Source organism: Sminthopsis crassicaudata, chromosome 4 (assembly GCF_048593235.1).
Source record: "Sminthopsis crassicaudata isolate SCR6 chromosome 4, ASM4859323v1, whole genome shotgun sequence".
NCBI lineage: Eukaryota > Metazoa > Chordata > Mammalia > Dasyuromorphia > Dasyuridae > Sminthopsis > Sminthopsis crassicaudata.
Genome location: NC_133620.1, coordinates 103700051 through 103772139, shown reverse-complemented (window position 1 = coordinate 103772139; position 72089 = coordinate 103700051). Strand labels below are relative to the sequence as shown.

The 72089-nt window shown below is 36.9% G+C and overlaps 1 long non-coding RNA gene across 1 annotated transcript; it reads left to right on the top strand.

Moving 5' to 3' along the window:
- Window positions 1-36645: 36645 nt before the first annotated feature.
- Window positions 36646-47513, top strand: LOC141541057 (uncharacterized). The gene is made up of 4 exons (XR_012481638.1): window positions 36646-36712; window positions 38040-38296; window positions 39477-39561; window positions 47346-47513. It is a non-coding gene; the product is annotated as an uncharacterized LOC141541057 (long non-coding RNA).
- Window positions 47514-72089: the final 24576 nt, after the last annotated feature.

Here is a 72089-nt window from a genome sequence, read left to right as displayed (position 1 = left end):
TCTTCATTCTAAAGTTCCATACCTCCTCAAGGTTACTAAGTCATCACATCAGAATATTGCTTCACATGTCTCCAACTATTTCTTCTTTGTTTTATTCTAAACTACTTTGGAAAACTGTTTATTGTTCTTTTTAAAAATATGTTCCATCTACTTAAATCTTTCCTAATCCTGGTTTGCTGTGGTCTATTAATGACTTCCAAGATCATATATCCATATTAATTGCTAATTTCATCAATTAGGCAGTCAATAAAACTTTATACCATGTGCCACCTATTACATGCTAAATACTGAGGCTAGACTGAAAGGGTTTTTTTTTTTAAATCAATCCCTTCTCTGAAGTAGTTCCCAATCTAATGTAAAACATACAAAGTTTTTATAAACAATATAAATTGGAAATAAGTCATAGATGGATGGTACCAAAATTAAGAGAAATACAATTCAGCCTATGGTATATGTATTGGAGACAAAGAGAGGAAAGGAAAAGAAAGGAGTTTGAATACAAAGTTTAGATAAGTAACCCTATATGCTTTAGCCTCTTGCTAGTGCAAGAACAAAACACCAACATAGAGCCTCATGTAACATTACATGAGAATTCAATTCAATTCTATACATAATTGTTAAACATCTATGTGTAAAGCAGAGAAGTATAGTAAGGTGGATAGAGTACCATGCCTAGAGTCAGGACAACTCATCTTTCTGAGTTCAAAGTTGGTATAAAACATTTATTAGTGGAATACCTAAATGGCTTAGTGGATAGATAACTGGCTCTAAAGTCAGGAGGACCTGAATTCAAATCCAGCCTCAGACACTGAATAGTTCTTAGCTGTGTGTCCCTGGGCAAGTCACTTAACCCCAATTGCTTTAGCAAAAAAAAAAAAAAAAAAAAAAAAAAAGCCACTTACTAGCTGTGTGACCCCTAGTCAAGTAACTTTACCCCTATTTGCCTCAGCTTTTCTCACCTGTAAAATAATAAGCTAGAGAAGGAAATGGCAAACCATTCCAGTATCTTTGCCATGAAAACCTTAAATAAGATTGGTGAAAACAGAGAGAGATGAGAGAGAGAGAGAGAGAGAGAGAGAGAGAGAGAGAGAGAGAGAGAGAGAGAGAGAGAGAGAGAGAGATATCTTGTTCTCAAGGCACTTGCACTCTGCTGTAATTACAAAAATAATTTTGGTAGGCAGTGGAGTGGTACTAGAGAGAAGAACTCTGGCTCAGGATATGACCAGTCTCTTTATTTCTCTTGTCTGAACCTTTCTTATCTATAAAATAAGAGGGATGGCTTAAATCATATCTAAGTTCCCTTCTACCATCAAATTCTATCTTTTAAAAAATTTTCCTTTTTAAAAATTTAATTCAATTTAATTTTTAATTTTAATGTTCAGTTCCTAATTCTCTACTTTTCTCTCCCACTCACTGAAAAGGTAAAAATTACATCCATCCTATCATCTTAAAGCTATAAGTGACCATTGGCATAATTTATCCCCCATTTCCTACTCCTCAATTTTCCCATGGGGAGGGAAGAGAAATCACTTTATTTGAAGAAGAAAATGAGATGGAGAAAATTGCTGAGATGAAACCGATGAGATGGTTCATCCACGGTTATTTAGTTAACTAATGAATCCAGGTCTCCAGATCTTATGCCCACTCCACCCAAGCTGGATCCTCCTTCCCTTCCCCACCCCCACCCTTACTGCCTATCTTCAATCTTTCTTCTGCCCATCAGGAATAGAAAAACTCTGGATGCAGAGGGAGGGTCTTCCCTCTTAAAGCAACAAATTCAGACATGTTGGAAGGACCCGAGTTTCTGGAGAAATTGTTTGTGGTTTTTCCCTTGTTGGTGAAAACTGGTCATCTTCGGAGAAAGGAGCTGCCCACACAGGCACTGGTCTCCTGGGCGTTCCTAGGGAAAGATGAGCTTTCCTTGTGCCTGTGTGAGCTGCACCTTTGTTATAGAACCCCTGCCAAGGAGGTACACCCCAAGAGAGTCCCTACTCCCACCCTTGTAGCCCGGGAGGGGAGGGGCAATGAGCAACAATTTACAGTATACTTAGAGTAAGCAGGTGAAAAAAAAATGACCCAGGATTGTTTTGATTTGAATATTCTTTATTCTTTTCTGTATTCTTACCGTGAACTTGACAAACATTCCAGAATTGCTTTAACTTCTTTTCCCCTAGGTCATGTTGGGCCAGCCTGGGCTTGTGGGGCTTATTTTTAAAGTCTGCAAAAGTGGGAGGAAGTGACTCTGAAGCAGCCAGGTTTTACTATAGCACCATCTCTGCTTTCACAGTTGTAGATGGAGGCAGGTCCTTTGTCAGCAAGGCTAGAGGAGTGGCTCTGCCCTTTTCTGGTATGGGCTTTCTCAATGCATCCCTTTGCCAAAGCCAGGAAGGCTGTCTTCACTGAGAAATAAAGGCAATGTGGTTCAGTAGAAAGAGCCCTGAGTTTGGAGTACAAGGTTCTAGGTTGTCATACCTCTGACACTCACTCACTATCTATTGGATTCTAAGCAAGCTGTTCACCTCTCTGGGCCTTAATTGTAATGCCAGAGAAACTGAGGCAAGATAGGGATTAGAGAGTTTTTAATATTTTATTTGGATTTCTGAGAGGGAGAGATTGTGCTGGGGGCAAGAAGGCAAGAAGGTAACAAGCCTTTGACTAAGCACTTATCATGTACCCACTTGCTAAACACTGGGGATACAAACGCAAACAAACAAACAAAAAAGATGGCACTTGTACTCTATGGGACTCACAATCTAATGAGAAAAGGAAATACACAAAAGGAAGTTAGAAAAAGGAGGCAAGTGATGGTACTCCATCCAGAAAGTCAAAAGGATTGATGGGAGGGAAATAAAGATTGACCTGCCTGTGTCCAAAATAGAAGCCCTGGAAGGAATTCCACAATGGGAAAATGATGCTGGCAGAGTGCAGGGGTATTTCACTATGAGAAGGCCACAGAGATGGATGGATATTCAGGGTGAAGAGGTTTCAGGCACTGAGAAAATTTCTAGGATGGGACCACAGCTGAAGTGCAATTGAAGTCTAGAGAGTCAGGGCATTATCAGGAGGGGAATTAATGTTACCTAACCTGGGCCCTTTTCCAGAACGGGGGTCTCAGAAGGAACTCATCAATGAGAGACTAAAAACTCTTCAAGGAAAGGAACTGTCTTGTCCATAATTTTAGGAAGTCTTTGAGAACAGACTATATCTTCTCCATCAGACTAGGTATTCCTTAAGGGTAGGGATTTTGTCTTCCCTCATTAAATTAACTATTCTCTGAAAACAAGTATTGAGTTTCCCTTTGGCATTCTGGGGATTCCCTAAGGGCAGAGATCAGGTGTCCTTTCTACAGAGATGACCAGTTTCACTAACAAGGGACAAACCACAATCAATTTCTCCAGAAACTCAGGTCCTTCCAACATGTCTGAATTTTGTTGCTTTAAGAGGGAAGACCTTCCCTCTGCATCCAGAGTTTCTCCCTTTATTCCTGATGACAGAGGAAAGATTGAAGTTAGGAAGTGGAGGTAGGGGTGAGGAAGGGAAAGAGAAAGGAGTGACAGCTCCCTGAGAGTGAATACTGCTGTTTGTCCATATTCCCTAGCGCAGGACTCTGCCCATAAGGAGAATTCATTCATTTGGTTGATTGACATGCCTGGAGTCCAGAAGAAGGGACACATTGGATACTTTTAGAGGAACATTATTGTAAACAACTCCCAGGGAGAATCTAAGTATTACCACCAAGTGCAAAGGTGTGTGAGTGTTGTTTGTGGATACACAACAGTCATTCCCACAGTTGTCTTCCCAGAGAAATTTCTTATAAGTAGTAATAATGAAAAGAGCCCTTCAGGTTCACACAAGGAAGCTGGAAAAAGGAAGGACTAAGCATTTTTATTTGTGTATTTATTCTTTCATTTATTTGTTCATTTTAATGCTTACTATATGCCAGATACTCTAAGTGCTTTACAAATATTGCATTTAACAACAGTTAATATCTCGCTATATTTTTTACTATGTGCCAGACACTGTGCTAAGCACTTTACAATTATTATCACTAATTCTCTCTCCCCAATGAGTTTTTTTTTAAATTAAAGCTTTTTATTTTAGAAATATATATATACATAGATAATTTTTGACATTCACCCCTACAAACCCCTGTATTCTTCCTACCCTTCATTCCCTCCTCCAGTTAGCAAGTGATCCAATATTTTTTAAACATGTGCAATTCCTCTCTACATATTTACATAAATATCATGCTACACAAGAAAAATCAGATCAAAATTGAAAACAAAATAAGAAAGAAAACAAAATACAGCAAACAATAACAACAAAAAGGATGAAAATATTATGTTGTGGTACACATTCAGTTCCTATTGTCCTTTCTCTGGGTACAGATGAATTCTTCATCACAAGAACATTGGAACTGGTCTAAATCACCTCATTATTGACAAGAGCCATGTCCATCAGAATTGATCATCATATAATCTTGCTGTTGCCCTGTACAATATTTCCTGGTTCTGCTCATTTCACATCAGTTCATGAAAGTCTCTCTCTAGGCCTCTGAAATCATCCTGCTGATCATTTCTTATAGAACAATAATATTCCATAATATTCATATACCATAATGTGTTCAACCATTCTCCAATTGATGGGCATCCACTCAGTTTCCAGTTTTTTGCCACTACAAAAAGAGCTGCCACAAACATTTTTGCACATGTGGGTCCCTTTCCCTCCTTTATGATCTCTTTAGGATACAAGCCCAGTAAAAACACTACTGGATCAAAGGGTATGCACAGTTTGATAGCCTTTTGGGCATGGTTCCAAATTGCTTTTCAAAATGGTTGAATCAATTCCTAACTCCACCTACAATGTATTAGTGCCCCAGTTTTTCCACATCCCCACCAACATTCCTCATTTTTTCTTGTCTTTTTAGCCAATCTAAGTGGTGTGTAGTGGTACCTCAGAGTTGTTTTAATTTCATTTTTCTGATTAGTAATGATTGAAAGCACCTTTTCATATGACTAGAAATGGTTTTAATTTCATCTGAAAATTGCTTGTTCATATCTTTTGACCATTTATCAATTTGAGAATGGCTTGAATTCTTATGAATTTGAGACAATTATCTATATATTTTAGAAATGAGGCCTTTATCAGATTCTCTGAATGTAAAATTTCCCCCAGTTTATTGCTTCCTTTGTAATTTTGCCTGCATTGGTTTTGTTTGTACAAAAACTTTTTAACTTAAAATAATGAAAATTATCCATTAATGTACTCATGTTTTTCTTTGGCCACAAATTCTTTCCTTCTCCATAAATCTGAGAGGTAAACTATCCTTTGTTCTTCTAATTTGATTATAATATCACTCTTCATATCTAAATTATGAGCCCATTTTCATCTTATCTTGTATATAGAGTATTAGGTGTGGTTCAATATCTAGTCTGCCATACTAATTTCCAATTTTCCCAGCAGTTTTTGTGAAATAGTGAGTTCTTGTCTGAAAGACTGGGGTCTTTGGGTTTGTTAAACACTAGATTATTATAGTCATTGACTATATTGTTCTGTGAACCTAACATATCCAGTGTTCGACTATTCCATTCTTTCAAATGGTTTTGATAACCACTGATTTATAATGTAGTTTTAAGTCTGGTATAGCTAGGTCACCGTCATTTGCATTTTGTTTAATTAATTCCCTTGAAATTGTTGATCTTTTATTCTTCCAGATGAATTTTGTTACTATTTTTTCTTGCTCTATGAAGTAATGTTTTGGGAGTTTGATTAGTATGGCACTGAATATGTTGATTAATTTAGGTAGCATTTTATTATATTAGCTCAGCCTACCCATGAGTACTTAATACTTTTCTAAGAAGTTTGATCTGATTTTATTTGTGTAGAAAGTGTTTTGTAATTATATTCATATAGTTCTTGACTTTGCCTTGGCAGGTAGACTCCCAAATATTTTATATTATCTACACTTTTTAAATGAAATTTCTCTTTGTATCTTTTGCTGCTAAACTTTCTTGGTAATATATAAAAATGCTGATGATTTATGTGGATTTATTTTGTATCCTGCAACTTTGCTAAAGTTGTGAATGGTTTCTAGTAGTTTTTTAGTTGATTCTCTAGGATTTTATGTAAGTATACCATCATATCATCTGCAAAGAATGATAATTTAGTTTCTTCCTTACCTATTCTAATTCCTTTAATCTTTTTTTCTTTTCTTATTGTCAAAGCTAACATTTCTAATACAATGTTGAATAATAATGGTGATAATGGGCAGTCTTATTTCACCCCTGATCTTATTGGGAATGGTTCTGGTTTATTCCTAAGGAGTTGTTATCCAGCCTTTTTCTGGAGGCCTCTAATGGGAGGGCAGCTGTCACCCTTTCCACCTATTCCATATTGGTATATCTCTAAGTCTTTATATCAGTATTTTCTCTACATCTATCTTTCTATGACTTCCAATACTTGTCTTTTGTTGAGCATTCCCGAGCCAGATAAAACAAGTTTGATCTCTCCTCACTCTTGACAGCCCTTCAAATATTTGCAGACAGCTGACATGATCTGTCATGTCTTCTTCTGTCCCCCAAGTCTTATGTTCTCCAGGGTAAACATCAACTCATCTTCATATGATATCATCTCAAGGCCTATCACCATCTAGGGTGGTCTTTTCTAAACACTTTCCAGCATCCTTCTTAATCTGTGCTGGCCCAAACTGAACACAACAAGTTTAAGTCGAATGTGGTCTGCCTGGGGCAGAGAACAGAAGTACCTTCCAAAGCATGCGTTTAAACATTTTTCTTATTGCTAATTTCTTAACTCTTATTTTATTCAAATAAAAATAAGAAATCATTTAAAAATGTTTGTAACAAACAAATCTTAATCATACAATAAAAATGAGGTGAAAAAATTGTATTAGTAAATGTTTGTTACATATAAATATATCACGTAAATATATGAAACAAAAATATTACTATATTAATACATTCTAAGTGTTCATATTTAAATCTTCATATTTCTACTTTATAAAAATAATGACCATAATAATATTAATGTGGATAGTGGACTTGATTTTTGTCACCAAGTTTCTCAAAATTTGATGTGGTAGATGACAGTTCTATTCATAGTTCTTTGTCTTTTTAAAATAAATTTTTCTTACAAACTTTTTCTTTTATCATTAATTTTTACATTTAAAAATATTTTGTTTTTTCCAATTATATGTAAAGACAATTTTCAACATTAATTTTTAAAAGATTTTCGAACTTTTTCATGATGAACTTTTTCATAATCATTACGAATATGAATATTTTCTTATAAAAAAACAGAAAAGAAGATAGTATATGAAACTGTAACACTACCATGTTACTGGTTTTTTTAAAAACTATATATCAAATTTAACATGGTAACAATAACCGTTTCTTTTGTCTATGTCTCCTTCTGAGATGTCCTGGGTCTATTTGTTCCTTCTGAACAGTCAAAAGTCTTTTTCCTTCTCTTGGCCACTTTAACATACAGTTGACTCATATTGAGTTTGCATTTCCCTAAAATCCTCAGATCTTTTTCAGAAGAACCACTATGTATTTCTTCCACCTCTATCTTGTAGTTGTGCTGTTGATTTTTTTGATCCAAATGTATTGGATTTCACCTTTTAGACTTAACAGACTATTTTAGTCCTAGACTTGACAAACTATACCCCAATGGATCAAATCCAACTTTTTTTTTTTAAACAACCCACAATCTTAGAATGGTTTTTACATTTTTAATGGAATTCTTAGCTTGCAGGCTATACAAAACAGGCAGTAAGCCATTTCTAGTCCACAGGTTATAGTTTCCCAACTTGCATTCTATTCTAAGATTCTTTTTAAGAATCTTAGATTGTCCTCCATTTTGTAAACTATCCTTCCCAGTTTTTTTTTTTTAAATCATCAGCATGTTTTATATGCATGACCCTCTGTGCAGTTATTTTAGCCTAAGTCATTGATAAAAATATTCAACAGGGAAAACAATTTCAACAAAGTCATCCCTTACCCTTGTCATATACAGCCCTAGAGTGTTCCACTGGCATCTTCAAAATGACAAAAAAAGAAAAAAAAAAGACCAATAGAGATCCTTCAGGCACTGTACTAGAGCTTTTGGTCCAAGCTAGCATTCAATCATTAACAGCTTATCTGAATTTTGCTATTCAAGTATTTTTTACCTTATTATGGTGGGAAAAACTGAAGTTTACCCAAGTTTCCAAAATCACAGGCAAATAAGGGGTGGAGCCAAGGCTTGAACCCAGGTTTTCTGATTCCTAGACCAAAAAAACTTTCTTCTACATCATTTTATTTCTTTCTATCATAGCAATAAGAACATGCCTGGCTTGGTCTGCCTCTAGTTCCTTCTATATTTATGGTCTGTTTGGTGCAAACATTTTCCCCAAGTACCAGAATAGGGATCTGTCAGAAAGGAGAGCAAGTTTGCCAAGTGGCCATAGGGGTTGTGGCACAAAATCATAGAATCATAAGTGGAGAACTAGAAGGAATCATAAAGTTCATCCACTCCAACAGCTTATGTACAGTTGGAAAAACTAAGGCCCAGGAAAATTAAGTGTACATAGTTAAGTATCAGAAATAAGATCTGAACTTAGGTCCTGTAGTTGTACATTCAGTGTTGCCTCCACTCTACCATGCACCATGCTGCCTACCAATAAGAGATCAGGCAAAATATCTTCCCTGGTGTGCTAACTAAAGTTCAGGAAGCTGAGAGTCTAAGAGTCTAGTACTGGACACAGTTTTTCAGTATTGGTTTTTCAGTGTCTGATCATTCCTTGCTCTTGTCATGTAGATAGTTAGAGCTCTCCACTGGAAGCTCAAAAATGACAAATAAGATAATGATAAATTATAAATACATAATTTATACATAAATACATAAATATAAATACATAAATTACAAATAAAGCACTTTTCAAATCTTAAAGAAAAACATAAACACTAACTATGCCAGGGTAAATGGAGGAAGGTGTCCAGCATATTGAGTGGAGCTACTATGGGGAATTAGTAGTTAAAGTACCAGGTTTTAAGTCAGTAAGACCTGAGTTGAAATTCAGCCTCAGACACTTGCTAGCTATGTAAATCTGAGTAAGTTACATAACCTCGGTTGCCTCAGTTTCCTCAATTATAAAATGGGGGAAAACCAATGATACCTACCTCCCAGGATTGTTGTGAGGATCAAATGAAATAATAATTGTAAAGCACTTAGTACAGTATCTGGCACATACTAAGCAGTATATAAATTTTAGCTTATACTATTATTGTTATTAAAATGGTCAAGCACGGATATGTTCTATGTTGTTGGAAGAAACATCTAAATGGATGAAATCATAGAACCATTTGAATCTTGGAACCTCATACTTTGAAAAATTTCCATAATGCCTTAGGCAGGAAACTGAAACAATTTAGGAAAACAAGGGAGATTTTACCTATACACAATCTGATTGGTCTCATGTCCTACACTCTCCTATGATGATTTTACTGTAGTCCACCATATTTGAATCTCAATATTGTCACAACCTACAGAGCTCTCCTTCCTGATTTTTTAAAGAGCTGTAGAGTTCCCCAGTCTCCATGTTTTGTCCATGTTTTCCATTTACTTATACTTGGCTCCTGTTTCAATCCTTCCCAGCCAGGGGTGTTCCCCTCAAGAGTCAACTCCATCTTTCCCAGCTAAACCATAAATATTCTTATCATTACCACTACCCCTTCCCTCGAAGACTAGCTCTCCCTTGGGGCAACCATGGAAGTCCCCCAGCACTTATAGGCTCATCCCAAAGTCTTAAGTTTTACCCAAACCAAATATGGTATGTTAAGTTCAGACTGAAATTTTGAAACTTCCAGCCCTAAATTTCCCATCCCTGGTTCCTGGAAGGATGGGGCAGGGAAGTGATGGGGATGCTGATAAGCAACGTGGGACTTTTCAATTCTCTTTGCAAAGAGTCAAGCTTAATTGTGATTTTAAGAAAGTTTGATTCTCATTTTCTCCAGCCATAACTTCCCCTAGTCCTTTCAACCTCCATATCTCATTGACTGTAATCTCCATGTACATTAGTCCCAAGATCACTAAGTCAGGGGGAACAAGGTAAGAATCACTAAGTCGGGGGAACAAGGTAAGAGCAGTGGTTGCTAATCTCAGGCAAAAAGACACTGTCTACTTCTCATGCTCAGTGGGTCACTAGTTTCCTAAATCCTCTAGGAAGTGAAAAAGGTCATGAACACTGAGCACCAGGGAATCACACCTGCAATGATTAGCAGATGCTACAATAGATCAAACTGTCATGCCCCCAAACTTTACTTCCTGATTTGAATGATTTTTGTCAATCAATCAGGAACATTTTTAAAACACTTGATATGTTACAGGCATTGTGTTGGGTATTGTCTTTGGGTTTTAAAGCCCTTAAAGGAAAGGGATTTCACAACCTTTCTTAGTCATTCATTCCAGTGTCTTACACCCTTTCCAGACAGGAAGTTTTCCCTTTTGTCTAACCGAAATCCTTTTGGTCAAATCTTCCCATTGAAGAGTAAGTCCATTTCCTCTTCTTCTGTGCACTGGAAAATAGAAGTAACATAATAGGGGCAGAGACATGAGTCCTGCCTATGAAACCTATTATCAGATCCTCTCTGGTTTTGCATTCCTCCATCTCTGTCTCTTACATGGCAATAATAGGAATACTTTGCACTACCTACTTTTCAGGTTAAGACGAGGAAAGTTCATTAGAAAGCATGAATTGTTAATGTTGTTAACTCATCATCCTCTGGGGGAAAACACTTTTCTTTGACTTAAAAAAGGTTACTTAGATTCCTCTATCTTCTGTTTCCAAGCCTATGCATTCTTCCCTAGGATTTTCATAGCATTTATTGTCATTTATTATTATGTTCTTAAACACCAGGTGGTGCTGCTGGTCAATAACCTGATTTTACTTAACAGAAATGATTAGATTGTGATAGATTTGGGTTCTTTTCAACAATGAGGTGATTCAGGCCAATTCCAATAGACTTGTGATGGAGAGAGCCATCTGCATCCGGAAAGAGGACAATAGGGAAGAAATGTAGATCACAACATAGTATTTTCACCTTTTGTTGTTGTTGTTTGCTTGCTTGCTTTTTTTCTTTCTCATTTTTTTTCCCTTTTTGATCTGATTTGTCTTGTGCAGAATGATAAATGTAGAAATATGTTTAGAAGAATCATACATGTTTAACATATATTGGATTACTTGCAGCCTAGAAGAGGAGGGAGAGAGAAAAATTTGGAACACAAGGTTTTGCAAGGGTAAATATGAAAATCCATTTTTGCATGCATTTTGAAAATTGAAACAACTATTGTTATCTGTATAAAAAATGATCAGAATATGGGAAATGGATTGCTTTTCTTCTTGGTTATGTATCCCATACAACTAAGTGGAAATGTTAGGAAAACATCAAGATCGCTACATTTTTAGAAAATAGGAAACCTGCTATCCAAAAGCTGTCTCTGGGTGGTCCTTCCTACTATACTAATTAATATAAGATAGGGTACATACATAGGCATCTAATATTTGTTTACATTACTAAAAGTTCTTCCAACTCAGATGTCTGTTATTTTTAATAAATATTTTTGATAACTGTATTTCAATATAATGGATTTTCTAATCCTAAATCCTGTGTGTATATATGTGTTTTTTATTTAAAAACATTGCTGAGAAATGGCCTAGGATAGATTGCCAAAGGGATTCCCGATAAATACAAAGAAGGTTAAGAAATCTAGGTATAAACCAGAGCAGTCCCCAAATATTATATGTCCGGATGTTTTATGAATGATAGTTTTATTTGTTTAGTTCTTAGCTATTGTATCTCCTGTGAGAAAGTAAGAGAATGTACAACATCCACAAAGTTCCTAAATGATACTTGACTCATGCCATCCAATGGGGTTTATCATTAAACAAGATTCAGGAACTCTGGAGATATAACTTACTTAGCTTCTTGTCCCAGCATGGGTCAAGGACTCAGGACCCAAGGCAGGCCCATATATAGCCAGGGCACATGTGTGAATAGAGCATGTGGTAGAAGTAATCCAGCATACTATAAAGAATTATCCCCACCAAGAAGACCTGAGTTTGAATGTGATCACAGACGATTACCAACTGTGTAACACTGGGCATGTCATTTCATTTTTGCTTACTTCAGTTTTCTCAGTTGTAAAAAGAGAATAATAGTATCTACTTCCCAGCGTTATTGTCAGGTTCAAATAAGGAATAAAATAAATGTTTAGTAAATGACTGTTTCCATGTTTTCTCCTGCCCTGAAGGACAAAAGGGTCAAAATGAATATCCATTTAGCTGATCAGCCCATGCTCCATGTGTAATTTCTAAGTCAATGCTTTTCTAGTCATGGTCTTACATGAAAGTGACCAGTCACTGGATCTTCTTACATCTTATTCATGGAGTAAAAGAAGAAGACTCATTAGCAGTTTTCATCAAGAAGAATAGGCTGCTTACTTCACATGTATTAATGATATCATAATGGAGGAGGGGCTAGTTGGAGAGAATTTAGAAGTCAAAAATTTTAAAAGCTAATTGTTAAAATAAATAAAAGAGAAGAGGAAGAGGAAGAAAAAAGAAGAAAAAAAAGAGAAGGAGGAGGAGGAGGAGGAGGAGAAGGAGGAGGAGGAGGAGGAGAAGGAGGAGAAAACAATGCTGCCATTTCACCCTGGCATCCTTTCCCTTGATTCTTTCAGTTCCCATTTCCCATATCCAAGAATTGTCACAGTCTTTCCGTTGCTCTAAATCCTAAATCTCATCCATGTCCCTTCCCAGGTTGCCAGTTTTATCACTTCTGTTCATATATAATCCCTTGCTTGGGGTCTTTACACCTGGGGATAGGATACAGAAATCAACAAAGAATTGATAAATCAGTCAATAAACATTTATTAAATGCCTACTGTGTGCCAGGCACTACTATGCTCTAGAGAAAAAAAAGACAATCATTGCCCACAAGGAGCTCACAATCTAATAAGAGAGAGCACACACACAACTATATACAAATGAGCTTTAAGGATAAATTGACAAACGTTTAAACATAAATAAGGATAAATTGGAAATAATCGAAGGAAGATACTAGAATTAGAGGGAAGCCTCTAGCTAGATTAGAATTAGAGGGAATAAAGAAAGATTTACTGTTGAAAGCAGGATGTTAGTTAGAATTTAAAGGAAGCCAGAGAAGCCAGGAGGCAGAGATGAGGAAGAAGAGCATCCCAGAAATGCAAAACAGTCATTGAAAATCCCCAGAATTGGGAGATGGAATGTCTTGTTCAAGGAATAGCTTGGATCAAAGAGTACATGGGAGGAGAGAATGGAAGGTAAAAGAAATTTGGAAAGATTGGGAGGGGTGGAGGGTAAGGTGGACATATCATGAAGGATTTTAATACCACAAAGAAATTTGTGTTTTATTCTGGAGACGTTAGAGAGCCACTACAATTCAATGAGCACCATAGTCAGATCAGCATTTAGGAAGATCACTTTGTAAGCTGTGTATTTCTTTTCCCTTTCCAGGCAGGTCCCAAGTTCATTGAAGTCAAGATCCCTATTATAGGGACCTCCACCAAGGCTGATGAAGTGTGTAAGACTCCTCGTTCACAGTTAGCTTAAAAAGATTAAAAGAAATTCTCTTATAGTCACAAAAGACTTTATTAATGCCATCACTGACAGACTAGTCTCAAAGAGAGTAGCAATTAGAAAGAATTTGGGAGAGTTCCATATACTAAATTTGAGGGCTTCTGCTAGCAGGCTAATAGCCTACAGGGTTGTAAAATGTAAAAGATAAAGAGGCAGTTAGGATAACTTTTAGCAAAGTATTGTTATTTAGAGAAGGTGACATATAAATCAGGATGTAGCTTCTACAAAAAGACAAATAAGTCAGGATGACAGTTTTATTGGAGACAAATAAGGAGCAACAGATAAGAGATTTTGTTGCTCCACAATCCTTAGCTAGATGTGCAGTTTTGAGTAGACTCTGGGCTCTGACCCACCTTCTGCCCCCTTCCTATCTTTTGGGGAGAGGAAATTCTAGGGACAAGAGCTAGGGATCAATCACTAGTATAGGATCAGCTGTGTGGTGGAATAGAGTATTTAACTTGTGATCAGAAAACTTTGGCTTGAGTCCTGTCTCTGTCAATCACTAATTGTATGAATATAGACACGAAATACCCTCTGAGATTCAGTTTCTACACCCGAAAAATGGACTTAAAGATGCTCACAACTGATGGAGATGGGGTAGCTATGAAGATCACTATACAGTTCTTTATAAATGTAAGCTATTAATATATAAGAAAGACATTGACCTAGGGAGAGGTAAAAAAATACAAGTTCAAGTTTGCCAGTTACACCCAAGCCTCTAGCTGTTGCTAAATGCCTTATTGGCAAGGTAATCTAAGTGGCTTTGGAGAGAGCTGCCAGATCTAATAGGAATTGTAAAGAATTTACTCATCCTAAATAGCCAATCAGGCCTGGGGGAATTTCCACTGAGGGGAACTGAAGAAACTCTTAAGAAGCTCTTTTCTGAGTCCAAACTGGGCTTGACACTCTTAAAGCTGAAAATAAGGGTCAGTTGGTTGGCAAATCATTTAACTCTGCCTCAGTTTCCTCATCTGCAAATGAGCTGTAGAAGGAAATGGCAAACCACTCATTGCAGTGTCTTTGTCAAGGAAACTCCAAATGAGGTCATGAAGAGTAAGGCACAACTAAACAATATCATGAAGATACCTGGTATGTAGATGCTAAGCCACTAGGAAAAATCCCTGGGAATTTTCTCTAGGTTCTCTGTCATTGGGAGGGAGAGATAGGAACTTGCTCTTGCTCAGCTCATTCTGCTGCAATTCAAGAAGTAGCTATTATATTGTAGCACAGGGAGAGAGGGAGTTTGAACCTGAAATTTCATTGGCAATACGGCACTCCCAAATCAGAAAACTCCCCTATTAAGTTTGCAAAAGAATAGTAATACTCTTTTTCAGCAAAAGGATGCCCAATTGGAGGCACCAGTAGAAGGTCCACAGTGAAGCAACTACTCATTTTTAGAGCCCCAGACGGGAAACAGCTATCTAGATCAAGTAGATCTTCTTGGAACCACAACAGGCTAGGGAGAAACACATTTGATTCCTAAGAAACCGAGCTGAGAGGTGTTCTAGTCAGAGCCAGAACTAGCATAAGACAACTAAAACCTTGCCCCAGGTGGCAAACTGGGCTGAGATGCTTCTTCCTCCCTTCTTCAGTACACTAGCCACACAATCAGCCCAATTTCCCTTACTTAGGGTCTTTACACCTGGGGATAGGATACAGAAATCAACAAGGAATTGATTGAACACTGGTCAGCGCTTTCCCCTCTCCTCTCAACTCTTAAGTCATTTAGAAAAAATGAGAATAATAATACTTGTACCACCTATCTCAGAGAATAATGGAGAAGAAAATGCTTTGTTAACTATAGAGTGCTATTTCCATGTGAGGTGAAAGTGCTATGCCAAATCCCAAGGCAGTACTGAAAAACAATACTGATAGGGGAAAAAAACCATATAGAATCATGGAGGGGACAAGAAAGGTTGATCCAATTTCATGAGCAATAGTAAACATTTTTCAAATTCATCTAGTTCCTCTCATTCATTTTAGGCATGAGAAAACTGAGGGCCAGAGTGATGAATTAATTGACTTGCTCAGTTTTGCCTGGTTTCTTAGGACATCAGACTTAGACTCAGGATGCCTGGGATCTTTTGCTCTTGATTCTACAATTCCCAACTAGTCAAACTCAAATTAATGTCCTTATGAGTCAATCTGTCCCAGGCTACTTTCTCTTTTGGTTGTTTTGGTATTCATCATCTGAATAAGAAGAGGGCCTCTGTCCATCACAGAAGTTCAAAAAGTATTTGTTTGGTGAGAGAAAGTGAATAAATGAGCAAACACCAATCAGAGGGTAATTGTTTACACTGTTTTTAAGCATCTGACAGAAAGAAATTTAAGCCATTATTACCAGAAGAGAAAAGTGAATATTACCAGAAGTGAATAGTGAAGTTAGAACTTCCAACTTGGACTTTGAAAGATCATAGGAGAAAGCTGGTGATAGGTAGGCAGTCTCTTTATTACTAGGTTTGAAAACAGTACCACTCTGTTGTGTCATAGAGGCAATCTTGTGTTCTAATACATTGGAAAGGGGGTAAGGGCAGGGAACATGCATTTATTACTAATAAACACTTAATAAAGTGCCAGGCACTTTACAAATATTCTCTCATTTAATCCTCACACACCTCTATGAGAGGTAAGTGCTATTATTATCTCAATATTTAAGTTGTTCAGAGACAGAGATTAAGTGACTTGCCCATAATTACATAGTAATAAACAAATGAAATTGAATTTGAACTCAGATCTTTCTGATGTTAGGTCCATCACATTATCTACTATGCTACCTAGTTGCCTTTATAAATTCTTCAAATAAAAATCTGGTGATGATCAAATTGAAAATCCTAAAATCCTTGGTGATAATAGGATATCTATAATTCATTAAGTCTTTCTTCCTGCCTCAAAGCAAGTTTAATATAAAGTATACCACACAGAAAGGTATCTCTCTTTAAGCTCTCTAGGAACATAGGCCATTGTTGTTCAGTTGTTTGTTTGTTTTTTTTTCCACTTATGTCTAAGTCTTTGTAATCCCATTTGATGCTTTCTTAGCAAAGATATTGGATTGGCTTAACCTTTCCTTCTCTTGCTCACTTGAAAGATGAAGAAACTGAGGCAAACTGGAATAAGTGACTTCCCCAGTATCACACAGAAAATGCCAGATGCCAGATTTGAACTCAAGAAGATAATTCTTAATTAAAGTATTAATTAAGTGCTTATTATGTGCCAGATAGCACTTGTTAAGTGCTAGACACTGGAGCTAATTCCAGCTCAGAAGCAATTGGCATGGAAATTTGTAGATGTTTTTAAATACACAAATACATACACATGTGTATAAAAGAACACATGTACATATATGTAGGTTGTATATACACATATATATGTGTGTATAGATGGATGGGCATCTAGGCAGTGTGGGGAGAGCACCAGCTCTGGAGTCAGGAAGACTCATCATCCTGAGTTGAAATCTGGCCTCAGACACTTACTAGCTGTGTGATCCTAGACAAGTCACTTGCTTCTATTTGCCTCAATTTCTTCATCTGTCAAATAATCTGGAGAATGAAATAGTGAACCTTTCCAGTATCTTTGCCAAGCAAACCCCAAATAGGAGTCCCAAGAGTCAGATACAATTGAAAATGACTAAATGGCAACACCAGATAATGTATATGGAATGATTTGCCATGAAATATTTATTTTGCTACCTAATCCCAATTTGAATTTTTGTTCTATGATTTGCACTTCCTGGTTTATTGATAGAGAATGTACTGGATAGAGATTTGAGCTACATTCATCTTAACTATGTTTTCCCCAAATACCGCGTGGACAACCTGGAAGCTAGCCCAAATACAAGATGCTTGATGGTATGAGAGATAAGAGACCTAGCCAGAGGAAGAATTCTGACACAAACTGGTTATAATTCTGGGCAAGACAATTAACTTCTCAGTACATTAGACAGATCTCTAAGGTTATAATTTGTGGAGAAGCTTGTGGAGAAGCTACCACTCTGTCTTAATAGGGGAGTTTCCTGATTTGGGAGTGCCTTATTGCCAATGAAATTTCAGGTTCAAACCCCCTCTCTCCCTGTGCTACAATATAATAACTACTTCTTGAATTGCAGCAGAATGAGCTGAGCAAGAGCAAGTTCCTATCTCTCCCTCCCAATGACAGAGAACCTAGAGAAAATTCCCAGGGATTTTTCCTAGTGGCTTAGCATCTACATACCAGGTATCTTCATGATATTGTTTAGTTGTGCCTTACTCTTCATGACCTCATTTGGAGTTTCCTTGACAAAAACACTGCAATGAGTGGTTTTGCCATTTCCTTCTCCAGCTCATTTGACAGATGAGGAAACTGAGGCAGAGTTAAATGATTTGCCCAGGATCACACAACTAGTAGTAAGTGTCTGAGGTCAGATTTGAACTCAGGAAGACTCTTTCTGACTCTTCTCAGTGTGATGTTCTTAAATACAAATATATAGATAAATTAGATAAATTACCAACAATGTTGAAGTACAATTATCGTTTTTTTAAATTCATGGACTCTAAGTTAAGAAATCCTCCTCCAAAGGGACAGAGAAAAGAAAATGATGATGGAGCAAAGATTCCTTGTCTGACCTTCTATTGCCTATATGCCCCCACTCCACTACTGATGAATAAACTGGTATTTATTGTACTCTTTCTTATTCTGAAGCAGAGGGAAAGCAACTCCAGAGGCTCAGCAACAAAACTGTATATTTCCTAGAATTCTTTAATTTGGAGCATATCTGTAGACTGATTAAAAGTGGCCAAAGTTTGTAGGTTAAGTAAAATTTCTAGTATGTATTGTTTTATGCTCTGATTGAGTCCAAGTCTAACGGTAAAAATACTTACGTGCCATTATTGCACACTCATGTGGGTAGACGCGCACAAGGAAATAGAGAAGATTCTAAGAAGAAAGCTTTCCAGGCAGGGGAGGATTCAGAACTGTTCTGACTGGACAAAGCTAGACTAATTACAACCCTTGACTAACAACATGAGCATGGTCATGCAAAGAGAGGCAAAAAAAGAGATAGAAGGTTATCTATTTTCTGAGAATCATAGTTTGGCAAATACACATGGGAAATGAACTGACATTGGAATTAGAAATCCTAAGAGCAGTTTGTATATATTTCCGTATGGCTTTTAGCCCACACATTGCTTTTTTGGACCTCAATTTCCTCACCTGAAAAATGAGGTAGATAGCCTGTCTCTTAGGTGCTTTAAAGTATCCTATGTGATCTTCCTTGGAGTTCCCTCTGGTGGTAATAGGAATACATAACCAACCTGGTAACTGGGCAACTTACTCAAAGTATGCTGGTAAATATTTAACTGATTTTCCAAAAATACACACACACACACACACACACACACACACACACACACAACTCCCACGCACTTTTAAGTTTAATTTGTATTATTAACATTCTGAAGTCCAAACAATCAACAAAATGATAAATCAAGTCCTGATTTTTATCATCTGCTGATCTCCAAGGAGAAAATGTTCATATTGAAAATTTAATAAAAAGCTAAGTCCAGCTGACTACAGCACACTTCTGTGCCTTGTAATCCATGGGGAAGTCATTTTCCCTCTTGTGCTGCAGTGTCCTCATCTATAAAATAGGTATAAAAATGCATATACGATCTGCTCAATTGGATTGTAGACTTGCCTAGGAAAGTGTTTTGTAAATCTCAGACCACTATATAAGTGTGAATTATAATAATTATTTACCAAACATTTATTAAGCACTTACCACATGCCAAACACTTTGTTAAGAGTTCAAGTCTTTACTTTGTTGATTATTCATTGATCATACAAATTAGGGGTGAAGACAAAGCTTAAATGAGTCTCCTTGGTTAATTATGCCTCTTCACTATAAGTATTTCAATATGGTTCAGAGGAAAGGCAACCATAATTAGAATCAGAGAACCTGGGGACAAATCCCAGATCACTTTGCCTTTATGAGTCTGTTTCCTTCTTGGAAAAATAAATCATTTGGGCTTTGGCATTGGGATAAGAATCCTGAGCATGGAATCAAAAGGAGTGTCAATTAAATTTACCCTCTGCTACTTAGCTGTGCATTATCAAACAAATCGCCTCTCTGGGCCTCAGATTCCAGAACTGAAAAACAAAAGGGTTTCAACATGTGAGATGAACTCTAAAGTTCTTTCCATTTCTATAATCCTTTATTATAAAAATGAACAATTCTAAGGATTTCTTTCTTTCGTAGCATTTAGCCAAAATATAATAAGTGTCTAATAAGTGTCTAAGCCAGATTTGAACTCTGCTCCTCTTGACTCCAACCAAGCCCAGTGCTCTATTTACCCACACCAGCTAGCTATCTCTAAGAGTTTCTGTAAACTAATGAAGAATGAAAGTACCACAAAATGATGTAAACAACAATGTAAAAACAACTTTATAAACTATAACAACTATGAACATATATATATGTAATACATTTACTATTCATTGACTATAATATATTGACTATGATTCTACAGGATCAATGCTGAAACACTATCTAATATACAGAGGAGTAATGCATTTAGGGTATGGAATGATATATATAGTGTGTGTGTGTTCAGCCTTTTGGGGAAAATAATTTTACTTAATTATACACAAGAAATTTTCTTTTTTTTTAATTGAAAGGGAGGCACAGAAAATGGGTTTCTGTTCATTAAAATAAATGGATGGGAAGAGATTTCTCAATTGGAGCTGATATGCAAATATTTATAATGTAAAAACAAAATATATCTATGGAACTGAAAGCGTAAGGCACTTCTTATCTGAACTATTGCAATAGTTCCCTCTAACTGGTTTCTCTTGCCTCTGATTTCTCCATGCTCTAGTAGTCAGCCTTCATTATCCCTGTCATTAGGTCTGACCATATTACCCATCTGCTCAAAGAGTTTCACTGACTTCCTGTTTTCTCCAGAATACAAGTTCTACTCTTTGGTATTTAAAGCTCTTTATAACTTTCCAGTTTTCTTACATTTCATTCTCCTCTATATAATCTAATTACACAGGAGGCCTCTCTGTAGCTTTTCTAACAACACTCTCTATTCCTGGTCTGCATCTGTTCCTTTGCATTTATTGTATCCTGGATACTATTCTTTCTTTTAAGCCTTTTAGTCTCCTGCCTTACTTTAAGGCTTATCTCAAACCCTTCTTTCTGGAGGAGACCTTTCCTGGTCCCAACAACTGCTACGGCTTTTCCTTCTCATATCACTTTCCATCTCACAGTAGAGTAGAGCACTGAGTTTAGAATCAGAAAGACTCAACTTTATGAGTCCAAATGGAGTCACAGAGAGTCAGACATAACTAAAGATTGAACAATTCTGTAAATGTCAACATTGTATGTATAGTTATTGTATCATATATATTATATATGTGTATATAAAAATAATACATATGTATGTGCCTATGTATGTAATGTATATCATATATATACATATAGTTATTTTCATATTGTCTTCCTCATTAGAACAAGGATTTGCTCTGATTGTTTTTGCCCTTTTCTGTATCACTAGTGTTTAGCATAGTTTTTGGCACATAGTAAGTGCTTGATAAATGATTAGCAACTCTTTGACTCCTAGCCATACCCTAATCCCTATTCCTGATAGCTCTACTTTCTGTTCTAGGGTCTCTTGATTATTCATTAAAACTTATTCATACTTGAAGAAAGAAAGACCACAAAGTATCATTTATCTTTGGCCAAAACCTTTCAAGCTCTAACCTGGTAGGAAGCCAAACCATGGTGAGATTGAGAGTTCCTTTCCACAGTGAAAGAGGAAGAGGAGAGCTGAAGAATCCATACAACTTTGTTTTCAGCAGTAGCCAGAAGCAGTCTAAGCTCTCCATGCTCCCTCTTAGCCAAGTGCCCATCTCCCAGAATGGAAGCAATCCTTCCTGTCTGGTTTACTGGAAAGGGCTCAGAACTCTAAAGTACTTAGGATACAGAGAAATCAAGGCAATTGGAGATTTTTTGTCTTAAAGAAGACTTGGTAATAGTTGTGATAGACACACAGATAGATCAGATAAATAGACATAGATGTTTTTAAGCTCTTATATATGACTTTCTAGAAAAAGAGAAATTAGGCTATTCCTAGATTCATCCCCAAAGGGCAGACATGGAGTAGGGAGGGCTTTTATTTCAGCTTAATATAAGAAAAAAGCTTTCCTAATAGTAATTGCTATTCAAAAAATAGAATGGGATACAGGGGATCTGTCTCCCTAGTAATTTCCTATCTATTCCCCTCCCCACTCTGTATATGTTGTAAATGGAAAGTCTGAACTTGATGACTTCCAAGTTTTCCTTTTAACATTAAGGTTCTGTAGGTCATAAGAACTGCAAAAAAAGAGGGAAAGTAAAAGAGGCTTATCCTAGCAGATTTTAAAATGTCATAAAAGATAATCATTGGAAAATAGCATGCTATAGAGGAAACAACTCCAGTTTGGGAATCAGAAAGAGAGTTGATAGCCCAACTGAGAAACTTATAATAATAGCTGGGATTTATTTAAAGTTTTTTGAGCAATTTCCAATTATCTCAATTTTATCCTCACAACAGCTCTGATAGGTAGGTAGGTGCTGTTATTATTTCTGTTTACAATTGAGGAGGCCTCAAGAGGTTAAATAAGTGTATGATGCCGTATTTGAATTTAGATCTTTCTGATTCTAGTTTGTTATTCATTCACTTCAGTCATGTCTGACCCTTCTTGATTCCATTTGGAGTTTTCTTGGCAAAAATACTAGAATGGTTTACTATTTCCTTTCTATCTCATTTTACAAATGAAGAAACTAAGGCAAACAGAGTAAGTGACTTGCACAGGGTCTAATAGTGAATAAATGTTGGAGGCTGAATTTTAAATAAGTTCTCCCTGACTGCAGACCCAGTGCTCTATTTACTTGTATCCATCTATAAAATGAGGAAATTACATAAGATGGTTTCTGTGATTCCTTTGGGCTCTAAACCCCCAATCCTGTGATTACAAAAATAATTTGTTTCTGAGAGGGAAATAAGAGAAACAGATTAAGGAAGATGCTGAAATTTAATTCTTGATGTGTTAGATTCTATGGTCCTATCTATAGTCACAGATCATTACATATATCTGGAGGTGTTCCACTTCCATTTACTATATTTCTACTTGGCAAGTGGGGTCCCAAAATCAGACAGAACAATAAAGCACGCTACATTTGCCCAAACACACCTAGGCTTTTGGTTTGCCCTCTAATGGCCAAAGCATGTTACTACTTCTCTATATTTTCCCCACTTACACCAAGATTAAGCTTAGTTTGGAGTTGAAAAGGCATTAGAAGTCCCAATTTTACAGAGACAATCATTAAAGCCTGGGGAGGTGAAGTATTTTGACAAAAGTCACTCAAGTTAATAGATAGCTGATATGATAATGTAGGTCATTTGGTTAAAAAAATCTCTGAAGATTTTTGGCAGTTCCCCTATAAGGAAGGAAGGAATCTTTTATATCTTAGAAGTCTTGCCTGTGTGTCAATGACCATTCTCCTCTTGGGCTCTTCAGCCTATACTTAGAGGCAAAAGTCAAGGTTAACGCTCCCTTAGGATACATTGCCAGCCTGGCCACCTATAGAAAACTCTGCCTCCCATTTATTCCTGAACCCTCACAGCATCAAATAAAGTAAAGGAAGGTAGGTGACCTAGGGCTTGCAAGGAGTCTCAGTCCATCTGATGTTGTAAGGATTCAGGAACAACCAGGAGGCAGAGTTTTAATGTATTAATAAATTGAATAATTTCAGATTCTTATACTAGACTCACATATAGGTCAATGAATATTTTATTTTTCTAATTACATGTAAAGATAGTTCCAATGTTCACTTTTTTAAAATTAAAGCTTTTTATTTTCAAAATATATACATGGATAATTTTCAACATTCACTCCTACAAAACCCGGTGTTCTAATTTTTCCCTTCCCTTTGTTGGCAAGTGATCCAATATATGTTGGACATATGCAATTCCTCTATACATTAAATCAGATCAAAAGGGAAAAAGAGAAAGAAAACAAAATGCAAGCAAACTACAACAAAAAGAGTAAAAATGCTATGTCACAATCTACAATCAATTCCCACTGTTCTCTCTCTGGGTGTAAATGGCTTTTTTCATCACAAGACCATTGGAACTGATTTGAATCACCTTATTATTGTTGAGAGACATGTCCACCAGAAATGATCATTGCATAATCTTGCTGTTGCCCTGTATAATGATCTCTTGGTTCTGCTCATTTCACTTAGTATTAATTTAGGCCTCTCTGAAATCATCCTGCTGATCATTTCTTATTGAACAATAATATTTCATAATATTCATATACCATAATTTGTTCAACCATTCTCCAACTGCTGGGCATCCACTCAGTTTCCAGTTTCTGGCCACTATAAAAAGGGCTGTCACAAACATTTTTGCAAATATGGGTCCCTTTCCCTCTATCTCCTTAGGATACAAGCCCAATAGACACTGATGGATCAAAAAGTATGCACAATTTGAAAACCCTTTGGACATAGTTCCATATTGCTCTCCAGAGTGGTTGAATAAGTTCACAACTCCACCAACAACATATTAGTGACCTAGTTTTCCTACATCTCCTCCAACATTCTTCATTTTAGCCAATCTAAGAGGTGTGTAATTTTGCAGGAGGAACCTGCTGGTGACTGCTGGGGATCTAATTCTGACCAGCAGAATAGAACCCTTCATGTGAGAGGATGATAACAATATAAGGAGATGGAGAGGCAGTTGCATTCTCTGACCTCTCTCCTCTTCCCTCTTGCCTCTGATTTATTTCATTTCTAATTCACAAGCAATATCTGCATTAATAAAGGCTGATTTGCAATTCCTTGTGTTATGATTCACAGCTGTGAGGGCTTTCAGAGAACCACTTGCTCCTTAATGATACAGTCCCCTTTAACCCTGTACAGACTTTCTGGGTTTTGCACTTAGGTGTAGTCCTTAACAGTGGTTGTACCTCAGAGTTGTCTTAATTTGCATTTCTCTGATCAATAATGATTTAGAGCACCTTTTCATATGACTATAAATGATTTTAACTTCTTCATCTGAAAATTGCCTGTTCATATCCTTTGATATTATCCATTTGAGAATGGCTTGAATTCTTATGAATTTGAGACAATTTTCTATATATTTCAGAAATTAGGCCTTTATCAGAACCCTTAAATATAAATATGTTTATTGTTTCCCTTCTAATTTTGTCTGAATTGGTTTTGTTTGTACAAAACTTTTAATTTAATATAATCAAAATTATCCATTTTGTATTCAATAATGTATTCAAGTTCTTCTTTGGTCCTGAATTCTTTCCTTTTCCACAGATCTGAGAGGTAAATTATTCTTTATTCTTCTAATTTGTTTATAATATCACTCTTTATGTCTAAAGCATGAACACATTGTCATCTTATCTTGATGTAGGGTGTTAGGTGTGCATCAATGCCTAGTTTCTACCATACTAGTTGTCAATTTTTCCAGCAGTTTTTGTCAAATAGTAAGTTCTGGGGTCTTTGGGTTTGTCAAACACTAGATTACTATAGTCATTGATTATCTTGTGAATCTAACCTATTCCATTGATTGACTACTGCATTTCTTAGCCAGTACCAAATGGTTTTGATGACCACTGCTTTATAATATAGTTTTAGGTCTGGCATATTCCTTTACATTTTGTTTCATTAATTCCCTTGAAATTCTTGACCTTTTATTCTTCCAGAAGAATTTTGTTACTATTTTTTTCTAGCTCTGTGAAGTAATTTCTTGGGAGTTTGATTGGCATTGAATAAGTAGATTAATTTAGGTGGTATTATCATTTTTATTATATTAACTCAGCCTACCCATGAACACTTGATACTTTCCCAAGAGATTAGCTCTGACTTTATTTGTGTGGAAAGTGTTTTGTGATAGTGTTCATATAGATCTTGACTTTGCCTTGACAGGTAGACTCCCAAATATTTTATATTATCAACAGTTATTTTAAATGGAATTTCCCTTTATATCTCTTGCTGTTGGACTTTGTTGCTAATATATAAAAATACTGATGATTTATGTGGATTTATTTTGTATCCTGCAACTTTGCTAAAGTTGTCACCTGTTTCTAGTAGTTTTTTAGTTGATTCTCTAGGATTATGTAAGTATACTATCATATCATCTGCAAAGGGTGATAATTTGGTTTCCTCCTTACCTATTCTAATTCCTTTAATCTCTTTTTCTTTTTTATTGTCAAAGCTAACATTTATAATACAATGCTGAATAGTAATGATGATAGTGGGCAACCTTGATTCACTCCTGATCTTATTGGCAATGGTTCTAGTTTATCCCCATTACATCTGACAACATTCACTTTTGTAAGATTTTGAGTTCTGATTGTTTTCCCCCTCATTTCCTTCCCTTCCTCCCTCTTCCCCAAGACAACAAGAAATCTTATATAGGTTATATATGTACAACCATATTTTCATATTTGAGTGATACCTATTTCTACAAAGTATGGCATTCTGGGGTTCTTCATGTCAAGACATGACTCTATGATATCTCTGGTCTTTAAGGAAAACTAAGGATGAACAACAATAACAATTTCCAACTCCTACCATACTTCTCCACAACTGCTAGTGCCATCACTTTGAAATTGCTTTTCATCTACTCCTATAAATATCTTGTTTGTAGATACTGATGAGATCTTCAATATCAGATGTGGTAAACAGAAGAATCAATAAAAATTTATCCCTTAGGCAAGCCAGAAGAAGGCTCTGATAACAAAGATCAATGTAGCTCCCTGGTCCCAGCCTCTAAAGGTAATCCAGTGAGAAATCCAAATTATGTCAAAACCCTGAAACTAAATTTTCCCTATAAAACAACTTATGGCCCATGGCTTTGCTGCTATCTTCCTTTGGGTTAGCCTGCCACAGCACTCTGCCTTGTGGTATCTTTTCTCTTCCCCATACCACGAAGTATCTCCCCTAACTCCACTATGCTTCTCAACCCCATTTCTCTTCCTTACAGCTAACTAATTCTTCTGGAGTTCTGAGTCCCTTTTGGGATTTGGACTGCCAGCTGGGTACATACTCCATGGGGTGCTCCCTTTCTACTAGATGATTTATGAGTTCCACTGAGGAACTTGTCTTCCATATACTCTCCCACTTCATTTCATATTTATCCTTCCATATTTATCTGTTGTATTCCTTCATTTTGTCTGTAACTTATTCCCCTAAATAAATCTACATTTTGCCAAAGAGAATGACCATTGTGAATTCTTCATATGGCTGAACCCCAACTTTTGGTGCCTGCCATCATTTGGTGACAAACCCCACATCATAAATCACATCAGATACTATAGTCATCTTCCCCATTAGAATGTAAGCTCCTTGAAGGTAGGAAACATGTTTTTGCTTTTCTTTGTATCTTCTTTGTATCAGAGCTTAGCCTGATATAGTAAGTATTTGATACAGGTTTGTTATTGTTGCTGATGACAACTATGATATGCCAAAATTTTCAAAGAAGTATTTCTTTTTGTGGTATTGAAGAACTGGAAACAGAGTGGGTAACTCATGAGGAAATGACTAAACAAAATGAAATACATGAATGCAATTATTTATACCATAAGAAATGGCAAATATGAATATTCAGAGAAACATGAGAAAATGGGTAGAAAAGATGCAAAGTAAGGTAAATAGAAACAGAAACAGAAAAATTTACAGTAAGCATAATAATTAAATGGAGGGAAAGAATATTCAATGAATTATCAGAATTTCACCTGAATTTAATAGAAAAGTCGACATACAAGATCCAAAAGTAATATGAGGAAAGACTATTTACAAGAGACACAATAAAAACAAATTGTTTACTTTTTATAATGGAAATATGAACCATAAGAAACTATTAGTAGTTGAGTAATTTGAAAGAAAGATTGGGGTAGAGCTGAGTACAAAAAGTGAAACTGTAAGAAAAGGTTAAAAGTAATTATCTCATACAAATGAGGTGTGAGAGGGAGAACTAATACAAAGGAATTGGGTATACTATAGGGGAGGGAGAACTGGAAGTTAGAGAGGATATACATCTACAAGAATATAAAACTCTTGTAATTCAGAAAGAAATAAGAGGATAAAGGGATGGGGAAGAGGAAAATGAAAGGATTTTTATAAGGAACCCCACTCATATGAAAGGATAAAGGAGAGATTTTTGGAGGGAGAGGAATTTTGGAATAATAAGAGGCCAAAATAGCAGGTAGAAGAAAAGTGGTGGAGTCAGGAGGGATAGGAATAAGGTGAGGAGTAGGAGAAAAGCAGAAGAGTGAGGAGGGATAGGAATAGGATGCAGATAGTAAGGAAAACAAGAAGGAGGAAAATAAACAGCAAATAATTATAGCTTAGAATACAAATTGGATGAATTCACCCATAAAATGGAAACAGTAGATTAAAAAAAATTAAGCTAATATTTTGCTTTCAGGAAATCTTATAAAAATGAAAGATACACACAAATATAAAAGCAATATCAGGAGTAGTAATCAAGATCTCACTCAAAGCTTAAAAAGCTTTTAAAATCTAGAAAAATAGGAAAATCACACTATATGTCAGCCTTAATAATAAATATTGTTTTAAGCTTAAAATAACTAGACAATATAAGGTTGGTATATTGCTGTAATGTATGAAATGATGAGCTGGTAGATTTAGAAAAATATGGAAAGAGGAAGGTGCTATCCACCTTCAGAGAAACAGAGGACAAATGGAAATAAACAAGAATTTCATATATGCTCATCAATATAAATATATATGTATGATTACGAATGTCTCTCTATATATGTATGTAACTGTATTATGTATGTGTATATATGCACATTGTATATATGTGTGTGTAGATAGGTAGATAGATAGATAGATAGATAGACAATCAGAAAATTAGATAGTATCTTTCTTGGTAGTAAGGGGGAAAAAGGGGGGGGGAGTAAAAAGGACATAACAGAGAAAAGGATAAAACCCACAAAGAAGCAAAGAAAAGAATAGCTTGAACACAGTGTATAATATTTATTATATAAGCTTCCTTGAAATGAAAATGTATTACTTTATATTCTGAATCCGCTCATGTTCTGCTCTACATATGGCAATTTTTTCTTATTTTGTATTTCTAGTTAAAATAATTCTTAAAAGTAAAAAAATTATGAATATTCATAGAAACATAAGAAAATAAGTGTAAAAATACAAAGTAAGATAAACAGAAACAAAACCTATGAGCAACAATTAAATTTAAAAACATACACACAAAATATATTATAATATAATTTTTATGAACCAGTTTGAACTTGGAAAAAAAGTTGAGGAACTGGATTCCCCTTCCAACACATTTCAAACTTTGCCATTATGTTTCTTCTACTATCTCACTTTCAAACTACTCTTAGTCTTGAGGCCTCCTCACCCTGGGACATCAAAAGGGAGAGCAAATTGGGAAAAGCAGTGGTCAGAAGCAAGTGAGGGGTAAACAGGGTAAAAGAAGAGAAAAAATATAAATGGGAGGAAATAGAATGGAAGAAAAACAAAATTGGTAATCATAAATATGAATATTAATGGAATGAACTCTCCCATAAAACAGAAGCAGATAGTAGAATGGATTAAAAACCAAAATCTACAATATGTTATTCACAAGAAATACATATGAAGCACAGGCACACATGCAGAGTAAGGGTAAAAAACTAGAGAAGAATATATTATGTCTCAGCTGAAGGAAAAAAAAACAAACAAACAAGGATAGCAATCCTGATCTAAGATAAAAGCAAAAATAGATCTAATTAAAAGAGACAAGGAAGGAAACTGCATTTTCCTAAAAGTTACCATAGACAATGAAGTAATACCAGTACTAAACACATATGTACTAAGTAATAAAGCATATAAATTCTTAGAGGAAAAGAGAAATTAAATAAGTTACAAGAAGAAATAGACAGCAAAACTATGCTAGTGGAGGTCTTCAACCTCCCACTCTCAGAGCTAAGTAAATCTCATCATAAAATAAACAAGAAAGAAATTTAGGAGCGTTAGATATGATAGAACTTCTGAAAAAAAAAACTAAATAGGGATAGAAAGGAATATACCTTTCTCTCAGCAGTATATGGTACCTACACAAAAAGTGACCATGTATTAGAGCATAAAAACCTCAACGTCAAATGCAGAAAGACAGAAATATCCAATGCTTCATTCATGATGCAATAAAAATGGGTATAACAAATGATCATGAAAATAGACTTAAAATTAGTTGGAGACTCAATAATCTAATCCAAAAGAATGAGGGGATCAAAATACAAATCATAAAAACAATAATTTCATCAGACAGGCACCATAGCAGTGAATAGGGGGGTTAGGGGAAGAAGGAGGGAGGAGATGATTGTGGTTGTTGGGATTAATGTAGTAGGTTTTATTGGGTTGTTATATCATTGCATTTTTGAGTTGTTGGTGGAGGGGAATACTTAGTGATGCTGTCAAAATAGTTCTTAGGGAAAAATGTATATCTCTAAATGCTTTTAGCAATAAAATAGAGGAAAAGCAGATCAGTGAATTGGGCAAACAATTTATAAAACTAAAAAAAAGAACAAATTTAAAATCCCCAATTAAAATACCAAATTAGAAATTCTGAAACTCAAAGGAAAAATTAATAAAATTGAAAATAAGAAAAGTACTGAACTAATATATAAAACCAAGAGCTAATTTTATGAAAATAAAAAAAGAATAAAATAGATAAAAACTTTTGGTTAATTTGATTTTAAAAAAAAGAAATATGAAAACCAAATTATCAATATCAAAAATAAAAGGGAAATTAAAGCAATTATTAAAAACAACTTTGCCCACGCATATGCCAATAAACCTGACAATCTAAGTGAACTAGATAAATATTTACAAAATGACTTGTATTCTAATAAATTTGAATCAGTTTATATATTTGAGAAATGAGGCCTTTGTCAGAAACACTAGCTGTAAAAATTGTTTCTCAGCTTTCTACTTCCCTTCTAATCTTGGCTGCATTAGCTTTGTGCAAAAATCTTGTAAATGTAATTCAAATTATCAATTTTGCATTGGTAATATTTTCTATATCTTATTTAATCATAAAAATTTCCCTTCTGCATAGATCTGACAGATAAACCATTCCTTATTCTCTTAATTTGCTTAATGGTATCATCCTTTATGTCCAAATCATGCATCTATTTTTGACCTTATTTTAGTTTATGATCTATGCCTAGTTTCTGCCAGAATATAGGGATATTAGGGAGCTGAAATCTTAATAGATTATTAGTATTTGCTACTATGTTTTATGTACCCAACTTATTTCACTGATCCCTCACTTTGTTTCTTAGTCAGTATCAAATAGTTTTAATAATTGCTACTTTATAATATAGTTTTAGATCTATCATGTCTAGCCCATGTTCCTTTGCATTTTTCTTCATTAATTCTCTTGGTAATCTTGAACTTTTTTTTATATGTGTGAAAAGTGCTTTGCAATTGTGTTCATATAGTCCTTGATTTTGTTTTGGCAGGTAGACTTCCAAGTATTTTAGTGTCTATAGTTTATTTTTATGTGGAATTTCTTTTTCTATTTCTCACTGGTGAGATTAGTTGGTAATATATAGAAATGCTGATGATTTATGAAGCTTTATTTTATAGCTTGCAAATTTGCTAAAATTGTTAATTGCTTCAAGTAGTTTTTTCTAGTTGATACTCTAGGATTCTCTAAATATACTATCATATCATCTACAAAGAGTTATAATTTGGTTTCCTCGTTGCCTATTCTAATTCCTTTAATTTCTTTTTCTTCTCTTATTGCTAAAGCTAACATTTCCAGTATAATATTGAATAATAGTGGTGATAATGGACATCCTTGTTTCACCCTTGATCTCATTGGGAAAACTTCTCACTTATCCCCATCATATATAATGGTTGCCTCTTTTATTAATCTGGATAAGTTGTATTTTTAAAAATGGAAAAATAGTTTCATTCACTGTATCATTACAAATATAATGTATGCATAAAATCTAATTAATCCTTAATAAGTCTTTAACTTATTACCCAAAAATATTTAAAGCCTGAATTTCCATTACATAAATCTGGAAGCCACTCTTTTATATATGTGTATAATTCCTAGAGAAAACAATATAATCTTATTGCTTTTCTCAAAATTTACTATTTCATTTCATTAGAAAACTATCACATTACATTCTTTGCTTGTCTAAACATTTCCTCCTTTGGTTAATATCATCTCTATGTTATAATTTGACCACAAAAGCAAATTAAAATAAAAAAATGTTCATGCTTGCATCCTATTATATTAGCTCAGAGATCTTAGTGTATCAATCAATTATTTAATAGATTCAGTATTGTATTTACAAAACTTCTTGGTTTTAAAATTTTGTTATAAAAGGAAAAAGAGGGACATAGTTATAGCAATGCCTTATATAAGAGGAGGGAAAACTCCCTTAGCTCTATTTGATTCTAGACATGAGTCATATCTGGCAGCCAATCAAGTAGTCACAATGTGTCAGAAGCAGAGCTTAGAATTAATCAAATAGTAATTTTCTTTTTCAGAAAGAAAACAGCACAATGGGGAAATAGAATCAGGGGGGAATCCTACTTAATACAAGTCCAAAGTCACCCTCCAAAATTTTTCCACATATAGACATGCACCTTTAACCAGTTCCCAGACTGCAGCATATGTTCTTTTTCTACTCTTGACTTCCTGACAATTCAGACAACTATCTCAATAATCAAAGCTCAAAATAACAGTGAATTATAGTCCCAGAAATTTTTATATATAAATAGCAAATAAATTTTATAAATGACAAATTTTCACTCACTTCAATTTAGGACTTGAATGTCCTTCCTGCTGTTTCCCTAACAGTTAACTCTTTGGGAGTCCTTTAATAGTCAATCCTTAAAACAACTACTGGGGCTTCAGACGTACAACAAATATGTTGAAGTTGCATCTTTAAAACACCTTATACACTTTCATAATAATCAAGATTTTTCAAATGAAAATTTGCTATTATAGTAAGTAGTAGTAGTATTAGTAGCAACAGCAGCAGCTGTTTTATAACAAAATATATCTCATTAAATATTTAACACTTTTTCAATATCCATTTTTATCACATCCTTTTAAAAGCCAATTCATGTCTAACAACATCCAAATTAAAAAGAAAATTTTGTCTACTAGCATTTCTGGTTTATAATAGTTCTCTAAAATTTTACAATATAGATTAAGAAATACAATACAATTTAGAAATATAACAATAACAAGAAATTTTGGATGAGTCAATGATTATATATAAAATAATCATGTATAAAAATTGTTCATCATATTACCTTTGATATTTTAAAACTACTTTAGAGTTATCAAGCATGAAACAATCACATTCAATATAAGAAATAACACTAATATAATGCTCAGCATATGCTAATCATTATGTTAAAAACTTTACAATCATATTGTTTTGATCTCACAACAGCAACCCTGGGAGGTGAGAACCATTATTATTTTTCTTTATATATTAGGAAACTGGGGCAAGTATAGATAAGATAACTTGCCTAAGATTACACAGTTAATAAGTTTATGCAAACAGAACAGAGAAGGATGGCTGACCAATGGCAGAGGCTGGCTGGTCTTTCCGCTAGTAGTGCCATACAAGGTGCTGTTAGAGACATAGGGAAAGGGAGGAGGGGCTTGTGAAGTATTAGGCCTGCCTTGGAAACACTGACTGGGCTTTGAAGCATACAACAGAGAGCACTGCCTGGAGAATGGCTGGCTAGTGCCAGGCCCTTCCCGTTAAGTAGGAGGCAGGGCAAGGGCAAAGCAAATGCTGGTCATAGGATTATACAACCTATATTAGATTGCTTGCTGTCTTGGGGAGAAGAGAGGTAAGGAAGGGAGGGAGAAAAATTTGAAATCCCAAATCTTACAAGAATGAATGTTGAAAACTATCTTTACATATAATTGGAAAAAAGTAAATTATTATTAAGTGAAAAAAAAAAAGAAAAGAAAAGAAAGGAGGGCTGAGACCAATGAATATAAAGTAGAGGAAGACAGATTTCTGTTCAACAATTTTCAATCAATAAAAATGGAATTAACTGCTTTAAAAATCTTTATTACAAAAGAAAGCTTTCTTCTATAAAGGAGTAGAAATTTATAAATATAGTATAAAGACAAAAAGTACCATTATATTTGTGTGTGTTAATGTGTATGAGTGAATATGTGTGTGTGAAATAGGTTCAAGAACTCTAAAATTCAAATTGAGCTTAAACTAATAACAGAATGTTAACATCTTACACTTGGGACCAAAAAAAAAAAAAGAAAGAAAGAAAGAAAGAAAAAGAACAAAAAACAAGCTGATAAGTATAGGATAGGGGAAGTAAGGCTAAATAACAACTCTTCTAAAAAGATGGAGGGGAGGGGAATATAGTAGTTTTATTATAGTGAGAAATGTATATAAATTATGTTGTGATATGACAGCAAAGAAAAATTTTAGCATTATTTCAGCCTACATTAAGAGAGATGATACCCCAAGTGAGGAAAGTGATCATCTCTGTACATTCTGTCAGACCACACCTGCAGTATTGTGTTCAGGGTATTACATTCCATGAAGGACATGAATAAGGGCATCTAGAGAAAGTCAATGTACTTAATGCCTTTGAATCATTGGTTAAAAGAGAACACTGAAGGAGAATATGAAAGGCATCTTTTGATATCAGAAATAGTATCATTCCTTAAGATATTTTCAAAAAGAGACTTTTTACTTTCTCTGCTTAGTGTCAGGGAGCAGTACTCCCTCTCCCCACCAAAAGAGAATTATAAGAAGATTGCAAAAAGAACTGTCTAATACCTTTGGCAGACATGCTGCTGACATGATATGCCATCCAGAAGCTCAAAATATTGTCTTTTTCACCTGAACAATTGCTAACAGGAATAAGCAAGAAGAATCAGTTTTTCTATTTAGTGCTTTCTCAATGCAACCCAGTTGAAATGAAATAGTCTGTATCTTCATCATATAATGAGAGGATTGCAATTAATTGTAAGATATCTACATATGTTCCAGATCAGGAAACAGGGCCTTCATATCACATTTTGGGGGGCTTTTTATATGAATTAATAAAATACTGTCCAAATGTTTTGCATATTTTGTCCTTATGTAAGTAGTATTCCTCTATTAGCTTCTATTGGTTATTAGCAGAATATAGAAATTACATATGTTACTATGTCTTTCAACAGTCCCAAACCCTTTCCACTGCCATTACTTATTGAACCACAGAATTTCAGAATTTAGAACCCCAAAGGCCTCCAAACAAACAGGGAGCAGGCATTCACTCCTGGTGTAACATATGCTACAAGTGACCTCTGTCCAGATCTCCAGGAGGGAGATTTATTATCTTCAGAAATAGCTAATTGTCCTTTTATTCTGGTCTAATTGTGAAGTAATTTTTCCATACATTAAGTCAATTTTGCTCCGTGTTTCTCTGAAAACAAATCTAATCCCTCTTCTAACTAACAGTTTATCAACTATCTAGACACAACAATCATGTCCCCACTTAGTCTTTTCTTCATAATATTTGATATTATGTGACTTTCCATTTTTAAATATGAATTTAATTGTGGCAGGTGCTGGTGGACCTGGAGTCAGGAACTTGAAGTTTAAATTCAGCCTCAGACACTTAGCTGTGTGTCCCTGAACAAGACACTTAATCTCTGTTAACCTCAGTAAAATGGAAATAATAATAATAATAATACTCATCTCCTAGAATTATGAGAATATTGAGAAAATATTTATAAAGTGTTATGACTATAAACAGTAAAGTGCTATATAAATGCAGCTAGTATTATTAGCAACTAAGATTTTAATTCTATTCAGGATTCCATTGGTTCAGAGATTTGTGTTCAAGAAACAATCTGAGATGTCCTTAAGTCCAATGCCCTCATTTTGTAGCTCAGACCCAGTTCTCTGGGTAAAGTAACATGCCTAAAGTCACAGAATTATAGTAAATTGTTGAGGAAGGATTTAAATCCAGGATTTTCTAACTCCAAATCTGATGCCTTTCTGCTACACATTAAATAATCAGGCATGGGCCAAGCACCTTCCCACTCCTACCCCACCCCCACAAAAAATAAGACTCTGTGATCACATTGCCTTTGATCCAACGCTGAGAGCTGACTCCAAAGAGCTCAGTTTCTCTCTTTGGATCATTGCCTCCACTCTGGGAAAATCTAAATAAAACTTCAGTATGTCTAGGTTTCCTCCAAAGTGGGTAATAACATCTCCAGCTCCTACAATTCATTATATAATATCAGACATAAGACAACCACAGAAAATGCATTTGATGCAAAAATCCACAGGGGAAAAAAAGTTAACATAAAGCATATGTAATATTGCTTAACACTCAAATAGCCCATTAGAGCCCCTCCAGCTGTTGGCTCAAAGTAAAGCATCTTGGATGATGCTTAACTCTTCATTCATTCACATTTCGCCGTTATTAACTAAATAATTTATTACATGATGAAAGATGACAAAAGTCCAGATATCCTGCCCCCACAGCCATAACTTTGTCTTTAGTCCTCTAGCAGCAGATAATTTATTTGTATATGCTTTTAAGGAATCCTCTTCCTAAGAAGTTTGTGTCTAATCTCTAGATCAAAAACTTTAGAACTTGGAAACTCAAGAACTGAGAATTGCCCACAAGTTAATCCTCAGAGTAGAACTAACCTGGAATCACTAGTCTCTGGCCTGTATTGAGAAAAAAATAGGATGACAGAAGAAGGCAACCAGTAACCAGAGATCCAACAATTAACCTCTTGGTCTTGTTTGGGCAAAGCCAAAGAACATGTGCTTCTCCTAGAAGTCAGCTTTTCATTTTCCTGGTTAAGAGAATGGGGAAGGAGTAAAGAGAATTTTCTTCCTTTGGTACATATATTCTATTGCTCTCCATGTTTTAGGGGCACCAAGGAAAAGAAAGAGAAAGAAAGGAAAATAAATGAGTCATTTCACAAGTCACTCAAACAGGATCCTGAGGTAATAAAATGTTCCTCTGAAAGTGATCTATCCTTGATTCTCAATTAAACTAGAAGCAATTCAGTCATTGGGAGCCAATCAAAGGAGTTCTCTGTGACCACTTCTTAAGGGGTTATAGGACCTGTCTATCTCCAGAGGAACTATCCCTGGAACAAAAATGTCCATGCCCCATTATCTCATCAAGGTAATGGAATGATGAGGAGTGGAAGTTATCAAATTAGAGGTTCCCTTGATAATCTCCCTTTAAATATCTATAAATTAATATAGGAAGAATTGACATTTTTAACTATATTTTCTTGACTGCAAATTAAAGATATCTCACCAGTCCAAAAACAGTCAAAAATTATTCTGAGAATGAGGACTTAAGGAATCAAATGAAGGAGATGCTTTCAATGGCATTAATGGTATTGGTATATTTGTAGAATCATTCTACAGTCAGAGGTCTTATCCATGATGCTTATTACTAGTGTGACTTTGGGCAAGTATCCTGAACCTCCTTGAATATAAGTTCCTCATCTTTAAAATTAGAGTGTTAAACTCGATGATCTCTGGTTCTAGATTCATGACCCTATGATCAACCTATAGTAATGGTAAAAAAAAAAAAAGGACTGGAGATATCAGAATGTATGCATTTTTTGCATCCTACATAAAAAAGTTAAGGGGGGGTTGATATACTGTGAGATGAGTATAGAATATCTTAGATTTCATGCTGGACAATAAGTGATTCTCCATCTTGTTCCTATATAGTGGGTGCTTTTAGATCTTCATGGCAAAGGAAGATAAGGAAAGGATAACCTTCATTTGACGAGGAGATTTCTATTAATTTAAACATATGAATGATGCCACTAGAGATTTCTATAGCACTATCCATTTTTCAGTGGCTCATGGAAATAATGGTGAATTATATGATCTCCTTCCTGATACAGGTCTATCTGAAGGACCACATTGTTTTGTGGAGATAGGGTAAGGGCAGGAGGAGAAACTACTTAAAATATCAGACTAGAAGCTGTTGGTTTGAAAGAGTCAATTAACAATCAATTAATAAAAATTTATTAAGCACCTCCTATGCTAAGCACTGGAGATACAAAAAGAGGCAAAAGACAGTCCCTGTTTTCAAGAGCTTACAATTTAATGGGAAAGACAACATGAGAACAAATATATATCAAAAGCAAATTAAATAGTATAACTGAGAAATAATTAAGAGACAGAAGGCACTGAGATTAAGAGAAGTCGAAGAAGACTTCCTATAGTATCACTATTGCTGAGGATATGTCAATCAATCAAAGGACACTTATTAAGTCTTTATTACTTATTTCTTCATCATCAGGAATACAAAAACAAAAGTGAAATAGTTCCTGCCCTCGAGGAGATTACTTTCCATTGGGGACAATGTGTGTATATGTATGTATCTATGAAGAAAGTACAAGGTAAGAAGGATATTATCAGTTAGGAGGATCTGAAAAGCACCTGGAACTGGAACCTTCCGCTAAATTTTGAAGGAAACAAGAGCTTCTAAGAGGTCGAAGTGAGGAAAGAATGCATCCCAAGCCTCAGAGATATCTAATAAAAAGCAAGAGATATGAGGTAAAACATTTCCATCAGTGATGGAGAATCACTGACTGCCCAGCATGAAATCTAAGCTATTCTATACTCATTTCACAGTATATCAATCCCCCTTAGCTTTTTTATGTAGGAAAAAAATGCATACTTTCTGATATCCCCAGTGCTTCTTTCTTACCATTACTATAGATTGATCATAGGATCAAGAATCTAGAGCTGGAGAGAAGCTCAGAGGCTATTTAATTTAACACTCTAATTTTATAGATGAGGAACAGCAGTTTGTGAAGGGTTTTAAAAATTAAAAAGAGAATTTTATATTTGATCCTGGAAGTAAAAACGAATCACTGGAGTTTATTAAATGAGGAAGGGGTGAATAACATGATCACACTTATGCTATAGAAGGTGGCTGAGTGAAACATGGAGTGGAGTAAGGAGAGAATTGAAGTATGGAGATAAAAGAACAGGCTATTGCACCAGTCCAGAAATGAAGCGATGGGCACTTCCACTGGGGTGATGGTCTTGTGAATGGAAAGAAGGACATGTAGACATTGTTATCCATTCTTCAAACTTGAAGAGAACTAATGATGTCACAATGCTAGAGTCAAGGTTTAGTGTATTGACCGTACGTGATCAGTCCAATATGATCTTAGCTCTACCACAGTTCTGGCAGAAAAAGTCCATTTAAACATTTGGGATGGAGATATCTCTAGATTTGTATAGCTGATATTCTTTGGGCTACTGAGATTCTGCTTTTCTCATGGAGTGCAACACTATCTTTAATGTGAACACACCATGTTATGTCAACATCTCCCAAGCCTCACAATTTCTACTAAATCTCTTCAGAGAGCTCTTGAGAGTGACCTTGTACCACTCCTGCTTTGTGTGACTTTTCTATGAAATATTCTTTGGGGCAAACATATGTTTGGCATTTGAGCAATGCAGCCAGCCCACCTGTTATGTTTTCTCTAATTTGACTGGCAATTCAGCTCAAGAGAGGATCTCAATGTCCCATATCTTATCTTGTCAGGTAAACTTTGGAATCTTCCCAAGACAATTCAAATAGAAGCAGTTATATTTTCTGGCATAGCTCTGGCAGACTGTCTAGGTTTCATAGGCATACAACAATGAAATCAGCATAATGACTCTGCAGACCTTTAGTTTGGTAGATGGCCTAATATCTCTTTTCTCCCACACTTTGTTTTAGAGCCTCCCAAACATTAAGCTAGCTCGGGCAATACATGCATCAACCTATCACTTATGTGGACATGCCTGGAAAGTATACTGCCAAGGTAAGTGAACTAATCCACAGCACTCAAAATTTCTCCATTTGTTATTACCAATGGGTCTATGTGTGGATATTGCAAAGCTGATTGCTGGAGAATCTCTGTTTTCTTGGTGTTGATTATCAGGTCAAAATTAGTACAAGTGGTAGAGAAATGAGTGAAACTATAGCATCTCAGACACAGAAGCTGCACTGAATGCATCATCATCTTCTTTCCTCACCTCAAAAAAAGTCAAGCACTAATTATCCCTCTATTTTGGTCTTGACTGGTAATCTTTTCAAGTTAAATAGTTTACCACCTATATGGCAACTAATCTAATGCAGTTTTAACCTCGTTGAAGGCATATCTGACCATGTCATGGAAAACATCATGTTAAAAAATGTGGGAGCACTTCACACACACCCCTGCTTCATTCCACTGGTGGCTTGGAAAACATGAGAGTATCATCCTTCATCCAGAATTCATGCAAGCATTCCATTACGAAACTAACATTCAATTCTGATAAACTTCTATAGTGATTTTCCACAAATCCTTGACTGATTTTACTAACAATCTTGGTAAGATCATTGATCACTGATTATAACACCACATATGTTCATCTGGACCACAACACTCTCAAACATCGGGGTTAGTTTGATAAAAATGATAGGGAAATTCAGAAGCTCCTAAAGAAAAAACAAAAAACTTCACAGGGTTTACCAGCAGGACAGTTCATCCGTCTCTAAGAAGGTCATTTTTAATTCCACTAAAAATAAAGTGCAAATGAAGCTTAGATGCAGGAATTTGGGCTCAGTAAAAAGGCAGATAAGATTCAGTTTTATACTGATAACAATAGGGAAAAAAAGTATGATGCCCTAAAAGCTATTTATGAGTCAAAGATCTCTGCTGCTGAAGGAGTCCCACTAGTCAGTGATAAGGGCATGATCTTGGAGAGATAGTTGAATACTTCCACAGGGTTCTCAACAGATCATCATCAACCAATGATGAAATCATTGACTGTATACATCAGGATGAAGTCAATCCCTCTCTCGCTAAATTTCCAGCTGAAGAAGATTTTGAATGTCATTAGGTTCCTTTCCTGTAGCAATGCTTCTGGTTACTGATTTTATTCTGGTTGAGATTTACAAACCAAGGAGCCCAATGATCATACTGAAAGTGACTAACATCTTCCAGGTTATATGGCAAAAGGACATTATCCTAGGAGTTCAAAGATGCTTCCATTGTTCATCTCCATAAAAGAAACAGGCTGTCCTATGATAGAAGGGTCACTCTCCTAGTCAGGGTTAGCAGAATTCTAGTCAGACTCCTTAATTGTCTGATCCTTCACCTGATATATTGTCATCTATCTAAGGTTCAATGTGGCTTCAGAAAGGACTGAGAAATGTTTGACACAGTGTTTGCTGCCCAACAACTCCAGGAAATATGCCAGGAGTAGAACAGAGATCTATATACTATGTTCATTAGGCTGGCCAAGATATATACATATATATGTGTGTATATATACACACACACACATACAAGAGATAGTTTGAAGGTAGAAATGGCAAGACTCGGTAATAAATTGGATAGGTGAAGGTGAGCTTGAGGAAGGAGAAAAGCACAACATTGAGGTTTTGAGCCTGGATGACTGAGAAAGTGGTATAGTCCTCTACAGTAATATAAAAGTTGGAAGATGGAAGAATATGAAGGGAAAGATTGAGTTTTGATTTGTACATGTCAAGCTTGAGATGTCTAAGGCATATCCAGTTCAAGATGTCCAAAAAACAATTGGTGCTCTGATTAGGAAAAAGGGTAGAGATGGATAGATAGATCTGGGAATCCTCTGCATAGAGTTGGTCATTGAACCCAGGAGAATTAATTAGATTACTAATTGAAACAGTAGAGAGCAGTGTCAGGCACATCATAGGCTCTATGTAATTATATTATTACTACTAAAGAGCAATGAGATTGGAAAGGTAGGTTGGGATTGGGTTGTGAAGGGCTTTATTTTTTTATTTTATTAATTTTATAATTATACATTTTTGACAGTATATATGCATGAGTAATTTTTTTATAACATTATCCCTTGTATTCATTTTTCCAAATTTTCCCCTCCCTCCCTCTACTCCCTCCCCTAGATGACAGGCAATCCCATACATTTTACATGTGTTACAGTATAACCTAGATATAATATATGTGTGTAAATCCAATTTTCTTGTTTCACATTAAGTATTAGATTCCGAAGGTATAAGTAACCTGTGTAGATAGACAGTAGTGCTAATATTTTACATTCAATTCCCATTGTTCCTTCTCTGGGTGTAGTTGTTTCTGTCCATCATTGATCAGCCGGAAGTGAGTTGGCTCTTCTTTATGTTGAAGATATCCACTTCCATCAGAATACATCTTCATACAACATTGAAGTGTACAGCGATCTTCTGGTTCTATTCATTTCACTCAGCATCAGTTGATGTACGTCTCTCCAGGCCTCTCTGTATTCCTCCTGCTGGTCATTTCTTACAGAGCAATAATATTCCATAACCTTCATATACCATAATTTATCCAACCATTCTCCAATTGATGGACATCCAATCATCTTCCATTTTCTAGCCACTATGAAAAGAGCTGCTACAAACATTTTGGCACATACAGGTCCCTTTCCCCTCTTTAGTATTTCTTTGGGATATAAGCCCAGTAGTAGCACTGCTGGATCAAAGGGTATGCACAGTTTGATAACTTTTGGGGCATAGTTCCGGATTGCTCTCCAAAATGGCCAGATTCTTTGTGAAGGGCTTTAAATGTCAAACAAAGAAATTTATATTTGATCATTTCCATAACAGGGAGCCACTGGAGTTTATTGGGTGGGGGAATGAATGATGTGATAAGACCCACACTTTAGGAAACTCACTTTGGCAGTTGAATGGAAGAAGATCTGTTAAAAAGCTACTGGGAAAATCCAGGTTAAGAGATAATGAAGGTGAAGAAATAATCTCTCTGAGTGGTATGTGATTGGGCCAAAGGTTACAAACTAGGGCAGTTAGATAGTGTCATAGTGTGTAAAGTGTCAAGCCTGGAATCTGGAAGACTCCTCTTCCTAAGTTCAAATCTGGCATCAGACATTTACTAGCTGTGTGACCCTAAACAAGTCACTTAATCCTATTTATCTCAATTTCCTCATCTAAAATGAGCTGAAGACAAAAATGGCAAATCACTCCAGCATCTCGGTCAAGAAAACCCCAAGTGGGCTTATAAAGAGTCAGACATAACTGAATATCAAAACAGAATTGAAATGTGAATTCAGACCTCCTAAATTCTGTTCTGATGAATTTTTTTTCCCTTTGTACCTCCATGGAAATTATTGCCAGCTTTCAACTGAGCATTATCATGCTAGGACCTTAAGATATCCTCAAATTTCTAGGCTGCAAAGGGAAGAAACTCAGAGATTCCTGCCTATGAAATAATCCCTACTTTTTATATATGCTTCAATAAGCCCCTGTGGAGGTTCATGGGTTCCAGAGGGTCCTGGGGCTGGAAGCTGTTCTTTCAACCTTGTCTTGAGTTTTGTTTCTGCTGTCTCACACATGCTGGTGAGGAAGTCATTTCCTTCTAAACTCAGAATCTTCACTCTGTTCCTCAATCCCCTTTTCAGTTAAAAGAAAGAACTGGCCAGTGGGTGCTCTGATCCCTCCCCTCATACCCTCTGATCAGTCTCAAATCCATACTTTTGACAGTTGCAGAATGCTGTCAACATTCTCCCTTCTACTCAGTGTTTTTTTTTCCCCTAATTCTTCCCTATCTTTTAAGACAATCACAGAAATCTTACTCCTTCATGAAGAATTTCCCAATGGCTTCATCCTATACCAATTTCTAAGTCCTTTAACCTCTTACTCTACTTATTACTTAAAGGAGGGGAGAGGAGGAACAATGAAAAAAAATTTATTAAATTCCTACTATATGCCAGGAAATAAGCTGAGTGCTTTATAAATATTATCTCGTTTGATCTTCCCAACAATTCTGGGTTTATTGTTAGTTGTTTCAGTCATGTCCAATTCTTTGTGACCTCATTTGGGGTTTTCTTGACAAAGATACTGGAGCGGTTTGCCATTTCCTTTTCCATTTCATTTCATAAATGAGGAAGCTGAGACAAATAGGATTAAATGACTTGTCCAAAGTCACACAGCTAGCAAATATCTTTTGCCAGATTTGAACTCAGGAAGATGAGTAGGTGCTATTATGATTCCCATTTTGCAGGTGAAGAAACTAAAACAGATGGAAGGTAAGTGATTTATTCAGTAGTAAAAGTCTGAGGCAGAATTTGAACTCAGATCTTTCTGACTCTAGCCACAGTACTCTATCTGCTGAACTACTGAGCTAAAAAAACAACAACAAAACTCCACCATACTGAAGAAAATAACCTTAAAAACAGAAAGACCAAATGATTTTAAAAGTCACAAAAATCCACTGAAGAGAACTTTTTTAAAAAGTAGAATTGGCCAAGTGGAAAAAGATATATATACAAAATATTAAAAAAAAAATATATATATATATATAAGCCCCAAACCAGCCATATTAGTCCTTACTTATCCCTGTTGTGTATAGTTACTTAATATCACCAATGGTGTATAGTTAGTCAATCAATCAACAAATAGTGATCAAAATATGCAGTATTCATTGAACTAGAAAAATGGCAGAAGAGGTCCGGTGAAGTTCAGTTGTCAAGTGTTTTGAAGTTGGTCACAAGAGTTTGAGTTTCATGTGGTAGAAAATAGGGAGCTATGGTAAGTTCTTGAGAGAAGAAGCAATGTGATCACATGATGAAAACTGTTTAGGAAGGAGTCTAGCTGTGGTACAAATGCTGGCTAAGAACAGCAAGCCTGTAAGCACAGAAATAAAAGGATTATTGTCAGGAATAAGAGTGACCACAGCTAAAAAAAAAATCACAGATTGCTAGAACTAAAGGTCATTTCATCAACTTCCTTATTTTGTAGATGAGGAAAATCCCCTCATTTTATACTTTGAGGCTCAGAGGGGTAAATTAATTTGCTCAAGTCAGTGCGTCTAAAATGGATCAGAAACAGGATTCAAACACAGATCTTACTTCAAATCCACTGTTTTATTTCCATCTCTTTAAAACTAAGTAATTCTTTGTATTTGAGCCAAGACAATACAGTAACAGAAGAGTTAATGTAATTCACCTCTATTATATGTAAGCTGAAGTGAGTTATAGATATATAGTGTAGTGAAAAAATTCTGGACCTGGGTCAGAAGAGTCCCTGAGTTCTGTCTCTGATCCTAACTAGGTGTGTGACCATGGGCCAGAAATTTAACCTTTTTCATCCTCAGTTTTCATCCTCATTATCTGTGTCCCTAGATTGTTGGAAGAATCAAATGAAATCATGTATATCCCAGAAATTGTTTCCTCTCACAAGATTCTAGGAGTTAGGGCTAGGGTTAACTCTCTAGGGGGAAAGCTACACATTAAATGGACGCTAGTGGGGAGGAGTTTCCATAGGAATAACTGAAAAGAGAGAAAAGTCATGAATTCCAGAGGCACAGATAGGTTTTTGGAGCTAAAATCTTGAGTCTTCCTTCTTCCTTATTCTCTAATCTGTTGGGGGAAGGAGAGGGGGAGCAGCAACCTCTCAAGATTGCTCAGCAATGGGAGGTTGGTTCAGAAATGTATTTGAAGCTAAAGGCAGAGATGTATATAATAAAGTGCATTGGCTTTTGTATAAGAGGACATGGATTCAAGTCACACAGCTACAAAGTAGCAGTGGCAAAAATTAAACCCACAACTTAAAATCCACATGTCCGTGGAATCTGAAGACATTCAAAGTATTTTTCCAACAACACCTCTATGAGCTTTAACAATTAGTAAAAAGATTACTCTCTTCATTTTATATGTAGCCAGATGTCTGGGAGAGAGAACTATTTGATCTTTAAAATTAGCATTTATATCTCTGAAATTAGCAAACACTACAAATTAGAATTTGAATTATTATTTTGCTGATTAGATTCAATAAAGTGATGGATAGAATGTAATACAGATAACATTTAAAATATAGAAATTTAAATAATAATATAGAAAAATTTAAATAATACAGATGTAATTTAAAACTGTCTTGTGTACAATTTTTCCAGAACCAATTTTTTACAGTCATATTATTTTTTTACTTTATTACTTTATTTTTCCCAATTACATGTCAAAAAAAATTTTAACCTTTGGTTTTTTTTTTTGAGCTCCAAATTTTCTACTACCCCCTCCCATCCCTTCCACATCAATGAGAAGTAAACAATTTTAAAGATTATACATGCAGTCATGCAAAACATATTTCCATATTAGTCAAGTTGTGAAAGAAAACACAGACAACAGAAGAAATATAAAGAAAACAAAATAAACAGTGTTCTTCAATATGCATTCAGAGTGCATCAATTCTGTCTCTGGAGGGGGTCATCGTTTTTCATTATAGATCTTTCAGGAAGAATTGTCTGGGATCTCTGTGTTGCTGGGAAGATCTAAGCTATTATACAATGTTACTGTTACTATATACAATGTTCTGGTTCTGCTTATTTCATTTTGCATCAGTTCAAGTAACTCTTTCCAGATTTTTTTCTGAAAGCATTTTGCTCATAATTTCTTAGAGCACTAGAGCATTTTATATATACCACAACTTGTATATCCATTCCACAATTTAAGGACATCCATTTAATTTCCAATTCTTTGCCACCACAAAAAGAGCTACTATAAATATTTTTGTACACCTGGGTTCTTTTTCTTTTTTTTTCTCTTTCAAGTACAGACCTAGTAATGGTATTGCTGAATTAAGTTTTATAGCCTTTGGACATCATTCCAAATTGCTCTCCAGAATGATTGAATCTATTTACAATCAAACCAACAATACATTAATATCCCAATTTCCTACATGCATCATTCTTTTTTCTGTCATATTAGCCAATAGGATAGATGTGAGGCAATATCTCAGAGTTGTTTTAATTTGCATTTCTCTCATAAATAGTGGACTTTGAGGTGGCTCAGTGAGCAGAGTGTCAGACCTAGCATCTTTTCATCTTCCTCATCTTCCTAAGATCAAATCTGGCCATCGACACCTACTAACGGTATGACCCTGGGCAAGTCCTTCATCCTATTTGCCTCAGTTTCTTCATCTGCCAAATGAGCTAGAGAAGAAATTGGCAAGCCATTCCAGTATCTTTGTAAAAAAAAAACTCCAAATGGGATCATGAAGAGTCAGATGTGACTACAACAGCTAAACAACAAAAAGTCAATAGTGATTTAGAATATTTTTCATTCATAGGAATACATGTAGACATCTCTTACAGATTCTCATCCAGCCCAAAGATTATAAGTGACTTACTGAGACTCCACAGGCCTTAAATGTAAATGACATATAAACCACAAGCAAATTATTTTAGGCCTTCCATATGGGTCCAATAGCTGAATATAGCCTTGAATTTACTAGGCAAATTAGGAAGAACTTTTGACCACTTTATGTAGAGATGAAGGGGAAAAATGAGGAGATGACGACAAAAGAAAAAAAGCAATACTATGAAATTCAGATTTAGAAAGGGGAAATTTCTGTCACTCAGAACATTTTGGCCTAGGTCACACTCTTTCTGGTAGCCAAGGATAGCAAAGTTCCTAAAAATCTTGGAAATAAAATCACTTATCTATTTTTTAGTTTAGATTCTTTGTATAAGGTCTTTTTGAGAATGCCAGAGAACAGCTTAGATTAAACTATAGGAAGGATTAACTCTTTCCTACTTTCCTTTTCTCTCTTCCTTCCACCATGTACCAGTCATGCCCAGGAGGAAGCACCAGGACCTTGAAATTAAAGTATCTCTGGTTCAGGACCACTTTCAAGTCACCCAAGAACCATCCCACTTACCTGCTTTGTTCCTTGCCAAAACAAGACGCTGACATCAACATAAACTTGTTTTTGAGAGTAGACACCAGTTATGACTCAGATGACGCACATATACATGTTGAAAAAAAACCTTGGGTACATCTCACCTCCTTCCGTCTGCAGACAGTCACGTTCGGAACTCTAACCGCACAGATAATTCTGAAAGCCCAAGTTCCTCCATCACACAACCAGGAAGCCCATGGGAGGGGACACTGGGCTTCCTTCTACCTTTTAGTGGGGATAACAATAACAACAACAACAACAACTCAAATTTCTATAACACTAGAAAGTTTGCAACACTCCTGTGAGTAGTTAGTACAAGTATGAGTGTTCCCACTTTGCAGATGAAGAAAATGAGCTCTGAGAGAAAAAGTGACTTGCTTGTGGCCACTTGTGTTGGAGCAAGAATATGAATCCAGGTTTCCATTTTTTCAAGTCCAGCAACCAAACTTGTGTTAAATTAACTTTTAAAAATTAACAAGCACTTAATTTATCTCTCACCACCTTTTCCTTCCTTCTTTCCTCCCTCCACCTAAATGAAAACTAAACAAAGCAAAACAGAAACCTCTAGAGTTTCAATTCTTTACATACTGCATTGCAAGCTCTCAACCTGTCATATTTTCTTCTTCTCCTTCTTTTGCTGATTTTTATTGATTTCTTGTTTTTACATCATCTTTATTTCTGAATATACTCCTCCTTCTCTTCTGCTCGTCAACCTATTTTTAGTAACAATAGATGAAAACTCCAAAAGGGAAACAAAATAAGTTTAGTAAAACTAGGTAATACAATAAGTCAGTGTTCCTATCTGTGTAAAAAAAGGAAGAGACATATTCTCATTCCTTCTCCCTCTCAAGTTATCTTTTTAATTTGTTTTCTTTTAATAAAATTGATGTTTTTTGTTTCTTACATCACATTAGTGTTCTAAATATTCCCTCTCAGAGACATCCCATCCTATATTACAACAAGTATTTTGGGGAAAAGAAAAAAATTCAGCCCAATTGATGAATATATTGAAAAGACCCCCCCTCAAAAAAGTGTGATGTTATAATACCTGCCTCCACAAATTGGTTGGGTTGGGGGGTATGCATTTTCTCATATCTCTTCATTTGAACACCATTTGGTCTCCATAATTTTGTTGCATTTAGCTTTGATTTTTTTGGAGTATGACTGTTCTTTCCACTGACAATGCTGTCATTGTGCATATTATTTTCTGGGTGCTACTGCCTTCACTCTGAATCAGTTTATGTAGATCTTTCCAGGCTTCTCTTTTATTACACACATCACTTCTTGCACCACTATAATATTCCATTACATTCATGTACCACAATTTGTTTAACCATTCTCCAATTGATAGGAATCTACTTTGTTTCAATTCCTGGCTATCACAAAAAAAAGTGCTGCTATAAATATTTTGGACTACATGGGGACTTTTTTCTTATCAATAACTTTTTTCCTCCCAAGTCACTGTAATCAGATCAGCCTCCAATCCAAGAGCATAATTACATATGTACAAAGAGCTCAAGACTACTAGAGCCAATATCAGAGGGGATAAGAGGCAAGTCTTTCCCTGCCAGGTCCCTGTGAATGTGTCTTCTTTGTCCTTTAAGTCAAAGCATTTCTCAAACGTCCTCAGCTTTCAACCTTCCTGTCTATCCCCTAGATATGCCTAGACAAAGTATCTACCCTCAGCAAATTCTGACTCACTAGAATTTTGATAGCTTATGATATCTAGCCTCAGAGAAAGGAATTTGGATCCGTATGAGAGAGAAGGCAGCTAGATGGCTCAATGGATAGAGCATTGGACCTAAAGTAAAGAAGACTCCTCTTCCTAACTACAAAACTAGTCTCAGATACTTACTAGCTGGTAACTTAACCCTGCTTGCCTCAGTTTCCTCATCTATAAAATAAGCTGGTGAAGAAAATGGCAAACCACTCCATTATCTTTACAAAAAAAAAAAAAAAAACCTTAAATGAGATCACCAAGAGCAGGACATGACTGAAACAATTGAACTATAATTAAAAAAAAAAAAACCAGTAAGAGGGAAGAAATAGAGCTAGGGAGCAAGGCATAATGGAGTAAAGGTAGAGGAGGAACAGAAAAACAATAAGCTTATTTTTTTCCTTTTAAAAATTTTATTAATTGAGAAGGAGGGTTGTGTAATTTGCCACATTGTCAACATAAGTCTCCCAGTTGTGAGATTCCTAGTTGCTCCCTGACAATTTGGTGGAAGTTGGGTCAAGCTTGAGTGAGTCCATGAAATCTCTGTTAATAAAGGCTCCCTAGTAACTAGACCAGAAGCCTTATGAGGTAAATAACATAAATATCAGAATCTCCATTTTATAGATAAAGAAACTGAGGCACACAAAGATTTTTAAGCAACTTACCCAAGTTTATATTATTTATTTATATAATTAATAAATGAACTTTGAGATAGGACTGAGGACCCCAATATCAAATGTAATATTCTTTCCACCACACTATAAGTTTAGAGTTTGATTTAGAACTAAAACAAAAAAAACTGTTTCACCCAAAGTAATAGAAACTACTTTTGGGGCAAGTGACACTAAACATCTCCCCAAATTAAGAAGAGGGGTGCTAGATAGGAAGAAGAAAATATTAGCAATGGAGATTGTGATCTTGACTCAGACAAAGCAAGTGGCCTTGTCATTTATGATTCCTCCCCCAAAATAATGGAGACACAAACCCACAGGTTTATGATACCTATAGAGAGGCATAGAGAAAAATGGGGGATATGAATGGATAAGTATGTACATGTGTGTGTGTGAGTATGTGCATGCCATTGGAGTCAGGGTATCCACTTGATCTGGGTTGACAATATCATGATAAGCACCTATTCCCAATACCTTCACACTTTCGTAGATGGTTATCATTCTTATTCTTGTTCTTATTTGTTCATTTTTGAAGAGAACCAGTGAAGTCATGGATATTTTGGCTTGTGTGTAATTTGGATTTAAGTGATACAGAGCTGCACAAAGTTATCACTACATCCCCTCTTTCAGAATCAGCAAAATCCAAAGGTAAAATACAAAAGTCAGGATAACAAGTGATGGTCTGCAGGGTTGCTATCTTGAATATCTGACCAACCTCTAAGGGCCTAACTTTTTGACATTCCTTGCCACGGCTCACCTAGAAGAAGTTAGGGCAGGGGTGGTAGATTTTAAGCACCACAGAGAAAGTGAAGGGGAAAGATTGGTAGTGTGGGTAAGGGATATTAGACCTCACTCTCCCTAAACCTGTTGACTCAATCCCTACAAAACCATTGATACATGGCCTCAAACCCTGTGACCTCAGTACTCTCAGCTTCCAGAAAAGTTTGATACCACATAATCCCATTATAGTTCTTCATCTCTTGTCTTTCTCTACAGTAGAATCTCCCAAGACTCCAAACAACAAGGAGATGTAGGGCAATGTGCTAAGAGAGAATTGTCAGAAGGGGAAAACATATGAAGTGCTACTATTTCATTGTTGATGAAGAATTTCAAGTGTTTTCAGTGACTTCTAAATTCAGTACTCTGAGACAAAGTTCTAGTCAACCCAAATGAGTACTCTTTCTAATAGGCCACAATTCATTTATTGCACCACCGCCATGTACAAAAACTATGCTAAGCTCTGACAAAAAGAGGTATAAGATATGGTCCCAAACCTCAGGTCATTGACCTCCAGTTCACAGGAGGTGATTAAATGACCAGACTCTTGTGAAATTTTCACCAGAAAATTGCAGACTTCACAACTCTCCTGACTTTCACTCCTTCGTGGTAAAGGAGGGGTGGGGAAGGGAAAGAAGAAGAATTTTCATAATTTTGCAACTGCATTTAGGCAATCAGAAGGGATACCCAACCCTACCCATAGCTTGTCTCTTGATTTCCAATCCTATAACCTATCAAAGTTCACACTATGTTCCTAAGTGAGAAAGGTGGTTCATGGCTATGAAAACTGGAAGTAACACCTTTCCCAATGAAAAACTCTCCTCTGGACTCCATGAAGATGGAAAGAAAAATGAACTTGGAATCAGAAGCCCTAATTTGGTTTGAGTCCTCGGTTCAACACTTACTGGTATAGTCAATATGCTCAAGTCACTTCATCTCCTTCTCTCTCCATCTCACTTGTTTCTCTGTCTGTCTGTCTCTTTCTGCCTCACTTTCCTACTCTCTGAAAAGGAGATAATGATACTTTCATTAATCAACCAACAAACATTTGTTATGTGCTTCCTGTATGTATTACTAAGCTCTGAGAAAGAGCTTGTATCCTAATGGGAGAAATAACGTGTAGAAATATATCCCAAGATAAATGCAGAATAACTGGAAAACAGCCTTAGAGGAGAAGGCACCAGTGGCTGAGGAGATTTGGAAAGGTTTCAGAAAGGAAACAGTGGTTCTCAGAGTTTCTGTGAGGAAAGTACTTTGTAAGCCTAAAAGTCTTGTATATTCCAGTCTCTGATTCTAAAGCATTTTCTCCACCAGCCTCCCATGTTTGAAACAATTCCCCCTCTCCAGCTCCTGCTACTGACCTGCCTGATTTCCTACAAATCCTGATTAAAATCTTACCTTCTACAGGAAGCCTTATCCAACCCCTCTTGATTCCAGTGCTTTTTCACTTATAATTAATACCTATTTGTCCAGAATATAGCTTGTATTGTATATGTTTTTGTTTGCATATTGTCTCCCCTATTATATTGTAAGCTCTTTGAGGGGGCTGTTTGTCTCTTTTTTATCTTCCCAGCACTTAGCACAGTGCCTGGTACTTAGTAGTTGCTTGACAAATATATATTGATTTATTCTTTGAGTGACCTCAGAGCCCTGTATTTTTACCAAAAGACCAAGAAGGTTGGTTTTACTCCAATCTTTACCTAGTCACACAAGATAAATCATATGGTAAATCCATAAATGCTTTGGGAAGAAGGATGCTATGGAAATTGGGAAGCAGAACCAAAAGGTAGAATGAAATAGGAATAAAGAGGAAGGGGACATTTGTAGTTCCACAAATTAAGAGCACAGTCCAATAATTCAACCAACAAGTCTGAAATACATACCATGTACAAAACAATCCTGACCTCAAGGATTTTAAAGATTACTATAGAGCTATAATATATAAACAAATACAAGATAACCTAAGAAAAGAAAGAACATTTTGAACTATTGTGACCAGCAAAGACTTCCTGTAGGATGTGGCACTAGAACCTTCAAAGATTCAAAGAGATAGAGATGAAGAGGGCAGTGTATTCTAGGCAAAGAGTTCCACCTATGCAAAAAGCATGGAAGCAATATTTTCCCCACTCGTACCACATCTTAGCAACCCCAAGAGAGGGTGCATAATTGGTCTGGGGACTTGCTAGTAATGCAGCTAACCAAAGCCTACGGGCCTGGCTCAGTGTATGTGCATGTGTTTGTGTATGTGCTTGTACATACACATATGTCAACGCACCTTCCCAGTTCTGCAATGTACCTGAATAAGTCATTGCACACCCTTATTTTCTTTTTCTTTAAAGGGGAGAACTTATACCAAATGATCTCTCAGGTGTCTTCCAGCTGGCTCTCCATAGTTTTAGGATCTAGAGACCCAGCCTCTTGGATATATTTGCCATTCATGGGTATGTATGGATTCCCAAAAGGAAGCCATCTGAATTGTATAAACCTCAAACTAGGAAAATCATTCAGAGAATTGTTGTAATAAAGAAAACCCAGGAAACTCCAACCATGGTGGCTTTGAGGTCAGTAAACAAGCTCACACAAAAACCTCTTTACAAAAAATCCTCAGTTACAAGGAGCTGAATGGGCCTCACTTAAGCTTCTCAGTGAGAAGAAGGGTTGATATTATCATTTTCCAATATGAGGAGGGAATCCAGTGTTTGACTGCCATAGATAGGGGAATTGAGCTTTGGTTTTGGAGCCTTTCTTCTTTTTGCATGTCAAGTCAGACAAGTTGAGGACCTTGAAGACAGACCCACAAGAAGCCGTGGTGGAGTAGGAAGAGTGTTGGATTGAGTTTCAAATCCTAAATCTGCCATTTACCACTTTTGTGATCCTAAGCAAGTCATCTAATTCACTTGACCTTATCTTTAAAAAGAGATTTGATGATTTCTCTCTAAGGAACCTCCCAGGCATGAGTCTATCATCCATAGCACCCGTTCATTGGTCTCGTCCTTTGGAACTTGGATCGGAGTTCCTTTTAACCTGAAAGCCCCAGGAAAGTAAAAACTATATTTATTTAAACTCTCTAATTCAACCAATCTGGAACAATGCCCTGCACATTGTAAAAGCTTAATAAAGATTTCTTTGGACTTTTGGTATCATGGCAGATCATTGGGAACTCAAAGAGATGTAAATGGAGGACAATAGGTCAGTCTTTCAGCTTCCAGCCTATTGGTTGGATGGTTGGTTGTTGTCCTTTGTTCTCAAAAAGGATCAAAATGGCATTGCTATATTAGAGTCAAGTTACAATTTGTTAGACTGTGGCTGATCAGACCACTATGAGCTCGAAAGGCTCTACCACATATCAGACACAAATCATCCATGTGAACTTTTGAAGTGGAGATGTTGCTACATGTGTGTGCCTCACATTTCCTTTGAGCTATTGCAATTCTGCTTCACTCATAGAGCACAGCATCCTCTTTGATGAGGGCACACCATGATGGGCAGTCCTGTATCAGTGTCTTCCCACATCATGCAATCAGTTCCAAAGTTCTTTCAGCTACTAGCCTGTACCTTGCTCAAGACCTGTTTGGGAAGCAGCTAGGTGGTGCAGTAGGCAGAGCAGCAGTCCTGAATTCAGGAGGCCCTGAGTTCAAATCTGACCTCAGACACTTAACACTTCCTAGCTGTGTGACTCTGGGCAAGTCACTTAACCCCAATTGCATCAGCAAAAAAGAAAAAAACAACCTGTCTTGGTCCCTAGTTGTTCAGGTTCAAATCCTGGATCTGTTTTTGATTATCTATCTGACCTTGAATAAACCACTCAATGTCTCTCTAAAATGAAACAGTTAAGCTAGGAAATCTCAGGATATTTTCTAGTTTTAAATCTTATAAACCCCTGAGTTTGGGCAGGCCTGAGCAGAAAATAGTAGATATTTTCTATTCTATTCTACTATTCCAGGCAGTGGTTCCCAAATTCTCTTCTGTTCTTTCTCCCACATCCTCTTGCTTAACTATCCTACTCTCTTTGCCCCTCCCCCTGACTTTGAACAAAAAGGAATCTCTCAGTTCATCTCAAAAACATCTCCATCCAGCAGGGAATTGGTTTCACAGCTTTAAGTTATGGTTGGTACTAGAATGGTTTGCCATTTTCTTCGTTAGTGGATTAAGGCCAACAGAGATTGAATGACCTTCCCAGAATCACAGAGCCAGTATCTGAGGTCACATCTGAATTTAGGCCTTTCTGACATCAGGCCCAAGGCTCTAGCCACTGAACCACCCAGGTGGAATTGGTCACATTTAACTCTAATGGCAATGACATTTTGCTTTTCTTCAAGAAAAAAGGCCAACAACCAGCCAATTTATGGTTCACACAGTAAAGGCAGAAAATATAGAGAGAGGAAAGGAAATAAAAAGAAGAAAGGAAGAATGAAAAGAAGGCTCAGGAAATGTGCTCATTTCCCCCAAGTAAAGGACAAGAGAAATAGCTGAGAATTTGAAGTCCTAGTTTCTTTTCTTTTGTCCAATGCTTGCTGAGCAAGCTACTTGATTAGGCAAGGTCCTTCCTCTCTTGCTTTCCTTATCTATAAAAGGAAAGGGTGGGAGAAAATCATCTCTGAGGTCCCTTAGAGCTCCAAATCTTCTGAAACCTCACTGGGCCCCAAATTCTTCATCTGTAGACATGATGGACTTCCTCCTAGAGTTGGTGGAAGGAAAGCATGTGGTACTATGAAAGTATTGCTATTATGATGTCTCATTTTTGCTGAGCACTGTCATGGTCCAATTACTATCAGAACTTACCAGCTCTCTTATCCATGACTCTGGAAGGGATGCAAGCCCTTGTTTGAAAATTTCCACCACTCCCTATTTCTTTCTCTCTCTTTCTTTTTTTGGAGACAATCAAATTAAGTGACTTGCTTAAGTCACACAGCTAGTAAATATTTAGTCCAGATTTGAACTTAGGCCCATCCTGACACTGGTGTTAGTGCTCTATCCACTGTACCACCTAGCTGTCCCTCCAGCCCCTATTTCTGAGGAGTTCTAAGCACTTCTCCGATATCCAGTCCTTTAACCTCAACTATTCCTCAGAGTGGTAGCAAAAAACATTCTGCTTGTTCTTAGAGAGAGACAGACAGAGACAGTGACAGAGAGAGACAGAGAGACAAAGACAGAGACAGAAACAGAGACAAAGAGAGATAGAGACAGAGAGAGGAAAAAATCAGAAGGAATATAGGACTTGCCCAAAGACTCACAGCAAATCAAGGACAAGGCAAGGAAAGTTGAGGCACCACTGGACTTTGGGAATGGGCGCCTTTTTTTTTTTCCCATTATGCTAGTTCTTATTAGCCAATCAGGATGAAGCTTGAGGAGCAAAAGGCTCTGTCTAGAGTTTGGATAGGGCAGGAAAAACAAAAGTGGGTGAAGGTAGCAGGAGCAAATCTGAGAAGAGCCCAGGGATCAGGGAGGAAGGCGTCTGCTCTCCAGGAGTAGCCACAAATGTTCTCTACCCTCTTCCTTCATCCTAAGCATAAATGAAACTAGAAAAGTGCTGTTGGGGTTCTCTACTATTGATGCTTCAGAAATGACTCAGTTTCAAAAAGCTGCCAGAAAGTCAAACCTCAGAGACAGGTCTGTCCCTCCCTTACCTCCCAGAACTTGCCATCCTGACCTAGAGAAAGTCCTGACCCTGAAAGAGACCCAGCCCTGAAGCAAGGGGACTCTGGATCCTTTTTGCCCTCATGTCTCCAGAACATTGGGGGTGGAATAGGGGTGGAAGGAAGACCAGCAGGCGTCTACCCAAGGGAAGATAAATAGAGCTAGAATTGTCCAAGCTAAGGAAAAGAAAAGGAAAAGAAAGCTGTAGAAAATTGAGAATGGGGGTCTGGCTCCATTGTACATACAAAGGGACAAGAAGAATTCCATTCAAACTGGTGCTGAGGGCTCTTTGAGACTCCAGAGATCCTGGGATTTAGAGAAGAAAGGACACTTGAAATTAAGGTTCAAGATTATTTGGTTCAACACTTGGACAGGTTATTTTTAACTTTTTGAGATCCTGCTTCTTTATGTATATAATGAGAACTCTGAAACAGGTGACCCAGGAGGTCCTTACCAGCTCCAAATCTTAGGATTTCTTTTATTTTACAGATGAAGAAACTGAGGTCAGAGCCTTGCCCAAGACCACACAGTAAATGGTAGAGTTGAAATTCAAGCCCACACACCTTCTTGTTTTGTATGAAGAACTTTCTATAATTATCACACTTTAAAGTTAAAAGAAACCTTACAGATCAAGGTAGGGGTTTTAGAAGCCATCAAATCCAACCATCACATTTTCTAGAGGAAGAAACTGAGACCCAAATAAGCCAAATGACTTGTCCAAGATCGGTACCTATAACAAATGCCTGAGGATAAGATTTGAAGCCAGGTCTGTCTGAGTCCAAGCTCAGTAACTTATACATCACACCTTTTTGTTAAGATCACTTTAACAGTTAATGCAGACTTCTAAGGCACAGAAATGAGAAATTAGGGGAAGCCAGAGAACTTCCTTCCCTCAAGAGACCCTCCTCTATCCAACATCATTTTGGTGTAGTCCAGACTGTATGAAGAGATGATATAATTCCTATGGAGCCCTTCCAGCCCAAGGTTTCTAAGATTTTCTAAGTGAAGGACTACCCAGAGGACTGACTGTCAAAATCTTCATACAGTTTAAATCCCAGTCAGGGAAGCTTTCCTCCTCTCTTTCCCACTACCCAGGAGTAGGGAATCTCCTTCCTTGAGTCACTAAGTCTCTTAAATGAGTGCCACTGATTTTCTCCAAGAAGACCCAGTTTTACAAGATGGCCAAAAGGAGAAGAAAGGGAACAAATATTTATTAAGCTCCTATTATGAAACCAGCATTGTAGTAAGTGCTTTACATCTATTTCATCTGATCCTCATAAGAAGGCTGGGAAATAAGTGCTCTCATTATCTTCATCTTACAGTTGAGGAATCTGAGACACAAAGAGACTGTGATTGAGGGTCACACCTCTAAAGAAGGCTCTGGAGTCACATTTGAAAGTTGTATATACAAATAGAATTAATATCACATAAACAAAGAAACATAATACAGGTGAAAATCTGCATAGTTCAAATTACATACCAGAGTGATTGAAACAAAATGGTACTTATCAGTAAAGACTTCCTGGAAAAGGTGAGCTTTGAAGCAGGGATTGGAAGAAAGCAAGAGGCAAGGATTCATTCTCTCTTTGATTCTGAGTTGGTTAAAAGGAGGGCATAGCGAAAGAATGAAGTACCCAAACTCCTGTGACAAACCTTTCTCAGCCCAGGAAGAGGCCAAGAGTTGCCCCACTCCCACTAGAACTGACATTAATGCTGTGAGTCCAATTTGCCAGCCTAGTGACCACCCATAATCTTTTGAGATGGCTGCTGATAAGCAGAAAGTTATGGGCAAAAATGGACAAAAAGAAGCAGAGCTGGCCAGCCCTGTTGAGAATTCTATTGGGGCCCAGTGTGGAATTATTCCTATCATTAACAGATCTTTCCTAAGAGCAGATGATCTCTAAACATTTAACTCTCTATAAAACTGAAGCCCTGGATTCAAATCCTGCCTTAGACATTTATATGACATTGATCACCTATAAAGCCAGGAGGTTGGATTTAATGATATTTCAGGTTCTTTCTCCATCTACAGTGCCCTTGTAATAGGGACTTGACTAAAGAACTTCCTTCCTTAGAGCAGAAGCAATGTGTTCTGCCTGCTGCTAATATAGTTGGAAGAGACTGAAGAGCCTGCTTTCTGTAATTTTGTGCAGTTGTTTTTCAGTCACATCTGAATTTTCTTGGCAAAGATACTACTAGATTGGTTTGACATTTCCTTCTTCAGCTCATTTTTCAATGAGAAAACTGAGGCAAACAGGGTTGAATGACTTGCCCAGAGTCACACAGCTAGCTAGTGTCTGAAACCAGATTGGAATTTGGGAAGATGAGTCTCCTGCCTCTAGCCAGAGCACTTTGTCCACTTTACTATATATATATGTATATATATATAGCTAACTAGCTTTGTATAATACAAGATCCTAATACCCTGACTTAGATACTTTGTTCCACTCTTTTAACCATGACAGTGGTGGAGAGATAGGCCTTTGATCTCCTGACACGCTAGAACAGAGAAGTGCTTAAAAAGCAATATCCAACCAAGGCAAGACTCTAACTCTTTCTCTACCAGCCACGTTCAAGTAAGGAGATAGTGACTGTTGTAAGCCTTTGGTAGAAAGAGAAGATTCAATCATTTATCTCCCCACCTAGGGCCACCACCATACGACTCATGAGTATATGACTCTGTCATTGCTTCTATTTGTACCGTGTCTACCCTATCTGCTTTTAGGTGAAGGATTATTAAGGTTAGAAAGCTTGGAACAGCAAGGGAACTGCATGCTGAGTTTGAGATACACCAAGCCAAATCTACAGTACAGATCAGCAATGGATTTGTTCCTGTACCCACTCCCCACTTTTGGCTCACACTAAAGGCAAGATACCAGTGTCTGTTGTCTAGGAAGTAATTCGGTACAGGAGATGTTCCAAATTCAGAAGTGAACTTAGTGGGGCAAGTGCTTTGAAGAGCTGCCTTGGGTTTATCCTCAGGGAGAGTGCTAGAAAAGACAGGGTGTCTTCAGGTACAGGTAGAATATTTTGTAATATCTGTTCTTGCAATATTTTCACAGAAAAATTTGATTGATATTAATCATAAATTTGTAAAAGTTGATTGGTTAAGTAGGTTAAATGAAAACAGAGAATTCATCATCAGTGGTTAGCATTGGGGATGTATTATCCAAATTGAAGATCAAAGCAAAAGCACTAGAGAAGGCATCTAATCCCTCAGAATATCCCAGAACCATAATAAATTTCCTCATAATTACTCTGAGAAATATGTTTCCCACAATACATAAGAACTATACAGTGGTGCAAGTCTCAACTGTCAAAATTTCTTTGTGCATCAAAAATTTAAGAACCAATCTCAAAGTTTCCTTTATGTTTCCCTGTTCTGTCCATAATACATTCAGAGAAGAGACAGCACTGGGGACCTTACAAGTGAGAAGTATGGTTGGGTAGCAACAACTACAGGGATCCTAGCATATCCATATCAAGTCCCATGCTTACCCAGTTTTAGAAATTAATTGGTTTTTGGGAGAGGAGCTGGAGGAAACTGAAAGGTTGAGAAAAGAAGAATCCCAAACAATACAATGATAGGCCTATATGAGAAACAAAGGTTCAGGCAGGTTCCTGGTCAACATCTCTATATCTAGCTTTGCTGTTATCTGGAAAACATTTACCAATACACCTTAGGGACAGCAGATGGTCATGCATTAATGTAACAAAACAGTTGTTATGGCCTATTCTACGTCTTGTAGGTTATAGAAAGATAAATAAGACACACCCCAGCTAGTCATGACTTAGCAGGAAAAAGATGATTCCTACATAAATATCAATCTATTCAAAGAAATGAGTGGGAGAGCCATGGGAGTATAAGAACCAAAAGTCTTGGCAGTGATAGATTAGGCAATTTTCTTCCCACAAGCCTATTCTCATTTGATAAATTCCAAATTCTATTTGGGGAAAGCTTCTTAGAGAAAAAGAAATCCTGGGACAGGAAATTTCCAGATAACTGGCAACCTTATTAACAAATCAATTGATTGATCAAAGAATACACATTTATTAAGTGTCAATTATGATTGGATTAAATGGCCTCCCTTTTAGCCTATGAAACTATACACAAAATACCATACAAAAACAAGGTAATTTTGGTAGCTTCTGAGGGATTTAAGAAAGGCCTTGTGTAGATGGTGGTATTTGAGCCACTCTGCTAGGTGATTCAGTGGAGAGAGTATAGGGGCTGGAGTCAGGAAAACTCTTCTTCTTGAATATTACTATGTGACCCTGGGTAAGTCACTTAATCCTGTTTTCCTCAGTTTCCTTTTCTGTAAAATGAGCTGGAAAAGGAAATAGCAAATCACTCCAATGCCTCTGCCAAAAAAAAAAAAAATCCAAATGGGTTAGACAGGACTGAAATGACTAAGCAGCCACAAAAGAATCTAAGAAGTAGAAAATCAAGCCAGACATGAAAGATAACTAGTGCAAAGACAAATAGATTGAAGAATGGAATATCACAGGTGAAAAATAACAAGAAAGGTAGTTTGGCTGGACCAAAGAGTACATGAAGGGAAATGAAGAATGAGTCCAGAAAGAGACCAGTTTAGATTTGGAAGAGTTATATTATGAAGGACAAAAAGAGAAGTTTGAATTTAATTCTAAAGGTAATTGAGAGCTCTTAGAGACTGTCTGAGATCAAGTATAGCACATTGACATCAACTGAGGACAGATTGGAGGATAGATTGGAGAAGGCAGTGTTCTAAGGCAAAGATTAACTCACCTGAAACAAAAAAGGAAAGAGGAAAATGGTAGACAAGTGATAAAACAGACTTCCAAGGGCAGACTTTTAAATCTATAAGAGAAGGGGAATATCTGTGAGAAGGATAGTAGGTATGGAAAACTTAACAGAAGAGGCAGTCCTCAACCCTAACCCTCCCGACTCCCGACTCTAACCCTAAATGCCTCCCGACTCCTGACTCTAAAGCAAGAAGAGACTGTAAAGTTTATAATGCAGCATACTCACTCTATAATTGAGGAAATCCAGGTTCCAAAAGGTAAAGGCCAAGGTTATGCAGATAAATAGAAACTTTCAGTTCAAAATCCAGTGGTTAGAATCCCAGCTCCATATTGACTAGACTTGCACCTTAAATAATGGGGAGGATTCAAGAAATCTTAAAAGATTTGAAAGGGGCTGAAAAATCCATATGGGAAGACCTACTGGTTATGGTATAAATTGGACTATAGCTTCTGAGGTTCCTTCCAATCAGAAATTCTGGGATTCTGTGAACAGTGTGAGTTTTTATGTACCACTATCTTCTACAAAATCAACACAAAAGGCACCTTAATTGTGGAAATTAATGGAAAATCACAATTGGTCAGAGTCCAAAGGAAAGAAGATATTGTGTTTGGGTAAAACAGTGAGAAAAATCTGACCAAGCTACAGGTTGCCTCCACCTCCGCTTAGTGGGAGATAAAGTTAAATGGGTAGCGTAGGATTGAGAAAATAATAATAGCCACCATTTGTATTCTGCTTCAAAGTTACCGAGAACTTAATGTATATTATTTAATTACCTCAACAACTTTATGGAAGTTCCTTACCACCCCAATTTATAAATGAAGAAACTGAGAAAAATGAAGTCCCTTATATAAGTGATTTGCATTTAGACCTTACAGCTAAGAGGTTTCTGATGCAGGAATTTGAACCTGATTTTTCCTGTCTCCACCATGTTACTTATTATGCTACTAAGTTGCCTTAGGACTTGAAAAGCCAGACAGAAACAACTTTGTTTCCACAATTTGGACAGAGTCTTTGGGGGATTCATTGCAGGTTCTAGAATCTGCGGGGGTCATTTAGTACAGAGATGTCAAACTGAAATAGAAACTGATCCTTGCCAACAGCTTATTTACTTAGAAAACCACAAATTAACATGATATTTTTGTTTGGTTTTTTTATTTATTCTGTTAAACATTCCCCAAAGATATTTTAATCTGGTTGGAGCTACACTAAGGAGTTTTACTGCCTCCAAGACCTGGGGGAGAGAAGCAGTTTGACATCTTTAATGACCAATCTCCTTATTTTACAGACTAGCAAACTGAGGTCAAGAAGAGCAAAGAGCTCCAAGTTACACAGAGATTCCAGGGAAGTGGTAATTCAGATCCAAGGGCACTGACTCCAAATCCTGTTCTCTTTTTTTGCACCACCCATGAAGAGAGTTGTATTTGGAAGATTAACTTGCCAGAGGTATAAAAGTAATAATTTTAATAGCTACTACAGATGGCACCTTTGATAAATCCTGAAAGGTGGGTGTGTTGGGCAAAGAGAAACTGAAGAACTGATAATTATTGCCTGAGGTAGACAGGAAGGAAACTTTGCTAACTGAGATCAGTGTAGCTCTATGGCCCCACTCTCTGGAGGTAATCCAGTTAGAAATCTAACTTGTGTCAAGTTCCTGAGACTAAATTCTCCCAATAAATTTATTTATGGACCATCCCACGGCCACTGAACTCCCTGGGTCAGTCCTCTAAGGCACTCTGCCTCCTGATGTCTTTCTCCTTACCCCTTTCCCAAGCCACGTGATATTTCTCCTAATTCCATTGTGCTTCTCCTCCTATTAGCTAAACCAGGATGCTAAGTCCCTTTCCAGGATTTAGCCTGCCAGCTAAGGACATGCCCCAAACTGATGGGGCATCTACGGGGCAATTGTGAGTTCTCCTGAGGAACTTGTCTTTCATATGCTCTTTCATAGTTACCATTTCCAGTGTCTATGTATCCCTTCATTTTGTCTGTAACCTCTTCCCCCAAATAAATCTGAATTTTGACAAATTGTTTACATGACTGAACTCCAAGTTTTGGTACTTCTCCTAAAGCACATCTTGTACCTAACTAACAACCTTTGGTGCTACATCAGCTACATACCCTTGTCACTTGTTTGCTTCCAAACTTGTCAAATTCAGTATTTGATGCATTTTGATGGGAAAAAGAAATCAACACAATGCTTGCTGGGCACTTACTTGTTTTCTTGGTTAAGCATAAGGGATGAAGTTGGACTGGCATATTGCCAGGTCCGGCTTCTGCTGTTGCCCTTAACTGTGGGCAGCTCCTCCTTTCCAAAGGCAGCCTTGAGCAGGATTGCAGGTTGTGTGCATTGGCAAGACAGGTCAGAGAACAGTTCCTGCAGAACAAATATGGGTGCAGCATATAGCTTTTCGGCTCCTAAAACAATAGTAATGAAAGAGGTCAAGAAAACCCAAAATGGGTTCTGGAAAAGTTGGATATGACTGAACAACTTCTTGACTACAAACCCAGAGCTCATTATCAAACTATTGTCCTTAGATGCCTCAATACAGGGTTTCTTGGAGTATCTTTGTACTTTGGTGAATTGAATATCCAAGTCGGGAAATCCATGGTGGAAGGATGAAGGGAGGGATACCTATGGCTTTGCTTATGACTTAGGGGTAAAAGGCCCTGGCCCTGATGATTCACATTCAAAAAAATGGAGCCCTAAGTCTCAACCCCAGTAAAGTGGGACCTGATGCAATATACACAGTCAGTTTTCACTCCATCAATTCCAGTAGCAAAGCCTAATGTTCTTCATGTAGGGAGGGCCCCTAAAGACTGTTATTAGGTCACCAAGGTGTTAGTAGTCTAAACATCCCAAATGCAGGGACTATGACTAAACTGGTAGTATTAAAACCACAAACCGTTTATTAATTTTGTTTTCCTTTGGTTCATAGAACGTCTTTTTTTCTCTCCTGATCAATTAGGGGGGAGGGCAAAAAAAGAAAGGACAAGCCTTTCCCAGAACTGAGAATGTTCAGCCTTTCTTCCAGCTCATGGGGGTGGGGGGTAGCCCGCCAGGGTCCCATTTGACTATCTAAGCCGCACCTTAATGGAGGTCTTTGTATCACTGAGTAATGCAGGGGCCCTACTGAATCAGGATAGATACAAGCTTGAGCCACTGTGCTTGAGCACAGTTGCAAAGAAACATGAAGGGGGATTCCCTGTGGGGAATCTTGTTCCCTGCCTTAACAGACATGTGCCAAGAAGAAAATCCTGTCTTGCTACATGACTCCTGATTCATTACTTTCCCCGCCTGAGGTTCAGCTAGTTATTTCTAAGACTTCTCACCCTCACGTGAGAGTTACACCCCCACCTCAGGTCACATCAGACTTTTATCACCTCAGCCTACTCATTGCTTAAAAAGAGAAAAAAAAAGTTCCAGGTAATAAGCAAGCCCTTCTTTGCCTAAGAGTAAAAAATGGGGTGTAGAGGATTAGCTAAGATAGTCCCTGTCCTCAAGAAATTGACATTCTAGTGAAGAAAACATTTTATACTATAGATTAATGGTGACCAGGGAAGAGAATTTGAATTTGGGAAGTTACAGGGATGTTGAATGAAGCTATAGGGCAGTAAAATGAAACATCATTTCAACCAGAGTTTAAATTCCAGCTCTGCTTCAACTTTAACTACCCTAAGTCTAAGTCCTATAAAATGAGTGATGCTCTTAAAGCTTCTTCCAGCTCTAAATGATGATCTTTTGGTTTTATGATCCAATAGCAATGGTAACATTGATTTCATTTAGGACCTAGTTCAAAACAAGAAAGTGATGGGAAGGTAAGACATAAATTGACATTTATCAATTTGTCTTCCTAGGTCCTCTCCCAAAGTCCCAAATGGATACAAGTCAGATTGTTCAGAAATTGGATTTTGTCAAAGAGTAGGTCCTCTGTGAGCAGACAGAACTGGCCTACTTGATATGGTCTATTTGTCCCTCTTTACACACACACACACACACACACACACACACACACACACACACACTCCATTGCCTAACACATTTAAGTCTGAAAGTCATTATTAAAGAATTCTAGTTGGAATGGACTTCAGCCTCTAGTCCAAAACCAACATCCCCACCACCACCAAAAAAAAAAAAAAAAAAGCTCCTTCTACATCTTAATTAAAAAGTTATTGTCACACATTGTCCTACAATGGAAAGGAGGAAGCAGTGCACTAGAACTTGAGAAAAATTTTTTAGCCAGAGGGACTATTACCTCCTTGCCTCCATATTCCTAGAAGCAATGACTTACTTAATACAGTTCAAAATCAGTTTCTCTGGAAAGAAAAAAAAAAAACAGTATAAAGTACTTTTTTTAAAAATGAGCTACTGTTATTTATAAAATGAAATAAACATAATTGATTGGAAGATGTAGCCAATATATGATTTTAGTTGGGGAGGTTGTTTGCTTATTAAATAGGACACAAAATCTTTCATTTAACAATCATTGATGAGCACTGGATTTGGACCCAGGAGACCTAAAAGTTCATCCCATCACTGATATTTACTTAATGTCGCTCTGGGCAAGATATTTGACTTCTGACTTTCAGTTTCCTCATCTGTGAAATGGGGACAATAATAGCTTTACTCCCAACCCTTACAGAGTTATTGTAAAATGAGGGTTTGGTAAACCTCAAAGTGCTGATATGTGCATTATTGTTATTATTACACTTCAGAATTACTTTACATGTAAATGCCCCAGAGAGGGATAATAAGTGATTTACATACACACAAAGGTAGAAATGACTGATGTCAGATCCTCTCCTGAGCCCTGGGAGCATGAGTACCCTGAGCGTCTCTAGCTGATGGTCTAATGAGTGAGTGCCTAATTGGCTAATATTCTTAGGACCATCCTTCTGGGAGAAGGATCCTACCAGTGTGAAGGATTGAGCCTGGAGCTAAGGCCAAAACCACAGGATAGATTTGGAATAAGACCATGAACACCCAAGAGCACTGTCCTATTGGGAGACATCTGGACCCCACAATATGTTCACCTTCATTCACAACCAGTTTCTTGCAGTTACATGGGCTCCATCGTTGTTTCTGGGATCCCATTAATAAAAAAAATTCCTGCACACATATGGTCCTAAGCTGAGGAACCTAGTTCTTCCTCAGGCTCAAATAGCCAAGTAACAGCATGAGTTAATTCAGCATTGGTGATGTTTTCATAGATCGAGAATGAAGACAGAAGGGAAACCAACTAAATTTTGTAACCCTTTAAAAATTAAGGAAATAAGCAGGATGGAGCAACCGCACAGATCAAGTATCCATGTGCCCATCCGGCTGGTGACCTGCATTGCTTGTTGAGTGACCTCTCTGCTCAAAAAAACCTATTCTGCCTGAAATTCTGCCCGGGGAAGGTCCCTGATGCCCAAAAATACTTCCCTCACATTTCCCAAAATTATTTAGTCCATTTAGATAATGGCTGCTTAAAATATCATCAGTTAAAAATGGGGGTTGAGAACCTAACTATCAACCTTTATAAAATGCAAATACACTAGGGGAGATTAAGTTGGTTATGGATCTTTGCTTAATACAAATTAGCTTTTCTATTGACACCTCCCAGGGCTGAAAGGGTTAACTTTCAAAATGCAGTACTTGACAGAGGGCAAGTTTGATGGGGAGGAGGCATTTTGTTGCAGAATTTTGGCAACCAGAGCATGAGTGGTACCAGAGAATTCCTGGAGGATAGAGGAGGGAGCTCTAGGAAATGAGAGAGGGGGACATGGAAAGAGAAGGTAAGAAAAATACAATCACCACTTGCATAATGAATTTGTCCAAAGCAAAAATGGTGGGAGGAGAAGCTGCTGAGTAAGGTAGCTTTAGCCCTAGACATTGCCAAAGGGGCTATCATTCTAGGAATTTCCCTTCCCTGTTCCAGAGAGGCCTTCCACCCTGTGGGAATTAAAGAGTAGTTGAAATTAGGGGTTGTTTGTAAAGGGCTAAAACTGAGCAAATGCATTTGGATAATGGAGCACGTGAGAATAATTGCCAATTGGACAATTGTTAACATGTTTGAAGGATGACCCTCCCCAACTATTTGGTGCTGGCTGGATGGGGGTGTAGGGGGTGGACAAAGGAGGGTAAGTGACATGTGTGGGTGGAGTAGGAGGAGGAAATTGAGGCATTCTCCTGGCGGTGGAGAGAGAGGAAGGAGGTGTGGAGATTGCTAGATCTAATCCCCTGACCCAGACCTCAAAAGACCAAGAATAAAGACTTTTGACTATCCTGACTCTGGCTGATTTCTGGGAAGACAGAGTTCCAGCAGTTGTTATCTTGGCCTTGCTTCTTGCTACAGCTTCAGCCTGAATCAAAGTCTTTCTATCAATCAAGAATCTTTCAAATACATATATTATATTTATATGTATTTATAGGAGGCAGATAATAATAACTGCTAAGATTAACATAATATTTTACTATGTGCCAGGCACTGTTCTAAGCACTTTAAAATTAATATATCCTTCTATTCTTACAACAACCCAGGGATATGAGTCTTATTAGGATTCCTATTTTACAAATGAGGAAACTGAGGCAAGTAGGATGTAAGTGCTTTATCCAGGATCATCAAGATAAGTATCTGAGGCTGATTTTGAACTCAGGTATTCCTGACTCCAGGTCTGACTCTCTATCCACTGTTCCAGTTAGCTATTTTTGCAGATGAGTGTAATGCCAGAGAAACTGAGGCAAGATAGAGATTAAAGAGTTTTTAATAATTTGTTTGAAAGGAAGAGATTTACTGGGACCAAATGGATCCATGGTTTGGTCCCAGGGCTGAATGAGACTATCATCTCCAAGTATCCAGCAAACAATGTGAGTTCTCAATGACACACACACACACACACACACACACACACACACATATATATGTATATATATATATATATATATATATATATATATATATATATATATATATATATATATATATATATATATATATATAGCTTATATACAAGGGGTAGACAGAGGCAGGGGTGGAGTCAGAGCTCCTGAGAGTGGGAACATGACTATGGATCTGGTTCTGACAGGATGGGAGGGAGGCATGGGGGACATCTGATTAATTGTGATTACAGAATAGGGAGAGGCACCCAACATTCTGGGATTGGGAGAGGCATTCTGATAAGTTGGGAAGGGCTAGGGACATAATGTCTAAGATAGAAGGTCTTTTATCCTTATCAAGTATTTTGATGATTAGGAGGAAGGGGTGGTATTGCAGGATTGACCAGAACAATTAGGAATTGAGGCAGAACAATTCAGGGAAACCGAGGCTGGACAATTTAGGGAAATTGAGTCAGGATAATAAAAGAGAAATGTGGCACAACATGAGGAGGTATCTGATGTTCATCTATCTATCCATCTAAACTCCAATGAAATCCTACAAGAAAACTTTTGAATGCTATCAACTAACCCAAGCACCACTATCCATTCTACATGACAGCCTAACACACATCAAAAGAAACTGTGAAAAATAGCTTCTAACTCTCCCTTAGCCCTAAGACTTGCTTCCTTCTTCTCAGGCAATCCAAACAGTAGAAGCCCAAGTAGGGAAAGAGATCACAAGAACCCTGGTTTCATCCTAACTCACACACTCACTAGCTGCACCAACCTGGGCAAAATGGGAACAATAATAGCACCTTCTTCCCAGGATTGTTGTGAGGACCAACTGAGGTGATAGTGGAAAGCTTTCTTCAAATCTTCCTGAATTACTAAAGTGATAGCTGGAATTAAAAGAAAGAAAGTGGGAGGTCATTTCTAAATATCTGGCTTGGTCCCTAAGCCTGAATTGAGCCCCAGATTGATCAGATGAAATCACAGCAGGCAGACTGGAAAGTGGAGTTCTGACAGAAGGACTTTTTACTCTGTGGAAACTTCGACTAATGAACTATATTGGGTTTCAGAAGCTGTTTATCCTTCACGGGTTATCAAGTCTTGGGGGTTTTCTCTCTGGGCACCTGTGAAGTGTGCATAAGTGTGACTTTTCCCCTCCACTGCTGCTGTGGGGATGGCCATTTTCCCATTCGAGGTGCAGGTGGTGTCCTGGGCAAGGGGAGACATTCAGAATGCTTGAATGTCTATGGCAAAGGAGAGGAAGGAGCGGAATAGCTTTTGGGGACAAGAGGAGGAAATAGAAGGGGAAGCACCTCAGAGACTGTCTAGTCCAACCTTTATATAAACAAGAAAACTCTCTTACACCATTGCTATCCAACCTCAACTTCAAAACCTCTTGGGAGGGAGAACATGCTCCAGATGTAGTTCCTTCTATATTTGGATAGTTTACCTAGGTGACATGATGGATAAAGATCTGGACCTATAATCAAGAAAACCTGTGTTCAAATCTAGCCTCATATACTTATTCACATTGAGCAAGTCACTTAACCTTATTTGTCTCAGTTTCCTTATCTGTGAAAGGAAGAAAACAGTAGAACTATTCTTCCAGGATTGTTGCAAGAACTTTACAATTAGAATTATTTAAAATGATATGTTTGTAAGAATACTTTGCAAACCTTTAAAAACTATACAAATGCTAGCTATCATTATTTTTCCTTTCATGAAATCACGGAATGTCACCAGCCATTAAGTTTCTCCTGAATGCCAAGAAAAAATTCAGGACATGGAATTGTTATCTAATATGAAGAGATAGACACGATTTTGTCTGGTTTGGTGATGAAAATGAAAATGTCATTTTTTTTCCATCTCGGTTCATGGACTCCCTTGAAATACGACTATGGTGTCCCTCATTGTCAGATCAATAGTCCCTGCATTAGGACTGGTAATTCCATTAGCATGAGTACTCTGCTCCACCAGTACAAATCATGAACTTTCTATAATTTAGCATATTGTCCAAAAGTGATTGGAACTGAAAAATCCATCACTTTGCTGATAATTTGGCTTCCCCATCCATCTGTGAAATGGGGATAATAAAACTGCCTACATAGATTGGTATTCTGAGAACCATAAAGCTGGAAGGGGGTCTTTAAGCATCATCTAGTTTAATCCCTTTGCTTTACAGATGAAAAAACCTGAGGATATAAGTGAGATAAATTGACATATTCCCTGTTACCCAGATACCAAGAAGTAGAACCGGGATTCAGATAGAAGAACTCTCACCCCAGATCTTGGGCATCTGCATCATGTGAATGATGCCAGAAATCTTTCAAATGAGATAACATATGAACTCCACTAGGCTGGTCTTCAGACAAATCATATACAATTTATCACAAGAACTCTTTCTCTCTGCATACATGAAACCTTTCCAGCGGGATAGGACCCACAGAGTTTGCCCTCTTCTGGCATAGTCTTTGAAGACTAGGGCTACCTCTATGGTGAGCTATTGGAGGAGGGTGAAGAGTTATCTGGAGTTGGCTAGATGGTGAGACTAGAAACTAGGACCTAGGAGAATCTATCCAAAGAAGCAGGAAAGCTGAAACTAAAAAAAAGAAAAATTAAAGGGTATAAGAGAGCTATCTTTAAACTTTAAAGGACAATCACAAGAAAAAGGACTGCAATTATTTTGTTATGCCCCCTTAACTTGGGGACTATTAACAAGCTTGTTTAAAATCTTTTGAAAACCATATTTCAATATAATTGATTTCCTTTATAATCCTGTGTATTTTTTAATGAAATTGAGAACATTGTTATGAAAAGGTATCCATAAACACGAAAATGTTAAGAATTCCTGCCCTAGTAGACATTAATAGTGATAGTGGTGGAGGTGGTGGTTGTGATAGCAATAGCAGTAGGAACGGTGATGGTGGTAGTAATAGTAGTAATCATAATAGCAGTAGCAGTAGCAGCTAACATTTACAGAGAGCCTACTATGTGCCAGACAATGCATTAAGTACTTTACAATTAATACCTCATTTGACACACACAACAACCCTGGAAGATATGACCCCCATTATGACTCCCATTTTACAAATGAACAAACTTAAACAAATAGGTTTAAATCAGTTGCCCAAGGGACAAACAATTAAAGTATTTGAATGATTTTGGATTCAGGTCTTGGAATTTGATGGAAACATCAAGGAATAAGATTTCAACTTTATATAAGAAAGTATATCCTAACACTTAAAATTGTCCCAAAATAGAACATACTTTCCTATGCAGAAGTGAGTTTCTCCCAGCAATGGAAGCATATATAAATAACAAACTAAACATAAATAACAACTAAAAGAACAATCCAGCCAGTCAATTAAAGCTGGTCTAGCTTACTTTATTAGCATGGGAAAATGCATAGCATTGTGAAGACAAAAGTGTAAGGGCCTCAAAGGCCCCTTCCAACTGTGAGCTTCTGGGAGTTTGGAAAGTAGGTTCTACTGCTGGGACTGACACATCTTTTGGGGATTTTGGGGGGGGAGCTCCTAGTTTGTCTCTGAGTTGATTCACCCTGGGGTGTGTCAAGTCCAACATTTCTTTCTCCAGCTCAACTAGATTAGAGAGCTGTAAGAATTTATGTAATTTCCCCCCTCAATATCCCTTAGTCATAGGAAAGTAGTAAACCGCATACCCACATACGTACAACAGTATATAAGCACACACACGCACACACACACATATACATATACATACAACATATATAATTGCTTAAATTTGTCATTCCCAGGATGGGATTGATGAATAATAAGTCTGCAGTTTGTTTGTATTTCCCCAGGCATGTCACAATAAGTGAATGAGGCTAGAGCCTAGCAAGGTCCTAGGCAGATAGGAAATTTAGAAGAAGTCTCGTTGAGCAGCAAATAATTCCCTGGATCTTAAATATCTTGTGGTAAATGAGGACTCCTGTGTGGGCTGCCTTGTGCCCATAGGAGTGATTAATGTATTCCAAGCATATGTTTGTGGCCATTTGGTTTGTGGTAAGAATGAGCAGAGGAAACTCCCATGTCCTAATCTTGGCTCTGACACAAGCCACCTATAAATTCAAGAAAGGAGAATTAAAATTCTTATCCCAATATATTCTGAGTGATGAACCTACCACAATGAGACCTTCACTTTCCACCAATTAATGCAC